This window comes from Ochlerotatus camptorhynchus, unplaced genomic scaffold (assembly GCF_037179485.1).
Source record: "Ochlerotatus camptorhynchus isolate MF236.1 unplaced genomic scaffold, CSIRO-AGI_Acam_v1.1 ptg000166l, whole genome shotgun sequence".
Classification (NCBI taxonomy): domain Eukaryota; kingdom Metazoa; phylum Arthropoda; class Insecta; order Diptera; family Culicidae; genus Ochlerotatus; species Ochlerotatus camptorhynchus.
In genome coordinates, this window is record NW_027040656.1 from 668,011 (window position 1) to 740,099 (window position 72,089).

Here is a 72,089-nt window from a genome sequence, read left to right on the forward strand (position 1 = left end):
TAACTCTGATACAACTTTGCTGAACATTGTATGTATTATTTTCAAAAGCAAGTAAGTTGGTTTTTGAACACCAACTAAATTAAAGACCACCCTGTTGTTTACCACAACCAAAAGAAGTGATTTTTTAAGCACAAAATCTTCAGCAAAGACAATAAACGTCTGAATATATAAGCAAAAATTGTATCATATTTTATATACATTTGTCATTACGGTGGCCATCTTTTGTCGGTAATTGTTTTGTTTTAAAAAATGTCATGAAAGCCATCATGAAGGGACTTTTGAAGCTTATTTTTTTATTTAGTTTATTCTAGTCACTTTAACATTCTTGGGTCATTCATGACTTTTTTACGGGATGAGATTTGAACTAGTGACTTTGGCGTGAGTAGTATGATGTTGACCATTAAGCCGAGGTCGTCTCCACCATATGAAGCTTAATAAGACAAAAGTTTAGCATACACAAATTTGTCTATACCTGTTAGAAGTTATTCCCAATTATATTTTATAAAATGAATAAATTTAAATTCACTTTATAATATAAAATATTAAATATGTTATCGTATGATATACTTCAAGTTTTGCTCTTTCCAATGCTGGCTTGAAAATTTGTGTGTAGTTGCCCCATGCTGAGTAATTAATGGTTCAAAAGGGCGTATTAAAAAAAATCGTCTTTTGCGCGTGATCTTTAAGCGACATCATTGTAATTTATTCGGCAAAAATGTGTATTTTAGCAAGTCCCAAAATATAACTTTCACTAGAAAATTTAAACAAAATATTTAGAGTTCTGAAAAAATTGCTCTTAAATTAGAACAATCTCTTAACGAAAAAAAATCTTCCAAAAGGTTGCATGAAATTAACTTAGCTGAGCCACTTATGTCATTATTTTCAAAAATTAAAAGTTATGAAGAGCTTTGAATGTGTTGATTTATTTCTTTTTAATTCCGTTATAATTGCTTATCTTTTGACAGATACGCGTATTTCGTCTGCTACTTGCAAACTTCATAAATGACAAGTACTCAACACTACAACCGGTACTTGGCACAACCGGTACTTAATAAATCTGCAAGTAGCAGACAAAATACGCGTATCTACCAAAAGATAAACAATTATAACGGGATTAAAAGGAAATAAACCAACACACTCAAAGCTCTTCATAAAGGCATTTCGTTAAGAGGTTCGACAAATTTAGAGAAGATAAAAAGTTAGTTTTTGAAAATTAATTAATTTGAGGGCCACTTTAATGTTAAGAATCACCAAAAGAAGGTACTTTTTCAGCACAAACACTACACCTAAGAAAAAAAAACGTCTAAATATCATAGAAAAAGCTGTAGAACAACTATTCTGGCTAAATTCTCATTCACTATGTACTTTGACAACGGTTTCGAGTCCTTTCAGATGCTATCAGAGATTTTTTTTGCCTCTGAAGATTAGAACTACTTGTGCTGATAGTAATCAAATATTTCCTAGAATGTTTCCCGTTGTGTCAATGACAAAACCCTATGATAGTGGGACAGAATTGGATATAATGTTGAACAAAAATCGAAGCGTTCAACCCAACTTGGCACTTCGGCTGACGTCAAACCTCCACAGCCTACTGTCTCTTTTCGTTTATTCAAAGTTGTTTCTGTGATATACACACATATATAAACAAACAAATCGTATAGAATGCAAAAATACGGCTTATACAAACACATTTTTATTTATTTCTAAACGATTTGATTTAACATCATATACGGCTTTATCTATAATAACAAATTCAATTTGAAAACTCTTACGATATAATCCGATCTAAATTGTGACACAATACGTTAGAAAAAGGATTCATCGCATATAAGTGGGAACATTTAATTCAATACAATTGAACTTACTCATAATGCGATCATTCTTACATGGTATGATGATTTAAATTGTAGTAATTTACTTTTCTCTCTGTACATTCTTATATGACTTCTGGATGTCTGGGGGTAATTTGATGATAATAAGGAAGATATTACTGATACATAATATGACCTGAAATTGTATTATCCTTGTGAAAAATACTTATTGCAAATGATTGGATACTTAAGAAATGTAAGGTTTAATTATTTTTAATTGCTTAACAAATATTGTAACCGGAATTTCCGTCGTTACAAGCCGAATAAGATATAGAATTTACCACTACAAGTGATTTCTAGAACAACGATAAAGTTGTTCGTACCGTTGATTGAACTATGTTATGCCTTATCCTATGTCCGTGGTTTCCAAAAAAAATCCTTTGGTACCTTTTCCCCTTTCAATGTCACTATCGTCTAATAATAGTTCAGCTCATCGCAGAAAACCGATTGAGTCAAGGAACCTCAACTCACCGTCATTGCCGTCGACCGAACATGATGGAAAGCTATTAGAGAGAAGGAGCGTTTTCGTGACAATATGACTAGCTGTCGGATAATCTTCACTTCACTATGACTGATTGCCATGTTCTTGGTCCTGTTCTGAGTGCTGTTTTCGAAAAATAACCAGCAGAAATATGTTAATTCACTGTTTATTCTCTGCTCCTAAACGTTGGCAGAATGGACCTTGTGTACTCACAAATCCTCCGGCAAGTATATAAATGTCATTGGCCAGGTTGACTCTAATGGCCGTCAGTCATGTGGAGAAACCCGAAAGGACTTGCGTTTCATATATCGACCAAATTATCACTTGTAGGGAGAAGTATGCCAGTCATTTGTTTGATGAGTTTCATAGGTAATAGATTTGTTGCTTGACCGAATACGCTATCCTGGTTTCCCGAAATTTAGAGAATTCTGTATCATCCAACTCAATAGAAGAGTAGGCTCATCAGTGATCCAATCAACTGCGATGATTGATTGTTGAAAGCTCTCACATACATTTTAGAATGTAAGCATTGTGAATGTCGGAAAAAAGGCATGGTGAATAATCAAAGCATTTGATTCGACGCGTTGGTCATGTTGTAGTTTTATTTTGTCAAATAGAAATGGGTTGCTGTGGATTCAAAAGATAGGAATTTAATTTTTATATTCAAAACGGAAGCAATTTCATAATGTAACTGGGAGATGAAATTCCTGGCATATCTTTCCCGAGTTTGCACTCTATGCGACCGTGGGGCTTTTTCTGCAGCAAATGGATTTTATGGTGCCACATTAAAATTCTAGTGGTGTAAATCTTTATGTGTTCTTGCTTCTTAATCCTGTTCATGGATTGAGTAACTGCTGTCACGTATGAAGTAAATCATAAACCAAATTATGAATTTTTGGGAGTTGTTAACATGAAATTGTATGCGGGACTACTTGACATTCACTCAATAAAAGTTGACAAAACATTCAATGTCATTATATTCTTTGGATATAATGTAATGTGCTCAATTTGTGCTACATTTATGGTTGGAGAGTTGTGACCTTCATGATAAAGATCCATAATATTTAAGAATTTCACACTTTTCCTCTTCTGCAGTGGCTTTTTGCGCATGTTCGCTGATCTAAATTTGCGAGCAGATCCGAACATGACATCGAAAATATTACGGTTGCACAATTGTTGACCTTCATTATGCCGTGAGGCATGTTTTGCCACCAATTTAACACTGTTTTCCACAAAACCGCACGAGGAAACGGAACAACGAAAAGACGGCCCTGATGAAGAATATGAATTTTAAATGCTAATATCTGTATTTGGTATCAAAGACCAAGACGACCCAGACAACCACACACTTAGAAATAACTAATTTTACACGTGACAGAATCCATCTTTGACATAAAGGATCAGACGTAAACAAATATTTCATGTAAAATTAAGTGCTTTGAGACTGAAAAGTTCATTACTCGACGAAAAGTACGGTTGATTTAGTTGAATTTCCCGTCTGTTATGACTCAATTTTATGTCAAAATTGACGCTCGTATATGTCAGTCTCAGAGCACCTAAATTTACATGATTTTTTTCTAAGTGTGCAGTATTGCAAATTGCTACAGTTTAAGTCAACACCGCATATAAGAATGACATACTAGAATGCTAATTTCCGGTAATTTAATTCGGATTACACCGTAAGACATTTCATGTTTTTAATTCAGCTTGTTTAAAATAAATTGAAATTTGCACGTATATGGTCTCCAGTTTTGTACGTATAAGCCATATTTTTGCGTTCAATACGATGTGTTTGTAGTATATATGTTTATTTTGCGGCTGCAGGGAAAATAGTTCGACGCAACTGACACCCACATCATGCTATTAAATCTAATTATCTGACGCCAAATGCTACTCTATTTGACAGCATTCTTACATCTTGAACCATAAATATAGTGGTAGTAGTGAAAATAATAAATCACCGTTAGTAATTCACCATAATATCCATACAAACTTCAATGCATTTACACGACCTAAACCTTCATCAATCTTTACCATTTTCACACAGGTTCATATGATGAGGTTATGAATCAAACTGGAGGGTGACCAGCATCAGTGTTGGAAATATCGCCAAAAGTTCATTTTCGCAAGCGATTTGTTTTCGCTAGGTTACGAATTTCGCAAAGCGTAGGGTAAAAGATGTGTTTTAAATGCATCCTAAATGTATGCATGGTGTGTTTAAAATGCATCCAAATGTATAATTCACGGGTTACTCCTACATTTATGCAATTAAAATATCATGATGCCTAAAGCATAACAACTACAGCTATCCCCCGAAGAACGCGCTACCCACTGAGTTGCACCCACCGCTTTTTCTTGGTGGGGTTTCAACCAGTCGGTCTGATTTTTTGCATGTGAGTAGGGTCAATGGAGAACTAGTCACTCGCAGAAAATCAGAACGCTTGGTTTAAAACCCACCGAGACAAAGCGGTGGGTGCAACTCAGTGGGTAACGCGTTCCTCGGGGGAAAGCTGTAATCTAGAAGCACTCTGCAGAAATTAAGCGAGATGATTGCATTTGGATTTTGGATTGGTTTGGATATGAAAAATGTGTATTGGGTGAAAAAGTCTACCTTTCTAATAATACTGAAGAAAGAATAACTTTCTCAATATAGGATCTAATTGAACGTTTTTATTCAGCAACTAAACGGAAAACGACGTACTGCCTATTTGTTTGGTATAAACCCATCAGAGCCCAAGATGAACAAAAAATAAAAGAGTCTTGCAAATCCGTGAATCGGGTTGTAGCATGACAAACGAACACCTTTTCATTTTTATTTAGCGAAAGAAGCTGTATTTGAATCATGGTTGGACCTATGTGAATTATGCAAGTACCTAAAACTGGATCATGGTTGGAACTATTATATAATGAAACATTTGTACGCTTGGGAATCCAGCAGGGCCGAGTGCCACACACCAAACGACTCAGTATGATGGCATCGGAAAATGTCGAGGCACTGGTAGGCATTGATCATAAACTTTATAAAGTGTTCGGATTTGTGAAACAATTTTCCGGATGCTTTACGGTACTTGACTTAAATAGTTAATCTTATATTGGTTGGAAATTTGCATTATTCACGATAAAGTTTAAACATCATACGGTGAGTTTTATTCTTACATATTTTTGATTATATGATTCAATCATCTATAATGGTATACCATTATATTTTCGTTAGAATCATATGCATTCTGTGTACTTACATTTGATGTTTTTTTTACGTGTAAGGAACAATTCAATTGTTCAAATCTTATTCTAATTTTTGATTCCTTTTTCACCATAGTAATGTTGAATACACCACAGTCTTCTGAATTTATTCACGAAAAGATATCATGATGCTACCTCTTTGAATGCTTACCTCGTTTTACGTCAACAGCGGACAATAAAGGCAAGTAAGCGTGGAAAATTAATCACAAAAGCAACATTAACCTCACGTTCACAGGGCGATGATTCGTCGATTGCACTGTTGGTCTTGTACGATTGAACTTGACCTCACGCTTGAGCCAGCTCCAGTTTCATGTTCAAAGCTGCCGCGGTCCACCGAGGGAAATCATCACTTACATGCCTCGTAGGGATATTGTAACCGAATAGCAGGATTATGAAAGACGTGGATTTTTTTTTTTTTGAAGTTTATTACATAAAACTGGATAATTGAAATACAACCGTGCACCGGTGTGTTCCTCAAATCAAACTTGAAGCATCCATCGTCCACAAACGGGCGTAGAATCGTGTTTTCAGTCAGGCTTACATTACATCATCAGACATTCTCCCACTAACTCCTACCCTCGCTGCGTCGGTGAGCCGCAAACGCTTGTTTGTATTTGTATGTATGTAGAATGCACTTAATACCCTCCGAAAGAGATTATGACAATAACATGACTTTATATTAAATGATGGATAAATACGACATCACACACAGTCATATAGAACGCTTGTTCTTGTCATGGTATCGAGTTACAATTGGTTTTACAAACTCATGCCGAGAGTGGTGAAACTGTATACGCGATACACGAAGGGAGGTAAACAAAAACTGGAAAACTACATGCCGATGTTGTAATGTATCCTAACAGCCGAAGGCAACCGCTATCGTAGAAATGTGTTTTTATGATACATATGCTTGCGCTCTGGAAATCTTGCAAATGATTCCAGAATGCTTTCCAATATCAATGTTTATTAGTCGTTATCGTTGATGAAAACAATATGCCAATTCAGCACATCTTTCGAGACAGCACTCCTTTCAAATCAAAACTGAAACCCATGCCATACTTCCGGTGTGGCCTCTGAATTTCTGCACCCATCGCAAAAATATTCGTACCACCATGAAGGGCACTGTTTACAATTAGTAAAATCGCATATAATAACTTCAATTTTATTCTCTGTCGCGCGTGTATCCCCAACCCAGGCTGTACGAGAAAGGGAGAACAGTGCACACATTCTCAATCTCCATTCGTCTGACAAAACAATGAGCTCCAATCGATTCCCAGTTCTCGGTTGAATTGGTGAATGAATGAATCCACGAAAAACGAATGAAAGAGTTGTACAAGGGAAGAACGAACCCTCTTTGAACTCGTGACTTTGCCGTGTATGCATGTTCATACACTTCCACTTCCACCCATCCCATCCTGTCTCCCATCTCCACCATGACTGTTCACAACCACCCGCACTTGGGGTGCAGGCGCAAGCAGGCAGTGCCACTTGGTGGATCACAACCGAACCCAAGTAATTTAGATGAGGTATACGATTAAATGCACTACACCAGCAAACCGCCGGCAACGAACGTGCAAACCAGGACCTCCTCTCAGCCAGTCAACGGCCAACCTCCTTCTTGACTCGGAGACTCATGGCGTTCCATTACTGACTCTATCCATGCCCATGGACCCCTCTCGAAGCTGTCGCCTACAGAAAATGGTGGTGGCGAAAGGAATTAAAATGTATTGCACTGAAACGGCAGATACCGAAACAAAACGAATAAAGGTATTAAAATATGTCCGTACAAAAACAATTGACATTGTATTCATGAATTTTGCGGATTTAAATTAAATTTGTGGCGCGGATACGCTCTGGAAATGAGCGGAAAAGCACACACAAGAAGTCGCTGGAGAACGGAGTGAAGCCTTCTTAAACGTTTGTCATGCAATGTTTCTTCCTTTTTGCACGTTTTGATCCTCGGTTTTACCGGAGAGTGTCGTCGTACCGTCATCAAGTTTTCCCTTCGTTTGGATCTGCCGTTTGTGATCGTCTTTCTGTTTTGTTTCCTAGTGTACTTACATATCTTATTTCTTTCGCGGTTTACTCATTGGTTCTCAGGTTCGAACGTGAATTACGACAGCAATTATTACAATTTTCAAGATTTATGTGAATATAATAACGGGTGGTCTGGCGCCATGTTATCGCATTTTGTTTTATCCGGCTCAACTTCTCGGCTGTGGGACCACGTGCTCCGTGATGTTGACCGCGGACGGAACACAATCATATGCAAATCGATGCCAGGCTTTAATCCTTAATTGCCATAAGTGCCATGTTCGTTTGATTTCACCGATAGTTAATCTTCTCGCGATCGGAGTATTTCACGTGAATAATTCCATTTTCATTTATAATTGACTTTTTTCCTTATGTCATCAAAGCTGGGAAAAGTGAGACGGATTCTGTTGTAGGTGAGATGCATTAGATAAACCAATATCAATTCGAGTGGTTGATTTCGCCTGGGTAATCTATTGGCAAATGAATTATCAGAGCCTATGATCCACTTGGTAATTGAAGCGACAAAGGGGCGACCAATTTAATATTTGAACGGAAACTCATAAAGCCATAATGGAACGATAAATAGATTAATTGCGGTAGCACTATGCACTGATTAGCATATTTGGAAGGTGGCGGTACGATTTATTGTTTCGGTAGTGACATTGGCTTAATTAAATTTCATAAAGCAAATCCTCGGCCACCAGAAAGGTCATATTGATTTATCAATACTGACTGCCATCATTAAACAAAAAAAAATGATTCCGCTTAATACCTTACAGGCCTTATTCTTAAGGTGATTTTTTTTAAGCAATCGTGTACTGTGGATTCAAAAAATCTAGTCCTTGATTCATAAAATTATTGCTGGCGGTGCAGGTTCCCCTGCGGGGTCTAAAATATATCACTTTCAGTCCACGATTATGGACTGCCACCATTAGTCTAAAATAAAATAAAAATGGTTTTTTTTTTCATCTATAAACATACCGCAATGTATCATATTCGATGAGTTAGTTTAATTAAAAACACATGAAGATAAGACTTTCTATGGCTTATTAGAAAATTGAATTTTTTCTACGAGCCTTACACAGGGTCCAATGCCACAATATTCGAAACATTATAAATGATCATTTGTAATCAGTTAGTTATAAGCCGAAGATGTATTGCAAAATTTACGTTTTTAAAAAGTATATCGAAATACATATTAGGAAGCGGTAGGGTTTGTGCTGTTGCTATAAAACTGTAGGGGAGAGTGGACACACTTGATCTCTTGTTTTGATTTTGGAAAAAATCGAAACCTGCGGTTTTCGCACAGGGAAATATCTTGTGTAAGTGTAAACTAGGTGTTTCGGTGTGGCAGTAAATGAAAGTGCTTTGATTCTCTTATATCATCGCTGACGTTTTGGTCATAGGTTCGTTGTTGATCCATATCATGTTCTGAAGAAGGTCCGAACCTAGGAAAGAAACGTCAGCGATGAAATAAGAGAACATCGCATTTTCTTTGACTGCCACGCCGAAACACCTAGTTTACAATTAAATTTAACAGTTATCTCTAAAGCATCTTTTGTAAGTTTATAAATACTCATAAGGCTACAAAATTATGTACTAGTTCCCAACACTACGTTTTTCTTAACTAATGGATATTTTTTGGTCGCTATTGAAAATTTAGTCGATTGTTGAATTTATGTATGGGCCCAAATTAGGAGCATTTAGGCCGACTTTACATCCATTTCCCGTATATCAGGTTTAAGTTTGTGTAATTCCCCATAGGTTTACACTCACTTAAACCTAATATATTAATGTGAAAAAAATAAACTCTGTTTGTGCAGTGTCCGCTAACTGAATTTTCAACATCTTATCAAACTGAACAAATAAAAAAACAGCACCGATTCAACGACTATAATCAATTCTACTTATTCACAGCTTTGAGCTGTTATATTTTTATACATTTTGGATGAAAATCCAAAAGGTTATTTGGAATTTTTATGCTGGCTTAAAAAAGTCTAAGGGAGTCATAAGAACTACTCTCAAAAATATTGTGGGATTTTACCTAAAAATACTGCTCAGAATTTCGAAAAACAAAGGTCTCCTCAGATGTCCCAGGGATCAAGTGTGTCCAGTTTCACCTAATGGTAAAAGGACGGCAATAATCGTACAAATATATGATGTTGATAATTATTTGTCAAATTGTAACCATCCTTCCAGATTATGCCGCCGGCGCCACGGCCCGGGGACAAAATCAAGCATTTCGTCATTGCTCACATCAATGTGATGAATAAAGGGGTTAGGATGACTGCAACAGACTCTTTCTAGCATTCAGCACTACGATGAAAGTGTGATAGAGTAAGATGTGTTGTTCTGTCGTACCTAAAAGTATGCTGTCGTATGCCCAAAAGTGTCCGATTATTCAAAAATGTCAAAATCAAGAGCCCCCCTGGCCGGCGCCGAAAGTCTCCGACTACACGATATGACAAGCCGTGTGAGCAGTATAGTTACAGTTCGAGGGTAGTTGCAGTTAGTCTACATCTTACTAGTTTTTTTTTTTTCAGAATCCAATATTTTGTTTTCTTCACAATAGTTACACAAAGCCTGATTCAAAGTAAGTTTGTTTATTATGCTGTGACTGTGGAACATGTCATCAAAATTGATCAAACCTTTCATGGATATAGACCATGGCACTTGAAATGAGAAAATTCATGCTACACAAACACCAGAAGAATCCCTTTTATTCTGGTTCCATGTTAAATAGCAAAAGCACTAAAATTACCATAATCATCAGATGTGTTATAAGGAAACTCGTGCTTTAACTTTCTCATGAATCGAGCACAGAATATTTTTCTCAAAATCGTAACTAGGGACAGAGGCAGGAAGGAGTTGATAACGGAGATACAGTCAAACCTAGGGTTTCCATCCGTTACAGTGAGAAATGTAATGTTAAGAGATAGCTACTAGTCTTCCTATACCAGTAAAAATTTTAATTGCTCTATGAATCAAGATTTACTAGCCAAATAGCGATTCAGACTAGTAAACGAACAAGTTTTACGGAATTTTAAGGATCATGAAAACTAGGGCGAATTGGTGATTAACGCCAGCGATCAGTTTTCAAGTGACATTAAGGAATAAGTTAAACAAAATTAGCATTTTTGTAAACATGCTACGAGACTCCTCCTTGGGTTTGTGTATAATAATATACAAACTGCTGTCAATAGTTTCTGGCACTAATGACTAGAGGCGCAGTGGTACATTGAAACCTAGTTTTTCTACAACAGCACTGCATGTGAGCCAACGCCTGCGGTTTGATTTCCCGTGGATTTCCCGCTGTTGAAGTGAGTGCTGTTTTTTCGTGAACCCTTGTCTACATGCCCACAAAGTGTCAAAATCCATACCCATAATCTGAATTATCTTGAATGCTTATACATTATTCGCGTAGTCCCTCAATACCCAGTACAATAACTACACTGCACTCGCTAGTTATTCGAACATCTTAAATAAATTCTAAACATACAGAAATTAATGTGCTACAAGTTCTTTGAATTACAAATAATACTAAAAATATAAATGTGCGAAGTCCAATGCTGCCAATATTCATGGCCGTCGTATGATAGTGAACAACATTCACTTTATTTGGCTATTTAAAGCTGAGCAACGGCTAACCCAGTGACGTAAACAAACATCTCATGTAAACAACGATGGCCGATATACAGACTTCTGTACACGAAAAAAGTGGTCACCCTTTTTTTAATTTTATCCTAAAAATATCAAATGAAGTATTTCGTGAAGCTATAATTAATGCAATAACTAGGGGAAACGATGGCTTCGGCATGACAGACTATTTTCGGCAACCCAAATTGAAACACTATTTTCACTGGATTTTCTTACGAAAACACTTCGCTGAATGCATGCAAACAATTCTTTATGCTTTCAGCTTTAATTTGACTATATTTTTACCACTGAGAAAAAGCAATCTAGCAGGGTTTTCTTGAAATGAAACACACGCACTACAAATTGTAGCTGATTTCGAGTTGCCGATAATAGAACAGCAGATTTACATGCAGTTCAAATGGAACGGTTGCCGAAGAAAAACTGGTTGCCGACAATACTCGCTCTCACTAGAGAAGATTGGAGCTTTGTAAAAGCGTTTCAAAACAGTTTTTGACAATTCTTTCGACTGAAATTGTTAGAGCAGCTGGCAGCAAAAGATTGTAAACAAACCAATACTGCACATGTGTGCGTTCCATAGAGAAAAAGACTATAGAAAGAAGGTCGCTGCTTAGGTTGCCGAAAATACGTAAATTCCCCTAATTAATATTTGTAACTATTTGTATATCTAATGAGATTAGAAAAAACGTTGTTATAATTAAAGTTACAAGGGTTCGAAAAGATAGTGTCCACCTTTATCGTGTACAAAAGTCTGTATATCTGGCATCGTTGCATGTAAAGTTAAGTCTAGACTAACATTTGAAAAGGGCGTAACTCCAAAATGTAAACAAACCATATTTTGCCACATATAGAGATACACAGTTCACAAACTACTCGATTAACACTAAAAATTAAAAGAAAATATCACTTCAAATCATCAAAAACGTTTCTTCTTACATGGCGTATTTCCAACTTTCAACTCTATGATGCATCTGGTTGTTACGCCTTGCACTCGAACTACGAATTATATTGTTTTAATATGTCAAACGTACTGATTCTGTAGTATCTAGTCACGCCCGATTCATTTGAATTGCATCCGATTGATATTTCACGTGTAAACAACGAAAAAAAAGAAGACCAAAAAAAATCTCCGGGCGTAATTCCACTCTCACAAAATTTGCGAACGAAGAACCAAGGCGTAACCTCGTGCGTAACAACAAACAAACAATCCCGAGGGTGTATTTCCACGGCGTATCACCAGTGTTGGCAGATCAAAGGATGGAAGATCCGGGGGGTATCAACATGTAAGAAATTATCAGGGCATATGATGTTTTATTCTCAATTTCACGACAAGAATGATGATACACTAAGAAAATTTCAAAGATTGTTTTTATGTGTTCCACACAAAATTTTTTGCAATTTGATTAACAAATGATATCTATGTGTTGGACACATACTTAATATGTATACACATAAAAGCCATGTGTGACCACACATACTATTCATTTAACAAATAAATTTCATTTGTACTTCTGAGAGGATTCTGTTTATGTGTGGTCACATGAAAATCATGTGGAATTTCACATGAAAATTCGTCAATAAAAATGTGTGGAATTTTTTGAGTGTAGATTACACTAATAACTACACAGATAAAAATTCTTAATCTGCCTCCAGCATGGTCTTGCTTTTAGCTGCGCCTTTACCGACTGAGCTAAGGGAGGCCCCTAGATGCACTTCCTTAGTTATTAATTGAGGTCTTTCGACGCCAATACTATTGATTGCTGTAATTTCGACATTCTAATCAAACAGAATCTAATATGTAATAGTCTACGTTGGTTGGCGAAATAAATAAATAAACAAACATAAATCGGCTGATTTATAATTTGTTCCATCCTGCAAATTTGAATTATTTAATATTTTTCAATACAAACATTAGGGGACGGCTTTGAAGAGGTACCAACCATTTTTTCCCATAGAATATTTTAAAACCAGTCGAATTGTGATTGTAAGGGTTAGGTTGATTCGAAATATCAATTTTGCTCCAACCCACTCAATAGTTCTGATCATTCTCCCAAAATTTGAGCTCATTTGGATGTGAACTCGTACTGCTCGTTTAAATGTATATGAATATTATTGTGGGAAAAGCAAACTTTTTGAAGTCATCATTCGCCATAATGAATTGTAGGCAAGTTTGCTATTGGTGCTTATGTGAAATTTTCCAAGCTACAACTTTGCTCAAGAACACATTTTGAAAAAAAGTCAAGAAAATTCTAAATTAATTGATTTCCAAGTCAATTACACCAAAGTACCCGAGCAAAGTAAAATAACTATCTGATATCATCTAGATAACAAAGTTTTGATATTCCAGATATCATTTTATTTTCAGTTGTTGTCGCATTACTAATTTAGTTTTTATTTTCCTTCATTTGTTTTCCGTCGTTTTATTCCGTGCTGATCTTGATTACCTCTCACCCCAGCAGGCCTGGGTTCAATCCCAGTCGGCGCCGCCGGGATGTTCTGAGGCATAACATCTCTGATCACGCCTTCCTTCGGATGGGAAGTAAAGTCGTCGGTCCCCGGTTCATGAGTTGATGGGTCGATATGTAGGGTCCAGGTGTGGGAGCTGCTTCCTTGGCGTCGGTAGCATTGGTGCTCAGCACGAAAAACAAGATCGAAGGAAAACAAACCAAAGAAAAAAAAAATCCTGACGTTCAATAAAAATATGGTCCAACAAAATTTTCCATACATTTTGAAGGGGGTGACGAAATTAAAATAATCATTTGATCCAGCATATGTTGTACCTACTGGCCTCACAACTGGAACTTGAGTGCCGAGCTCCGTTGTCGATGAAATCAGAAATTTAAGATCGTATGGTCACACATTACGAAATTTACAAGCGTGCACTGGATTGGAGCAGCATAGGCAGACCTGGGGGTGGGCGCACAGAGAAATCAAGTAAGCCCACAGACATTTAACCTGGGCTCAAGGCGAAAGTAAGCAGCTACCCAGGATGGAAACTTGGCCATATGTACCGAGAACCATTTTAACCACACGTTGGGCCCTGGATTTTTTGACATCGGGCCCCTGTTTGTGTCTTCCGCTCTTCCCTAGGAAACACTGTTGCGTTCACTAGGTGTTTCATGATTGCACTTAAAAAGCATTAACAAAAAGAAAAACGTTCCATCATTGAAACTATATGCTTAATTTTACTTTCCATTAAGCGAACAGCATTCGCTACCTGAAATGAATGTCACATGTCAAACTAGTGGGGCTATCGATATACCACGTGGACATTCCAGGGGCAGCAGGGGGTTGGCAAATGCCCACGGTTCTGACAGATGTTTTATTAAGTATATGGAAGAATGTCCACGCATGAGGGGTGACTCTTAAACCTCTCAAAAACTGTCTGAGGACAGCAACATATCATGGTGGTATAGTGGTAAGCGTGATTACCTCTCACCCCAGCAGGCCTGGGTTCAATCCCAGTCGGCGCCGCCGGGATGTTCTGAGGCACAACATCTCTGATCACGGCTTCCTTCGGATGGGAAGTAAAGCCGCTGGTCCCCGGTTCATGAGTTGATGGGTCGATAGGTAGGGTCCAGGTGTGGGAGCTGCCTTCCTGGCACGTAGGTAGCATTGGTGCTCAGCACGGAAAACAAGATCGACGGAAAAAACAAACCAAAGCAACATATCAAATTCATTTTAATTACAATGGTGTGCCTCTGATTTCTCATGAAATTTTTCTACAAAATTTCTTTATCGTTTTTATTTGCTACAAATTATAAATTATCGATCAGCGGTAAAAGCACAAATTAATTCAGCAATGCTATTCTCCAACAGTTTGTTTTTTAATGAATCGCTAATTCTTTAACAAAAAATCTAAATTTGCGTTTAGCAAATTTGCAAAATTGTGCCCACGACTATCCTTAAATTGGTCGCAATCACTCTAACGTTGAATAAATCTGAAAACTCTCTAGACTTTTCTTTATTCTTAAAACAAATTATGGAGCATCCCTGTCTAGCTGCACCACTGAACCCTGCTATGTGGATTGACATGATTTTTTTATTACTCTGACTTCAAGGTGTTCACCGTAATGTTTTGGAATTCAAGTATCAAATTTCAAGATTTGACACGACATGCTGAATTTTATAATAATGAACCGAGGTAACATAAACACTTGTAATGATGTTTTAATGACAGTTGTTCGAACGTGTTTGCAAGATGAGTAAAAACAAAACTGAAACGTTCGCAAACACGCTTCGGAGCTGCACATTAGCATCACAAAATAAATGCCATTGCATTTCTGTTTTTGCAGGACGGTAAAAATCTATAAATGAAAGATAATACCAGACCGACCTACAGAGGAGTGAGGTATCACATTAAACCTTAATTTCGATGAAATCCATTAAGTTAGCATTAAAACAGAAATACTACTTCTTCGGCTGCAGTCGGAATGAGTGATTCTGTTTTGCGTGAGTGCATTTTTTCCCTCATTTCGATTCAGAAGTGTTTCTGTTTCGATTGCTGCTAGAAGGTGGTAGTTCATTGCCCCAAGCAGGTGTTTCTCGATAGGATGCATGATAAGTGTTTTGAATGCATATTGTTTACAACTTTCTGCATGGAATGATGTTATATGAGATGTATCTGACACGTTATAATTCAATTTACGGATAATGTTCGCAATACTGTCCAAATAATCAGTTGCGAAGGAGAAACAACACAAATTGTATAGCATTTGTATTTCATTAACATAAGATAAATAAAGGTTAAACCCTTGCATAATCGACAGCCTCAGATAAAGTCTTGCAATCTTTGTTTTACTTGAGGATTGTTAAATTAAAGTTATATAAATTTTAAAATGCAGTTTAAAATGCTCATTCATTTGTTGAACGTTAGCAGAAATACAAAAAAAAATTTAAACAGCGCATTTGGAATATCCTAGATCGCTTCAAAATACCAATGTAATGACACAACAAACAAATGTCAAAAGAAAAAATTAAAATCGATGTGTGAAATGAATTAACGTTAGCCGTCAGTTTTAATGCCAGAACTGCTGACAGCATGGCGCCATCTTACTTTGGGCAAAAAGTTATTCATGAAAATTATGTATGGAGATTTGAATTGTTTTCCTAAAATATCGATTTTAGAAGCGAAAACAAAAAATAGCTATTTATACAACTAGTTGCAAAAAGAGGCTTGCCATGTTGGAGGATTACGACGACTGCAGAAAAATCGAATTTGCAACGAGTTGCATACAACATTTATTGTACCGTAAAACGGGGTATCTTTGATAATGCGGGTAACTTTGATAGTTGAATATAATGGTTGATTTTACTCTCTGCGCTTTTTCCGAATTGGAAACATTGGTTCCATATTGTAGCTTAGATTATTTCCGTTGATATCGTATAAAGTTGTAACCCTCACAATTTTAATGTTGTATTCTTGTTGCTAATAATGTTTTCTGGTATTTTTTTTGAGTTTCACGCATTTTTTTTTTTACTACATTCATCGAGAATTAGTAACCCCAAATCAAAATACTGATAATTATATGATATCAGTACTTTGAAGAAAAAAAAACATGCAGTGCTGTAAATACCAGTGGCGTCGCGTCCACATGTGCAACCTGTGCACGACACAGGTGTAAGTAATTTTAAAAAAAATGCGCTTAGATGTTTATAGATTTTATGGTCACATTATAGCTGTACTTCTTTACTCTAGACCACAAGTGACCATGAATACACTATTTTATAGTGTGGCTCAATTGAATCTTCGACCTTGGATTGCTTCAAAAAGGATAAAATTCAGTTCAGATGGTCTGCCTAACCCCTAATGCATTGATTTCTAAGCATGTCGATATCACTACCAAGACAAAACTCGTTAAAATGTGCTTTTTAGAGTGGCGGGTGGCAAGTTTGAGAATGGTCAAATGCCTGATGTAAGCCAAGCAGACCTTCTATCACCTCTTGAAACATACCACAAATTTTCCACAATACATGGCGGTTTGCACCACTAGTTGTAATTGAAACTTTCAGCAGTCACGCGTCAAACGGGAGCAACACGGAAACAGCAGTCTGGTACGCTTTGGACGTGTATCATACTTACAGACCGGTATGAATGTGTGAGTTTAAATTAGAAGAACATTTGTGATGTATGGGTGCCTAAAGCATGCATTTCTCGCTGTGCACTTGGATATCTGATTGCAGGCAAAGAGAGTAATGGAGAAAGAGAGCACAAAAGCTCGCTCTCACTCTCTTGTCAGTTGTAAATCTCTCAATCAAATCTCTCCAATGGTTGCGCCGGTGCGCCTGTCAAACTTATGAGCTTCCCTGGTCCATTCTGATAGTATTGTTTTGATGAATAAAGAATCGATTAATTCAAGTTTGCTACCCAGGGAAGATTTTAACACTGTTTTGTATCAAAAAATGTTTTCGGAAGCGACGGATATTCTTCATTACGCTTTAATCGAAAGATAACTCTTCGACTTCCTTGTGAGAGAATTAGCTAAGTTTTGCAGTTCCTCCTACTTCGGTTAACGCGCAAAGGACCACACAAGTTTTGTTTACACAAGATGATAGGCCCTTCAAATGTTACGTTAGGTAGTGATTAACATAGTAATAGAGACTATGTCCTTCGAATTCATCGAGCATTGAAAAAAAAAACGCAAAAACTAATAAGTGGTGTTAAACTATAACGACCAAAGTTTGGTGCACAGGTAAACAAATGAGGCACACGACGCCTCTGGTAAATACTATTAAGAAAATAGTTTAAAAAACTATCAATGTTACCCCATTTTACGGTACTAAAAGAATGCCAAAGAGTAGATCTTTTCGGCACTAGGCGCTAAAAAGTAGTACTTTGCGATACTTTTTATTTAGCTAGGAAAAGTAGGCTTTTATGTTATTAAAAAGCAAAAGGTTGTATCCAAGACACGGCCGTAGATTAGACGTTGGGTTACGTGCTCGGTATCAATATTCGGCGACTGTGTTACGAAAAGCGCTTTTTGCAGGCAATCGGTGATAATTTTGATCACCATTGCAACAGTTGGGCATTTGTGTAATTTTCAATAGTGACCTATTGAAAATTGATAGAGTGTTCATTTTAACCGATTTGCGGAAAAATTTCTAATCGATTGGCTTGTTTAGAATTAAATCCATCCGCTATTGACGCGTGCCATTTTGTCAAAAATCAATATTTTTACAATCGGCCAGGTTCTTCACTAGTTTAAACATTATCGTTATTAAACTTTTATCCATTTTGTTCTAGGACTTCCTCCGGCTGTAACGCTGGGGATGCCATCACTTAGATGATTGCAGCGCCACCTCGAGGTACATTTCAAAAACCAAAATTTGGGAAAATGTTATTTAATTTTTTTTTTCAATCAAATGTTGAAAATCGTGTTTCTGTTCGCCAAAAAAAAATCGCGAAATTGAGCCTTTTTATCGACTTCTACACTGGCCTAACCCCTTAACACGATAGTCAGTGGGTTATTTTTAATGTTGTAGGTGCAAAATAATAAACTCTTATGCAAAAACAGTGGTTGATATATGTTTACAGATCATAAATCACGCATCACGCTAGCATTTTAGAGAGAGGTGGGCCCTACGAAATTTTTGATTGGTCAAAAAGCAGGGGTTTATTTTTCATAACCATGTGGAAAATAATTATTGGAACTAATTAAATAACATGTCAAAAATTTAATTTTTCTGTTGAAATTTGAAGTTAGCGCAAGGGGTCTACATCCAAATTGTCTAACTATGAGTATTATGAAATAATACACATGGATTCATAGGAAAACACGTGTAGTGTACAGTAAACTTTCTAAAAAACATAAATGTACCGTAAAACGGGTGAAGCTGATCACTAGACCGTTTATTTTCGTTTCTGAGCTAACCGACAGCTTGGAATTATCTTCAAAATAACTAACAAATTCCGTGACCCTCTCTGCCTTCGATCTCTATACTGCGCTCTGGTACGGTCAATTCTGGAATCGAAGTAATCCAACAAAATTTCGTGAGGTACGCCCTTCGTCTTATTTCGTGGCAGATCCCTTCAGTTTACCACCATACGAAGGACGCTGTAGTCTGCTAGGTATATCTTCATGGCTAAGGTGCACTCCAAACGACAGAAGTTTCGTCAATATTTCTGTGGGGTCATCAATACAGCGACGCTCGCGCTCCTCACTGAAATTGTTGAAACCGATGGAATATTCCGAGTCAAATCACATCATTCCTGAAGTGAACCCCACACGTATCAAAATATTGACGCGAAGGAGAATTATTGACAATAATATTGATGATGTGAATACAGAATTATTGTCAATACCGATGCACAGTGGTCCAGAATACAGATTTAGGTGGAAGGATAAGTTTTGAGCCTGAAATTGAAATTTTAGACAAAAAGTGTTTTCTATAAAGTTGTTTTTTATAGTTAGGACCTTATTTTTATGACAATGAATTTTATGGGGTTCTTATTATCATTGAAATCAAAAATTTAACTTTTTTGTTAGAAGGAATTAATGTAAACATTTGTGTGCAAAGTTATAGCTGTGCTAATTTCACGCAACTTTGAATAAAATAATTGTTTTATATCTCATTATTGACTGATTTAGAGCAATTTTCCTTAATTGAGTTTGTGTGTCTCTAAAAAACAGTTTTTATGATCTAGTTTCCTTATTTCAAATTTCTCAGCAAAGGTGTTTGCAAATAACTTTTAGATCTTTTGAAGCATAGCATAGCATAGCATAGCATATGCGAGTGTACAAATCGTGGGTGGCTGTTTAATGGTCAACTAATACGTTTTGCAGAAAATATCGTGTGTTGACGCAGAAAATATCACTTGGTATTTGTGATTTTCCCCACACAAACATAAAATCTACAAAACAAGCATCGCATTAGACACCTGGCCACATCCTTACAATCGCAGGGGACGGGAGGGAAAGTTAATTCAACATCTACTTAAGAAGGTGCAGGGAACCCATACTACCTTCATAGGTGTCACAGGACGGAAAGAGTTGTGTTAGTGGGAGGGTGAATGATTTGGAAGCTCTATTTGTCAATATAGAGCATTTTATAAATCAGTGACACAAATGGAATCTAAATAGATAAAATGAAAAGATCTCACCCGATTGGCCTAGTGACTTTGCAGCGTCATGTTTTCGAAAATGCTTTATTTAATGTTCCTTGAACCACCGCAATCACTGATAACGCTCTTCTAGCTCGCATCCACAAAAGAACACACTCCATGAACTTTTAGATCTTTTGAAGGCGCAAATTTTTACTGCACAGAGCTTGTCGATATCTTTCGTCGATCAAGAGTTATTGGCATTTTTCTACTAAAAATATGCCCTTTTCAAATGTTAATATCTTTGGTTGGGGCAAACAAAAAAAAAGCTTTTTAGACTAAAATTGTGTACATCTTTTTTTTTTATTAGATGCGATACAGAAAACAACTGTTGCCATAAATCGTGCGTCTTAATGAGCTCTAAAAGTCGTTCGAATACGACTTTCATGAGAAACTTACAGCACAGACAAACTAAAACTAAAAGCACAGACAAACAGACATAGCACATTGCATATTTCTCACTGTAAAACATCGTCGCTAAAACATTACCGCCATCTGTTGAATACACTGTGGTGGGTAGTACGCTGAACAGACGGCGGTAGTGTGTAAACGTCAAACGCAATGGAATTGACTAAGCGTGCCACATGTGGCGGTACTACCAACTACGATACTTTTAAATTGACCGTTAAATGCTTGTTCGATGAACAACTTGCGAGTGTTATGTCTGTTTGTCTGTGCTAAAAGAGTTATCGGCAAAAGATGGTTTTTATGGGATCACTCTAATGTCAAATTTAAATAAAATGTGCAAGTACATTTGTTTCAATATTTGAAAATTTTGTGTTTTAAGTGCTTAAAAATTCCCTTATTTAATTGTTTTTTTTCAAACGTCAGAGTGAATTTAAAGAATTTTCAAATACTAACATGTGTTGTTGAAAAAAAGTTGTAGCTGAGATAATTTCCAGCAACTTTGCCGTCGAACATATTTTTTTTTCTATCTCTTAACGTTCTCATTTTACAGTAATTTTCCAGCGATGACGTAGGGTGTTCCTAGAAAATATAGTTTTTTTAGCACTCACTTTTTTAATTCAAATTTTTCATGAAAGTCACATTCGTAAGAATTTTAAAGCTCTTTAAGATGCACGTTTTAAAGCAAAAGTTGTTGCTGTTATCTCTTCTAATGAAAAAGATATACCCAATTATATAAAAAAAAAATCAAATTGATTTTAAACGAGTTTAAAAAAACAACGACACACTCTATTGTTATTCATATTACTGAGAATAATATACGCCCTTTCCAAATGGTATATTTTAGTAGAAAAACGGCAATAACTCTTGATCGGCGAAAGATATCGACAAGCTTTGCTTGCGCCTTTAAAATATCTAAAAGTTATTTGAAGACATCTTTGATGAGAAATTTGAAATAAGAAAACTAGAACAAAATAACTGTTTTTTTTAGAGACACCCTAACTCATTTCAAGAAAATAGCTCCAAACCTCTTTGGAGCAAAGTTACTTGAAATCAGCTCAGCTATAACTTTGCCAAAGAATGTATAGCTTAATTTTTTTTTAAACAAAAAAGTTAAATTTGTGATTTTAATGATAATAAGAACCACTCTAGAATTTATTTTAATAAAAATGAGTGCCTATATATAAGGAACAACTTTGTACAAAAGACTTTTAGTCTAAAGTTTCAATTTCAGACTCAAAACATATCCTTCCACCTAAATCTGCACAGTGGTCCAGTGCGATGTATTGATGTCAATATAGAATGTATTGACAATACGATTATTGTCAATAAAAGCAATCGTGTAGGGTCCACTTGACAAAAGTTGCGAAGAAACAGGTCCTATCTGCTGCTGTAGTCAAACAGAAGGGGAAAATGAGGAGAAATATTGAAACATGAAATCATACTTTTTTGATTTGATGTCAATATTTGCATCAATATTTGCATCAATACTATTGACAATACTTTTGTTCGTGTGGATGACGGGAAAGACACGGATTCATCGGAGATCCTAGCACAGCTGAATATTTACGCACTAGAAAGAAACCTTCACCAACGAGATTATTTGTTGCTTGAGTCACGCAATGCATTGTATCGTTCAGCATGATCTCATCTCTTTCATGTCAGCCAGCTTCAACCAGTTTATGTTGTTTGACTTCAATTGTTCTGCTGCTACATTTAGGCGTAAGCTTTCGGAAAGGCGTTACGAATGATGAACAAAGTATCCCACTACACGGTAACCGAAAAATACCCAATAATGACTCCAAAGTAAGCATTTTCGAGGGAAACTGGGACTACCCATTAAATTAGTAAACATTTACCCATTTATGAGTAATTACAACTACAAAAACAAGTAGTAAGTATTCATTTTTGAATAACAAATACTCATAAATGGGTAATATGTTTACTCATTTAATGGGTAGTCCCAGTCTCCCTCGAAAATGCTTACTTTGTATTCATTATTGGGTATTTTGCGGTTACCGTGTAGGATTCACTGTAGGGTAGGATCACAGACAAACAGACGTAACTCTTCATTGTGTATCTTCGTTCACGCATATAACGGTTGATTTGAATATTATCAGTTCCGCGAACTACTCGCCGCAGCGCTGGCATCGGATCACTTTGACGTTTCTATACATTCTATAGAACTTTTATGCAATATTGTTTGCGAGTTAGCGAGCAAGCTTGTTTTCCGCGAGAAGCCTGAAAGATGTCGCTACTGAGGTCCTATGTTTTGAGATACTATGTTTTCAAGAAAAACTTTTTCAAAGAGTTACGTCTGTTTGTCTGTTACCATGTTTTCTACAAAGATCGAGTGATTTAGAACTACATGATGATTTTTCATGACATTCAAGGTATTTTATAAATTGGTTCCAAAATGATAGCGGGGCAAAACGCCTGATTCATGGTGAAATATGCACCACAATATTGGGACAAGACGCACGACAACATTGAGGTAAAATGCACCCCATGGTAGACAAACCATAACCCCTGCAAGTACATAATGCAAATGGATGCGGTATTTCAAATGATTATTCCTATTAAGGTCTCAAAATTTCAATAGAATATTAAACTGTGATTTATCAAGTAAAATATCTAAAAAAATACGCGAAAAGTGAATTCGTTCAATTTTTTGTGATATATGCTGTTAAAAGCTTAATTTGCAGTCGATGATTGTAACAACTGTGTCATGTTTTGCACAAAATGCTATTTTTTAAAGGAGTCAGTAGGTCACAATATATGATTTTATTATCAAGAATTATTTGTGAAACTCCCAGTTGAAAACAAACACAAAGAAACGATTCTCGGAAAATGCATCTGAGGAAAAGTTATCGATGTTTTTCTATAAGTGGGCATTTTACCCCAGGGGTGCATTATGGGCTGTTCTCCCTGTAAGTGCTAGTGTCTTTGTTTCGAGTATTTTTTAGATTATCGTGGTTTTTTGTTTTGTTCCGTAAAAGTGTAAAAAAATAATGGCAGTAATGTTTGTGAGTGTTGTGCAGTTTTCTCCGTTGTCAAACTCCCTAGTAGGCAGAGGTAGAACAGCTTACTGTAGAACGCAACAATCCACCCCACCGAAAATTGCAAAAACCCGCCACCAGATGGACAAACAACTGCCTGTTGGGAGGCCATGGGGGGTGGCGATAGAGATGGCCATTTTGAATGGAGGATAACGGGCACGACAAACTGGCGATGAACGACGAATGGCCCGGGTCACTGGCCGACAGCCTGGAGCAGTGAGCCAATGACTCACTCAACTTTGAAATTAATAAGGACTGATCGTAAGATCACCAGCGAAAACGGTTCATCAAGAAAGCAAGCCAGCTAAATTTACGCAAGTAAGAGTGGAAACAGTGAAAAAGTGTGAGGAGAGAGTCAAGGACAGCAGGACCCCGCTGTATTTAGTACAGATCACCTGTACGCAGTGAAGTTCCGGTAGACGTACCGGAAAGTTACACCGTCATTGCCTGCCGGCCGAGTTCGTCACCAACTCATAGGCCCAGGAAGTGTAACCTGGTGCTCGTTATCGCCACCCCGTACAGCAAGCGCGCGAACGAGGTACACGACGAGAAAGTGGAGAGGAAGCGGACGTCGACCGAGGACAAGCGGTCGACAATCGAAGACACATAGTGGAGGTGTTGCGAGGGGCCCCGACGAAGAAAACAGGTCAGATAGATTGTAAGAAAGTGCGAGAATAAGGTAGTAAAGAGGGAGGATAAAAGTTCAGAAAAGTGAAATAAATCTTTAATCTTGAGTATAACACAAAGAACAAAAATTGTTGCTATAAAAATAATGCATGATTAAATTAAAAGTTTCCCAAATTTCGTAGTTTTAACTATGAACAATTTCAAAATAAAACATATTTTTTTGGTTTAAAAGTGTTTCTTTCACTTTCGGCTTGTAATTTTAAAAGTGTATTTTTTAGAATAAAAGTCGAAAAACTGTCAAAAACCTCTTCATTGCAAAGTTTTTGACAGTACTGGACCACCGTTTCCCGCCAAATTGGACATGTGAAAAAAAAAACCAGCAGCTAACATGAGCAGCAGCAGTTTCTTCAAGTTTCCCACATTTTCATCCGCCAGCGCGCTTGTTTCTCTTCTGACGCTATCGAGTGGAAGGATCAGAAGGATATTCCAGTTACGGGATTTGGAGCGAGATTTGGAGGTAGGTTGATGAAATTTTCGAATACTTTCGATCTTGTTTCCGATTTTACTAATTTATGTGTTTTGAGCAGTCTTGCTGGAAAGGAAGGCTACTCCCACCATCACCATCACCAACTATATCATTTGCATAAAATGCTTCCCATGAGTCCACAATGCAGTGCCCTTTCAGTCATCATCAAAAATATAAATAAGCGAAAATATATTTAATAAAATATTTCTACTGTTATTTTTTTTTTTCAAAGCATATAGCAGTCGAATTTAAAATAATTCATATTTGAGATGAAAACATACATCGTTGCGATAAAAATGCCCATCTTTTAAATTAAATCCTTTCGTGACTCTATTTAAAAAACATGGGTTTTTATATTGACAGTTCTACAATTCGATTTGAAAGTTTCTACTTTTAAAAGTAAAAAACGAGTTACTTTTGAATTGACAGTTGGCTGACTTTTGTTTTGAATGCTAAAGACTTTCTACCAAAAAGAACCAACGCAAACTTTTAATTCTACCAATGGTTTTTTCAATTTAATTAACGATATTTTTTGTGTGTAAATATTGTGTTAGTATATATTTTAAAGAGACAAAACAAGATGTTCAAGATCACTTCAAACTGTTTTTTTTTTTTTTCCTTTGGTTTGTTTTTTCCGTCGATCTTGTTTTCCGTGCTGAGCACCAATGCTACCGACGTGCCAGGAAGGCAGCTCCCACACCTGGACCCTACCTATCGACCCATCAACTCATGAACCGGGGACCAACGGCTTTACTTCCCATCCGAAGGAAGGCGTGATCACAGATGTTATGCCTCAGAACATCCCGGCGGCGCCGACTGGGATTGAACCCAGGCCTATTGGGGTGAGAGGTAATCACGCTTACCACTACACCACCGGCGCCGTTACTTCAAACTGTTGATAAGAAGGATTAAAATAAATCTTTCAAAAAATTATAAAATATAAATGATCGATAACCAGCTGATGACTGTCATCTGTTAAAGAATTGCAATTTTTTTTTTTTTTTGAAAAGTAGTCAACTTCAACAGAGAAAAACGGATTACGCGTAGAGGTGTAATGGGTTTACTGCACCCTTGGAAATCTTTTGAAATGTCGCCCCTTTCCAAATTGAAAAAAAAAATTAGTGCGATGTTTTGACGGCATCAGTGGTTTAGAGGTAAGCGTGACTGCTATCAACCTCAGTGGGTCTGGGTTGAGATACTCTGAGCCTCCAATGAACTCTAAGTTGAGAGCATCCAAGTTTTTGAGAGGATTTAGGCTGCCTCCCCCCGCATAGACAATCATTTTTTTTTATTGTTATGAACCGTTTACACTTGCCTACCCCCAGTGTGTACGTGGTTTATTAACAGCCCCAAACAAGTCTCAATACAAGTATACAAGTACAAGGTGGTAAGCGTGACTGCTTCAGTCGTCGCTATCGGGATTTTCTGAGGCATAAAGCCATTGGTACGTGAGTTGATGGGTAGGGTCCAGATGTGGGAGCTGCCTCCCCTAGCGTCGGTAGCATTGGTACTCAGTACGGAAAGCAAGATCGAGGGAAAAGAAATCAAGGAAAAATAATACCAAACCAGGCAGAAATCCGAACTATCTAAGCGAGTCATCTATCAGCTGACAGTTCTGGAATGTTAACAAACCAAAACTACAAACGGAACATTCCAAACACAAACACACATGCGAAAATGAAACCTACATCGAAGCATTAAACAAGCGAAGTAATTTTATTACAACGCCATGAATTAATAAAAGTTAGTCAAATGGGGTTGTAAAACTCAAGCATCCAGTGAATTAAATGTTCCGCAATTTCGTCGTCGCCAGCCGAGTTCAGCATGGATGCGAGTGTCCGGGACCAAAAATCCGAAACCCTGTCAGAGCTTGCCAAGCGTTTGCCTGTATACGTAGGTAGGTACCTACCTACTTCCCCAGAGTCTGAGTGAGTGTCAGGTCTTCCGGTTTGCAAGCGAGTGATTTGAATTATTTTCGTTTCATTTCGCTTAATTTTATATACGATTTGTGCCACGGTTGTAAGCTTTTCTCGCCTTGTTGTTTTTACGACCCCGGCAGGAAAGCATAAAAGTGTTCTGTTTTGTAGATTCTGTGGGCTGCCTTCTTGCGCGGCCATATGCTGCTGTTGGTGCTTCACATGGCTACATGGCCCGGAGACGCGAAGATGGGGTCTGCCAATCTACATCCACTATACATCCATGCATGCACGATTCGGCAATTTACATTTTCGTGAACGAATAAAACCGTGGCTTTATTATTTTGGAATTTCACTCTGCCAAGCTTTTTTATTGTCCTTCGTCAAATTAAATCGCTGTTATGACTGAGCAATTAATTCGGTTGTATGTTGAGCGCCATTTTCTCCTGCTCCAGAGTTTCATCAGCTGCGTGAATGACAAGTTCGATTGTATTTGTGATGTGACGAAAATAACAAATTTGCCAAATATTTCGAATGAGGTTATGTTTAAACTAATTTACTTGTCTTTCAGCTCCCCGTTGATGGAATGCAACTATCTAAAATATAAGAAGATGCGAAGAAATTATTCCAAAAATTTCCTAATGAACCTTCGAGCAAATGGATGCTAGATTTTGAGTAGTCATGGCGTGACCAACTTACCAAAAAAGAGGTAACCCTGGCGTGTCGTGAAATAGTCTGGCAAGAGTCATAAAACGGTTTGGGGTTTTATGGTTTCATGTGTCGAGGGGAGTGTATTTTTTGATATTTGTTTCGAAGACCACCTTCAGTGCTAGGGAAAGTTGGTGGTGGTAACTTTAATGGCTGACAAATATGATATCTGATTAGCATGAGTTGGTGCTGCGTGATTAAATATTGCGATTTCCTTGTTGGACGATTTTTCCAATATCAAACTTAGCATTTAAAAAGAATTGTATCCTTCCTTGACTGCCAATATAAACATGAAAATCTGTCGAAAGAGGTACTGTCAAATTCTAATAAACTCTCAGTCGAATCGCGGGTAAATATTTAAATTGTAAACAAAAAACGTCAACGGTTTGAAAGACACAAACATCACGTCGCTATGAGTTCTTCTGAAGTAAGTGGCAGAAATTTGCATACAATATTACCACCAGAACAAACGGAAAGCGCGAAAACCGGTAGAAGTGAATTACTTAAAAAGCAATTTTAATCTATTTCATTCATATAACAATCTCGTTATTATACCACTCGGTTCTGTTTCCCCCTCGTTCGTCCTGCTAGAGCCTGCCCTCTGTTTCCTCTCGATCCTTGGCATCACCTTGTTCAGTTTGTCGCCAAAGAACCATCGTCATCCGCAAGATACTACTATAGCCATCAGGAAGCCGGCAACGACCGGAATGATGACATCTCTCTCTGCTTACAGCGAACCCCGATTATCATCATAGCCGTCGTCATGAACATCATTTATTTGCGAATTTTAACTAAATTTCTTTATTTGAAATTTAAATTTGAACGAATGAGCACTGAAACCGTTTGGCTTTATTGCCTCAGTAGCAGAATAAGACTGTGTACATGGTTGACGGCGCTGAGTGACATAATATTTGACGTTTTCTGTCAGAAAAAAATGGCGGTATGCTGGAGGATTTGTAAAAATCCGTTTTACTCACGCATTTCCAACACAGAGTACATGTATCCGTTATGACTGACTATACGTTCCTATTACGGTGTGTTCCAATTATGGTGTATGGAATTCCCATAGGCCATAATTGGAACACGCCATAATAGCTAAAACTGGTTCATCTACCCTATATGCCTGGTCTTATCAGATTATCTGATGTAATGCACAGATAGTCAATTAGTGTTTGCTGAAACGTGATTTAAACAGTTTCAAAATTAAAAAAAAAATTAAACCTCATTTTTGAAAAATTGTTTTGATTTTATCTTTTTAATACATAATCATCCATTGTATTTAACATTCATTTCATTTAAAGTACAATTGCTTTATTCATAAACTGGCAGATATCACCCAAAAATGGCAACCTGGAATTTTACAGCAAAAAACTGGCATAACGAAAAATATTGCTCCTGGCACATGACTCTATGAAAATAAAAAAAGGAAGAAAGGTAAACAAGTCAGTTTCTCCGTAGTTATATTTTTTCTCGTGAAAATGAATTACATTAATATAAAATGTATCAGCAAAAAGAGATTTACCGTTGAATACATTGCTTTTTTCGGGTTAAAAAAAATGTGGTGAATACACAGTTTAACAATAGAAAAGTTGAATTCTTTCCGTTATCAATTCCAATGTATCTCGATCTACAGCTTATTGTCATTTCCTGTGGTCGTTTTGATTTTCCGAGACGAAAAATCTCTGGCCACGCCTACCTTCGGAAATGAAGTAAAGCCGTTGGTTCCGAAGATGGGCATGATATGTAGGGTCCAGGGGTGAACTTGGGTGTAGCGTCATTAAACGAACTTGGTTAAAAAATCCATACCAAAAACTAAGAAGCGTAATGAAATACATTCATATGCATTTAGACCAATCATTCATCAATTTTGTTAGAGATAATGATCCATTATTGTTGTCGCGTCACGCCTTATGTTTGCGTCCCTAATCATTATTTTCATTTAATTCCATTGGCGTAGCTTACGGGAGTGCCAAGAGGGCCAGGCATCCTCCAGAATTATGTAGGGTCCCCCAGGAACTTAGGGTGTTTTCTTTTTATAAAGCGGTATTTTTTCAAGCAGTATCGAGATTACCTTTTATTGATTTTTATGAATTTCTACTTTTCATAATGTTCAAGACTAGAAGAAATAATGTCGAGAATTTATATTATATCGACATTTAATCGTAAAATTTTAAGGGCTGTTCGGGGATCTTCATATGATTTCAGGATACTTTTTGATGCCTCATGAACTTGGAATAGGTCAGGGAATTACGTACAAGTTCAAGAAATTTCATACGGGGAACTTCGTGGAAAATCAACGAGAAACGTAGAAGTATGGCAAACTTTGTAGTAGTTTTGAGAGTTTCGTAGCATTTTGAGAAGCTGCATATAATTTAATATAAGTGCAGGGAATTTTGTAGCAAGATCTTAAAATATTCCAGCAAACAGGGATCTTCGCTTCAGTTAAGGGAACTTCGTTGCAGTTGGTCAGAGATCTTACTTCAAAAAAACTCATTAAACTTCTTGGAAGTTTTGAAAACTTCTTGAAAATGTTGAGCTCTTCGTTAAATTTTATGGAGTTTTCCAGAGTTTTTTTTTTTCTTTTTTGTTATAGTCACTTTAACAATCTTGGGTCATTCGTAATTTGTCCGGGGTGAGATTTGAACTCGTGACTTTGGCGTGAGAAGTATGGATGTTAACCACTACGCTGGGGTCGCCCCTAATTTTCCAGATGTTTGTAGATTATAAGGGTCTTTCCAGAAATAATCGTAGAATTAAGAGAGATGGAAAAAATAAGGAATTTGGAGAACTTTGTAAAAGTTGAGGAAATTTTCTAAAACTTAAGGGAGGTTTGCAGATATTGAGGGAACGTTGCAAAGGTTACAGGATATTCTTTCAGACATCATTCCTAAACAACAGGTAATATTCAAAAGACCTCCAGATAGGCGTAGATATTAGTAAAGTTCTTTGGATATTTTTTCAAGACTTCTGGTTGATCCAGTTCTGAAGATCTCCAACTATTAGAAAAAATAAATGAAAAATAAAAAAATAAAATAAATGAAGTCTCTCATATATTCTTTCAAGACTGCAGGTTGACTACAAAGTATTCAAAAGCTTTCCAGCTAATAGAAACTGATTGAATCTTGAATGATGAATCCAGATTTTATGAACATGTTTGTACATTTTCTATAGATAAGACTGGTGATTTACCAATTTTGTAAAAAATTAACACTCCAGGATAGTGTGGATGGGTTAGAACATTAAAAAGAAAAATTTCCGTTCTTTTATGTATGTGTTTTTTTTTTGATAAAATAAAATAAAACACTGGAAAGTTCGTATCCGTATAAAGTACGAGTTAATAATTAATTTTTACCGAATGACTTCAAACAAAACTAAATCGATTTCCGTGGTTTGTTTCCTGGACCCTACCTATCGACCCATCGACTCATAAACCGGGGACCAACGGCTTTACTTCCCTTCCGAAGGAAGGCGTGATCATAGATGTTATGCCTCATGGCGGTGCCGACTGGGATTGGACCCAGGCCTACTGGAGTGAGAGGTAATCACGCTTACCACTACACTACCGGCGCCGCTAAATAAAAAAAGAATTCAAATAATCCAAAATTATTTAGTAGAAAGAAATAAAATAGTCATAGTTTCAAACAGGGGCACAATGATACAAGTTTGGACTTCATTCCTTTCGAATAGAATTAAAGTTAATTTGGGAATTAATCTTGAATTTATATCCAACTCCGTGATCTTGGCAGTTAGTTAGTCGGAAGTATAAAAAAATCTAGATAAATGCTTTATAATATTCATTTTTCATCAAACATTCGAAGCTGGACATTTGAAATCCGGTAGGTATCTTAAGGTAATTTAAAAATTTATATTTCTTCCTTTTCGTAATTAAAAGTATTGAAAATGTATTTAATGTAATTTAATTACGAAATTTCAACTGTAATTAATGGAGTTAAAAAGTAGTTAATTTTCTACATTGTGTAAATAATCTAATTAAAGCAGTAGTTAATGGAATTAATTTAATTACAGCCGTTGCCTGCGTTGGAGTTAAAGGTTATTGCGTGCCCCTAGAATTACTATGATGTTGACATCAATGTAGCCAGACATTCTTAATCGGGATTCAATCCGAGGATAGTACCGGTTGCAGCTTACCACCATTATAGGACCTATGTGGTTTGTCTCATGGAATATATAAGGTTGATGTTTTGGCAGAAGTGTATAAGTGGAACACATGAATAAAATAATTAATAGTACTGTACAGGAACCCAAAAGTATGTAAAGCGGGTCAAAGTAGTTTTCATTTACTTGTGTGCAATTCGTATGGAATTTTCCACTAGTTTACAACGCAAAAGTAAGTTAGTTGTACCCAAAAATAGGTAAATATGATTATACTCAACGTTGGGTTCCTTCCAGGCCAGTGACAACCCTAATAAAAATAACCATAAAAGAGAGCTTAACGACGTGTTCGGGGTATCATCCAAACCATTTGTGGGATAGTTTATCCATCCGGGATATAGTTCGTTTATGGTATTTGTTTATTAGGGAAGGCGTATACCAACAGCAGCGTTTAACAGTAGGTAGCATGTCCCGGGCTCATATAATTTATTTTGCTGTGCTGGGCCTACTGTCACTGTACAACATGTTGCCTAAGCGCCTGCCACTGGGTTAGTTCCCACACTTTATTGCCCCTGTTGGGTGGTTTTGCTCCTCCGTTCTTGACAACATTAGAAGGAGAAAAGGTAGAGTGAACTGGTCATTGGGGACTTTTTTCTAAACGTGTTGAAGTATATTCTAAGTGTGCAGTCAGCTCCGGCTACACTTGGTAAGGTTTGAGAACGCACCAGTTCTTTTCAAACTTTGACAGTTACTGACGGATCGATCTTATATTTGGCTCTACACGGTAACCAGCGTAAACACATAAATGAGTAAAAAAATACACATTTTTCATATTTATATGCAGCTGTCAAAAAATGTGTATATTTGGAGATCCTAAAATGTGTAAAAAATACACATTTTAAGTATGCAGTACCAGTCAAAAAATGTGTATTTTTATACTCATTAATGGGTAAAAAAAAACTTCAAACTTTGCTGCATCCTGCTTTGTTTACGCATTCCATTTGCTAAATAGTGAAGAACAGCAGGAAAGTGGAGGAACTACGGTCCAAACTGGACAGTGCGCAACGATGAAAATGTTAGAGGGTAAGTGATTTATACTTTTTTCATAGTTTTTACTTTTAGTTTAGTTTATATACTTCATATACTGATTTTTGTTTTTCTTCCCTTGATTTGTTTTCCGTGCTGAGCACCAATGCTACCGACGCTAGGGAGGAAGCTCCCACACCTGGACCCTACCTATCGACCCGTCAACTCATGAACCGGGGACCAATGGCTTCACTTCCCTTCCGAAGGAAGGCGTGATCCTCGGCGTGATCAGAGATGTTATGCCTCAGAACATCCCGGCAGCGTCGACTGGGATTGAACCCCTTTCCTGCTGGGGTGAGAGGTAATCACGTGCCGCTACTTATTTTTGTTGATGGCATTTCTTTTTTTAATAAAATATTATTGTATTCGGTATTATTTTACCATTGACACAAACAAGAAAATTCTGATGTTAATAAAAAACCTAGTAAAAACCCATAATCTAGAAATGATTACTTTTTACACATTTTGCTGTAAAAACCGTCCTTGAAAAATGTGTAAAAAATACACATCTTTTGACGTTTGCTGGGTTTACACATAAATGTGTAAACGCAGTTTACACATTTTATGAGTAGGCCCCTTTTTTCACGAAATGTGTGAAATTTTACACATTAATGTGTTTACGCTGGTTACCGTGTACACGGTAACCAGCGTAAACACATAAATGAGTATAAAAATACACATTTTTTATATTTATATGCAGCTGTCAAAAAATGTGTAAATTTGGGGATCTTAAAATGTGTAAAAAAAATACACATTTTAAGAATGTAGTTCCAGTCAAAAAATGTGTATTTTTATACTCATTAATGGTTAAAGAATACTTCAAACTTTGCTGTATCCTGTATTGCTGTTTACGCACGTAATTTGTATGTATCTCAGTGAAGTACAACAGGAAAATGAAAGAACTACGGTCCAAGCTGGACAGTGCAAAGATGGACATACTAGAGGGTTGGTGGTTTATACTATTTTCATAGTTAAGTTTTAGAAAAAAAAAATCATAATCAATGTCCGGTGTCTCGCTTGCTTGCTTCATACTGATTTTTGTTTTTTCCTTGATTTGTTTTCCGTGCTGAGCACCAATTCTACTGACGCCAGGAAGGCTACTCCCATACCTGGATCCTACCTATCGATCCATCAACTTATGAACCGGGGACCAATGGTTTTACTTCCCTTCCGAAGGAAGGCGTGATTCTCGGCGTGATCAGAGATGTTATGCCTCAGAACATCCCAGCGGTGCCGACTGGGATTGAAATCAGGCCTGCTGGGGTAAGAGGTAATCACGCTTATCACTATACCACCGGCGCCGCTACTGATTTTTTTGATGGCATTCTTTTTTTTTTAATAAAATATTATTGTATTCAAGCAATCTTTATTTAATCTTTGACACAAATAAGAAAATTCCGAAGTTAATAAAAAACTATATTTATTATATGTATGTATTAGTGTATTTACTATATTATATTTAAGTTCTAGAAATGATTACTGTCGTGTCCGGGCCGTCCAGGCTGACCAGGCCTGGAGCTGGACCTCGGGCCAATTTTACCCTTGAGAACGCTCCTCTTCGACATCTCAACCGCTCGTGTATAGATTCGTCGGAAAACTGGCTGGAGCTGGAAACTGCAGTGTACTTCATATACCCTCCTTTTTCTTATTGTTCTTCAGTTGATCAATTCATACACTGGACAAAACCGAGATTTGTTTTATATTTATTTATCAACAGCTTACTTGCTCTTACTTGCTACAATTACTTTTTACACATTTTGCTGTAAAAACCGTTCTTGAAAAATGTGTAAAAAATACACTTCTATTGACGTTTGCTGGGGTTACACATAAATGTGTAAACGCAGTTTACACATTTTATGAGTAGGCCCATTTTTTCTCAAAATGTGTGAAATTTTACACATTAATGTGTTTACGCTGGTTACCGTGCTAATAGAATCGATCCACTGATTGAATCGGTACCAAAGAATCGATCTTTTGATTCGCTTGTTTACGTTCATACCCCAAGAAATTCTTTCCTATATTGAATATTATATAAACATTTCGAAAGGTCCTATCTGCATAAATTGATTCTCTTCATCGATTTTCTCTTTCGTTGATAACTCAGAAGCAAAACATTTCCCTGCTGTATTTGACGTTTTGGACGCACGAAATCTGTTTGCATAGCAGTAGTTATCAAAAGAGAAATTCGATGAAGAGAGTCGATCAAAGCAGATAGGACCATTTGAAATGTTCATCGAGAAATGTTGTCGTGGCAGTCAGGAGCAGTGACGTGAGCACAGGAGGGAGGTAGCCCTTGAAGGTTTTGGCTTTATTTGTAAATATCGGAAACACAAATTGTGACGTCACAGACAAACAGACATAACACATTGAATATTTCTCACTGAAAACATCGTCACTAAAACATTACCGCCATCTGTTGAGTACACTGTGGTGGGCACTACGCTGAACAGATGGCGGTAGTATGTAAACGTCAAACGCAAGAGAATTGACTATGCGCGCCACACGTGGCGGTACTACCAACTACGATACTTTTAAATTGTCCGTTAAATGCTTGTTCGATCAACAACTTTCAAGTGTTATGTCTGTTTGTCTGTGGTGACGTCATTGTAGGGAGCGATGCTGATGTTGACGTTATTTTCGTTAAATTTACAACGCAGTCTGAGGTGAGAGTAAATCGTTTTTTTCGAAATAAGTGCGGGCCATGCGTATGACAGATAGAGTTGTCAAAGTTACAGTTATGCTTATCCGAAGTGAAAACAAAAACATTGGCTATTGATCGTCTGTTCGAGTCACAAAACACGACTTTTACACTCTCATTGCATTCTACTCGAAACACGTGTAAAAATAATTTTGCAAAATATTTGCAATTATGCAAACAATTTTAAATTACTTATTTGTGAACAATTATATGGTTTTCCAAGTATGAATTAGATTGAAAATGATTTTGAGACGTGTTTAAATCCAAATGGTATACCTTTTTTGTTTACAAATGTGTTAAACTCAATAGCGTTCTAGGCGTGAAATAACCAACAAGTTCGTTGTTTTTCGTCAGCGTACCATCAAAGTGCGACTCAAAATATTCCCAAAAATCCACACTGAACGAATTTGACATATTCCTGTTATGTGGAAGTCTAATAAATTTGCGCTATAAGATAATCCATTGAAAATGATATGATTGAAAATGTGTCAGGTAAATTCTATATGAATATCTGATACATTTACAATGCTGATAATTTGGTAACTTTTATATGATCGTCATATGATAAATGAAAATCGATCAAATTATAATAATTAACTGAAATGGATTTGAAACCCATAAGCATAAGCTATACTTTTCACCACAATATAATATATGTGTCATAAATCAATCGAAGTAAAGTTTATGTGAAAATAACATGAAATTTACTTCTTCTTTTGACACATATATTTAATCGATTTCTAAAAATAAATTCGAAATATAAACATCAGGCAGTGGGAGCTTTCACAGTTGTGCCTTTTTTTATTGTAGCTGATTTGGGATTCGATCAAGATCTGTTGAGGTGTGATGCTTTCGGTGTCTGTGCTCGATTCCACTGGGCCACGGCTGACTTCAAGATTGAGCTCGTTCAAATAGCATGAAGTAAGAACAGCTCTCCCGACATGGAATGTAGTGCAACTTTATGCTCGTTTTGCTAGAGTGAAGACAAATAGCACTGACAAATTTATGTTCCGTTTCAGTGGTGTGGTTTGTTCAAATCTTTCTTAATGCACCTGTGTGCAATAAATCAACGACTAAATTATATGAATTGATAGAACTGGCTCATGAAGTTCGAATACTACTTAGGGCTGGAATCTGAATTAGCCGTGTAGAAGGCTTACAATTAGAATCATAGCAAAGTAAATATTACAGTAGAATCATTTTTTTTTCAATCTCAATACATTCTTTTCTGGAACCAATTATCATATGAAACAATAACAAACAAAGATTATTCAATACAGTATCATTGTTGTTAGTAGTATTTAGTTCAACTAATCATTTTAATGAGTGTACGTTAACATCGTTGAAAATTGTTTCAATAATTTATAAAGAACAATCATGTAAGATGTATTTTATTGGGAGCGATATTCATCCCAGAAAAGCATACAATCTTTAAACGTCAAAAATCAATGCAAGCTATTACAATGAGATATGCATGTTTTCCTATACTGCAAAGTTAAATGACAGTCCAATAGTTTCTACATGTCTATTTACACGTGACATATCAACAAACGTCAAAAATCAGTAAAAGCAATTCCAATAAAATATACATGATTATCTTATAAGATATATATTTTAGTGAGCAATATTCATCATGAAAACAGGTATATTTTACTGAATTTTCTCATAGTGCAAACTTATATGATTTTCCATTAGTTTCTAGATGTCTGTCCCACCCATGACATATCAACAGTTTTTCACCATGAAATATATCAGACAATATTCATATACTTCTTACCTTCGCTAACCACGTTCGAAGCAAAGTATTATCAAGTACTAAGTATGTGAAATTACGATAGAAATCATTCCATATCGCAGTCATAGTTTTTAAGTGATAATCCAATCGAATCTATCAATCATCACATAGAATGAATAAATCTGCTGACATTGCTATGTTATAAGATGGATCCAATAAACGGTACATGTCGATTTGTTTCAGTGCAGTCACCACTGCAACAAACAATAAATCAAGAGCAAATTTTCATTACGTCGAAAGTAACAAAGGTAAACAAAGTCGAGCTATCAGTGTCAATCGATGCTCCTGCTATTACACTATATTCTGTCCGAATATAGGATCACATACCATTTTTAAATTTATTTACCAGTCAAATTGCTTTTTGACGTAATCACCTTCCGATCAAAATAGTTTTCGATGTTACTTAAGTCACCCGATTTCTATGGAGATGCCGTTTGACTTAAGTAACAGCGCTGAGAAACCCGTGAAAAGTGTACGTTCGTCGTTTCGCTTTCTCATTATAAAAGTGAATAAATCGAACTGTTTGTTGCTAAAATGATTTCGGTGGTCCTAAAATGATGAATGGGCTGCACGTAAGGAGACGTAATTGATAATTCTCCCGAATATCCTGGTTAATACATTTTGACTTAAGTAACAATAGGGGCCACCAAACGACGTATAATAGCTTTTGACTTAAAAACCAGTATTTTTTAACATGAAAGCTAGCGAATTGCATTTGTATGATTAGAACCCTGCTATATATGTTAAACATTGCTATCACTATGAAATTATACGAGTTTAATTGAAAATAGGAATAACTTTTCCGTCAACAAAACAAAACTTTATTTTTCTCGGATTGGTGCGAATGTTACTTACGACATAATGAAAATTAGCTCTTGACAATACACTTAAAACATTAAATTTAACATCTATTTTGCTTTTTGAAGATCGAAAAGATCGAAACGTGGACCAAGGTAACTACAAATAGGTGTTCTAATGTGTCAAATTCATGATTCAGCCATGTTGGATTTTTGTATGGGACAGCGACCGAGTTTGTTTACAATTTGCTCTAAAACCGCACTTTTCCCCCCCACGACCTCCTCGCCTATATAGTGACAAAGCTGTATCACCATTTATATACCCACCATGACGTGGACAAAGAATCGATCCGAAAAATCGTATACACGCTATTTCAAAACTCCCAAATTTGGGTAGAATCCACCCAGATCCGTCAAAACTGAACCTACCCAAAAATGGGTAAACTGTGTTGGGAGTGACAAGTTGAAAAATGAACAACATTGACATCAATCCGATCGACGTTGTTTATTTGTCAACTTGTCACTCCCAACACAGTTTACCAATTTTTGGGTAGGTTCAGTTTTGACGTATCTGGGTGGATGCTAACCAAATTTGGGTAGTTTTGAAATAGCGTGTATCATCGGGATATGAAAAAAATCGATCTTTCAAAGATCGCCCAATCCTAACAGTTACTACTGAACTCACGAACGTACTCCATCGTACATTTTTGTTTCATTCTGATGTGTGCCTCGCCTCGTGCAGTTATATTTGCAGCAAGTGATTTCGAAAATTTATAAGAAAACAGGTGAAATTTGCTAAAATATATCCACAGAAACAGCTGCTACCGAAGTCGCAGGTAAGTGTCATTGTTTCAGTCTATAGTTATATAATGAATAGTGCGGATCTGTTCGGAGTTTCAGTGCCAGAGGATCATCACGCCTGTTTTTCGGAGTGGCCATAAACTACGTAGTTTTTTTTTTTTGATTTTTGACCCTCCGTCGTAAATAGTTGTTAGTTTGAAAACTAAATTAGATAGGGGAAATGGATGTAATGTCGGCCTAAATGCCCCTAATTTGGGCCCATACATAAATTCAGCAATGGACTAAATTTGCAATAGCGACCAAAAATATCCATTAGTACTGTCCCTATGACTCGTTCATCTAGATTAAATTGATAAATAGCAGATTTTTTGCGATGGGCTTAATCTTAGGCCAACATTAGAGCCATTTTCCCTATTTTTTTGTTGTTTGTTAACACCGACACACCTTACCTCTCAAACTATTTACATGGTTTATGGACAGTCCCTTAGAAATAGATGATGCAACCACGACATCGAAGAGTTCCAATCACTTGGTGGAATGTTTGATGACAGAAGTATTTCTTTAGCATTTGATCTTAATAACAGGGTGGCCACTCAATCGGGAATCGAAACAAACCGGGAATGCTGCACTCTCGAAGTTCGAATTTTGTTAATTTGTTAAGTATATTTACTTTTCTTCCTCTGTTGCTCAACTTGATTAAATTTGTACTTTTCAGAGGTGAACTCCTTATCAACTAATAGCGAATTCGTTTATTGTCGGGGTTGGAACCAGTGCGAAACCGAACTTTTTGTCAGTGCGAACCTCAACCTGAGCTGGGTTTTAAAAACAAACGATCAAACTGACGTTTGTCAGAAAACAAGCAGACCCAATCTTGATACCCGATCCAGGTTGGAACTGAATAATAAACGAATTCGCTATAAGTTTTCCTTACAAAAAACTTACTTCTAGATAGAGCTGGAATTAGGGCGTAACAGCTTTTGTAAACAATGACTTCTCTTGATGATTTTTCGAAAGTCATGACTCTCCCTGGCAAATCGACATCACTATCGAGTAGGGGAAGACTTCCCCTACCCGATGGATATGTTGGTTTGTGTTGGCGTACCTTGAGTTCATAGAAATCAACGAGAGAAGTCATTGTTTACAAAAGCTGTTACGCCCTAATTCCAGCTCTATCTAGACTTGTGGTTTTCGTCGGGAAATGTTCAAAAATTCAGGTGCAGTGATTCGTGGAAAATTTACGCATTTACGTGTTTTCCATTGCTGTTTAATCAGTGTTTGGGTCGAATTTGGTTCAAAAGCGTAGATAAATACCCAGTGCAAACGGGGAAAGTGTTATTTTCAGGGAGAAAGTGAAATTAGCTCGAAAATCTTCGATTCTGTTATACCTTTTTGGCCCGTCTAACCTAAATTCGTCGGTGAAAAGAGTCAGACATCTTGTTTTCGGTTTGGTCGTTAAATTCGCGCGCGTGCACCAAAACCGCGTTGGAAGCCCTCGGTAGAGCCGGATAGTGTAAACGGGTCCATCAAAAGTGATTCCCAAACATGGATCCGAAAACAAGAATTCAGCGAATAGTTGAAAGCAGGAAACAATACCAAGGTAGGATAACCAGAGGAAGGAAGGAACTACTTCGAGAGGAATCATGCATCAACGAAAACACGAATGTGGAACCAGAGAATACACCAGACCAATGCCCAGAAACCAGTACCCCACTCAGTGAAAAAGCTACAGTATTCCTCGAATTACGGAACATTCGTGAGGCAAACCCGAGCCACCCGATTCAGGTCGGCAAAATCCTCAAAGATCATGGTTTCAAATTATTCAGCGAAGTAATAAAGGTGGGGAAGTTTCGGTTCAAAATCACGGTCGACTCAGCAGAAGCCAAAATCAAACTAGGGCTGTTAAATCTGGCAAACCAAAATATCAGGCAATACGATCCGAAGATAAGGAGAAAAACCATATGCTTCATCAGAGGTGTACCAAGAGAGTTCGAAGAACAGGACATATTGGACAACATCGAAACGGAGCACGAGATACTGAAGATCGAGAGAATCCGAAGGAAAACCGGAGAAGGAGAACTAACTAACACCAACAACATCAAGATGACTGTGAAGGGACAAAACATGCCACAGAGAGTGAGAATCTTCGGATGCTATTTCTCAGTCGAACTTTACGTTTTCCCGATCCGACAATGCAGGAACTGCTGGAAGTACGGGCACGGAGCGAATTTCTGCACTGGTAGGGCTCGGTGCAACACCTGCGGCAAAAATCACGAAGGGAGCTGTTCATCTCACCCCAAATGTCTAAATTGCAAACAAGGACACGGAGCGGACGACGGATCATGCCCGGAGAGAAAAAGAAGACAAGCCATCCTAACTGACATGAAGAAGCAAGGATCATCATACGCTCAAGCAGAGCAGCACTATCCGAAGCTCTCGAACAGGTTCAATGGTCTAGAGGAAGAGGAATTTCCAGAGCTGGCAGGAACATGCAACCAACAGGGAGGAAAGGCAGGAGGATCGGGAGTACGAAGCCCAAGAAGAAGAAGAACGAGGAGTAGGGAATCATCAACATCAACATTGAATCAAGAAAGGAGAGATTCAAACCCCTTGGGAAATTGCTGGAGAACTTACAACAAGGAGGAATGCAGAAGATGCGTAGAAAACACACTACGAACGACCGACATCGAACGCCTCATCTCTAAACTTCGGCAGGTGCTACTACTCGAAATAAGGACGAAAAGATGGCTGGGATCGCTCAAAAATCTGCAAATGAAGATCTTCATCCGCTCACAAGAGGCCCAGTCGGAAATCGAAAGAGACCAACTGCTAGTCGAAATTGGGCTGGACATTCAGAAGATAATCGAAGAAAATGACCAAGGATGTGTACACGAAATCAGAACCGCCGAAAACAATCACAGTGGAGTGTAAAACCCTCAGAATCCTGCAACACAACATCCAAAGCATTAGACCCATGGAAACAAGAGCCGAACTCGCCCACTTTCTGGACGAAAACAACATCGATGTTTGTTTGTTGCAGGAAATATGGTTGAAGGAAGGGGAGTACTTCAGATTAAGGGGATTCTGCATGGAATCAGCTAGAAGGCCAAGCGGATACGGAGGAGTAGGGATCCTACTCCACTCCAGCTATGGATACCAGGTCCTAAATCTAGGTAGTTTCTTGCCGATAGAAGTAGTAGCAGTAAAGATCGTGCAAGGATTCCACCCTATCACACTAATTTCGGTATACGTACCCCCGGATCACTCGCTAATCGGAGAGATCTTGCCAAAAATAAGGAGTCTATTTGAAGCACTTGCAGACATCGAAGGAGAAGTCTTGGTTGGAGGAGACTGGAACGGGCATCATCCCTCATGGGACTTGGAAGCAGATGCATGCAGGAAAGGAAGCCTGATAAACACGCTGATTGAAAACTCCCCGTTTGTTCTGCTAAATGACGGATCGACAACTTGCCTAACCACCACCGCAAGACGTAGCTCCACCGTAGATTTGACACTAGCAACTCCGGGAACAGCTGGCAAGTCAACGTGGAAGACAACAGAACACGAGTTCGAAAGCAATCACCTAAGCATCACAGTCGAAATCGAAAGCACAATTCCAATAGCGCAAGGGAAAAGGAAGTGCATCAACAAGGAAAAAGCCATCAAATTAATAAATGAAATCCGGCCGCAGTACATCTACGATCCCAATGAGATGCAAGAAATCTTCGACGAATGCTTGGAAAAAGCCAGTTTTACAGTCAAAAACAAGAAAGCAAACTATCTAAAAAGATGGTGGACTTCTGAAATCAACGAGGCTTACATCCTCAAACGAGAAAAACTCAGAAATTATAATCGGCAGAAAACGGAAACTAACCTAATAAAGCTTCAAAAGGCAAGAGCAATACTCAATAGACTTATTAGAAAAGCCAAAAGGAAGTACAGCCAGGAATTAGCAGAAATGGTGGATGAGGCGACACCAAGTCGTCAAATGTGGAACATCATCAAAGGAATTGACAACGCGTTAACAAAGTCGACGACCAGTAACCCTCAAATGAACACGGAAGAAGGCATGAAATTCATGGAGCACTACTTTGAAGGCAAGCTAAAGGAGGTCTATATGCCAAAGGCCACCTCGAAACAGGAGCTATTACGATACGAATCAGCTTTAAAGCACGAGGAGTTCATGGTAACCTTAAGGAAAAAGAAGGAATACTCGGCGCCAGGAATAGACGGCGTATCATATGGTATCCTGAAGAAACTGAAACCGGAAATCCTAGAGAAGATCAGCGAGATGCTAAACCAGGTATTTGTCACGGAAATCATTCCGGAGAAGTGGAAAACAACGGTGGTAAAACCAATACCAAAACCAAATCGGAACCCAGCTTCCCCGGATTCGAAACGTCCCATAGCATTAATGAATGTCTGCCTGAAACTCATAAATGCAGCAATAAAAGACAGGTTGAATCAGGTAGCGGACCTAGAGGGACTTTTGCCGGAACTGTCATTTGGATTCAGGAAGAATAGCTCGGCAATATCTTGTGTAAACTTCCTAGTCAACACAGTAAAAGAAGCGCAGATGGAAGGAAAACAGGCAGTGGGCATCTTCTTGGACCTATCACAGGCATTCGACTCCGTGGACACAACGCTACTCCTAAAAGGACTAGCATCTCTAAACATACCTGCCAAAATTATTTCCTGGATCCACACCTACACAACCCAAAGAACGATGGTATTAAAAACATCTGAAGGAGAAGTCATAGCTGATGTCACCGAAGGCCTACCCCAAGGATGTCCTCTATCTCCGACGCTCTTCAACCTCTACACCACTACGCTGCACGACATCAAGGAAGACGGAGTGGTGCTTGTCCAATTCGCAGATGATTTCACGATAGTAGTCATCGGGAAAGATGTGGAGGAAATCACAGTCAAGGCAAACAGCTTCCTACCTAAACTGGAAAAAGCACTTGAAGAGCTCAACCTAAAACTCAACCCAACGAAAACTGCAGCGGTACTCTTCTCCAGGAACAACTCAGGATAAAGATAGGAAACCACAAGATTCAAATCACCAACACCCACAAATATTTAGGATACACCTTGGATCGAACCCTCACACACCGGAAACACATAGAAGCGGTAAGGGAAGCAGGAGCTAAGAAGCTGAACATAATCAAGATGCTAGGGAAACGTTCTAGTAATGCAAACCCTCAGACGCTGATAAAAGTAGGAAATGCCCTGATACGAAGCAGATATGAATACGGAGCCCAAATCTACGGAGAAGCTGCACAGTCCAACATGAAAAAAATCCAAACCCTCCAAAATGCGTTCATCAGAAATTCCATGCGGTACCTCAAATCGACCCCAATCCATGTGATGTTGGGGGAATCCGGGCAAATGCCAGTGCAAGCACGGACGGAACTTTTGGCATTAAAGGACATCATCAAAAGTAAATATCACTCAAATCAGTTGGCAAGGTTCATCCACAAAGCAGCCAACAACGAAGATCCCCCAACTGGCACTTACCTTACAAAGATAGCATACAAACACAACGATATTGTGGCCCAGGTACACCCAAAGGACAGCTCGATAGTCTCTCTGAGGCGCAAAAGACTGGTCGACGCAAGCCCGGACCTAAAAGTATACCCAAAACTAGACACCAACCAACCATCCAAACAAAACTGCAACCCAGCAGTCTGGAAGCAAACGTTTTTGAATGTGAAGAACCAATCATACAGAAACTATCATCATTTGTATACGGACGCTTCGAAGTCACAATACGGAACAGGAACGGCAATCTACAACGACTCAACACAAGAAGTACGGAAGGACAAGATCAACGACAATTACTCAATAACAAACGCAGAGCTATTAGCTATACGCAAGGCTACAGATTGGATAGTGGACCAAAACCTCAACAAAGCGGTCATATTCACGGACTCGAGTTCAGCATGCCAAACACTGTTGAACGATCGGAAGATCACCAGCAACATCATATCATGGCAAATCGTCAAAAAAATCAAAGAGAATCCGAAGAACAAAATAGTTATTCAGTGGATACCCAGCCACATGGGAATAGATGGCAACGAAAGGGCTGACCACGAAGCCCAGTCAGTCACAAAAGGAAAAATATCAGACAACATCAATCTGGTCATGGCAGATGCACTGCTGCTAGCCGAAAAGGAAATATGGGATCAATGGAAAACAGAATACAAACAAACATCAGCAGATAACGGCGCCGGTGGTGTAGTGGTAAGCGTGATTACCTCTCACCCCAGCAGGCCTGGGTTCAATACCAGTCGGCGCCGCCGGGATGTTCTGAGGCATAACATCTCTGATCACGCCTTCCTTCGGATGGGAAGTAAAGCCGTTGGTCCCCGGTTCATGAGTTGATGGGTCGATAGGTAGGGTCCAGGTGTGGGAGCTGCCTTCCTGGCACGTCGGTAGCATTGGTGCTCAGCACGGAAAACAAGATCGACGGAAAAAACAAACCAAAGGAAAAAAAAAAAAAAAAACATCAGCAGAAAAAGGTAAATGGCATTTCAACTGGATGAAAGAGCCAGGCAGAAAAATCTGGTGCAAAGGGCTCACATTGAACAAACAGGAAATAACCACATTAAATCGCCTTAGATCGGGCCACACCCTAACAAAGGAAAGAAGATTCAACTGGGGTTGGGAAACAGACGATCTATGTGAAATCTGTGAAGTAAAAGAAGATATTCAGCATCTACTGTATGACTGTGTGAAATTAAACAACGAAAGATCTGAATTTTCAATACTAGAATACTATAAACCACTACAGAAGATACTCGGTGAAAATTTGGAAATCGAACTAAAACAACTAGTTCAATTTATTAAGATTTGCAAAATCCAGCTCTAAAAGGCAACATAACATAAACCAAACACTAACAACTACAAGATGCACGACCACAGAGGCGAGATGGACCGAACCCGGTCTTAGCCAAGTCTTTGACACAAGCAAAGGAAAAAAAAAAAGTTTTCCTTAATCCGGGATTGAAAGTCATTAATAAAAATCCTAAGTCACTTCAGAGTCTCAAACATTTCAAAGTTCTGAGGAGGATTTACCGATCAGACTTATAATGGGGGTTCGACTCGTGTGGTGTGAAGTCCGGCGTACTATTCTTTATCTGTCAAAAAATCCGGAAACTTATACATTGTGCGCCAGCCTTGAGAGAGACTTTCCTAGACCAGGATCTTTAATCTTTTGTTGTAAATATGAAATCTTTAAAACTGTTAAAAGTCTCAGAACTTTAAAAGTTTTACCAAATCCAGAGTCTTGAATTTCGGTGTCCAGGATCTTTCTTTTCAATGTCCGAATTGACTGGATAATTTCTAGATTTCTATCAGATGGTTTCTTCATATAGGGTAGAGAACTACTTCGGTCTAATCGCCCATTTTGGGCCTATCGAGCAGAAAACTTCAAATAAATCCATGATTACAGAGTTAACAAGTCAATTATGCGTTTGGTACGATACTTTAGTTAATAAGCTACCGAACGAAGTCAATTAGAACGCGTGATATGAAGGTTTGCACCCATTATTCCCAAAAACAAAAGAAGCGCTCCGACCGAATCCATTTTTATCTCCATTCGATAGGCCGAAGTGAATTCACTGGCGTTTCAATGCGTTAGGACGAGTTAAGAATTCGTAGGCCAAGTTTGGCGTCAAGAAGCAGTGTTAGACTTTTGACAATATCTCAACGAATGGTTTCTCTTTATCAAATCTTACGGTACGTACGGAAAGGTAAATACATTTGGAAGTCATCAGCAATAATAACATTCCGTTTGGTGCTTAGCTGCGCTAGATTAAGGAAGACTTAGTGCGGGTTGTACTTAATAGGCCGGAAATGGGGTAGTTAACCCTATAGGGAATTTTCTCGAGAGTTTCATTAAATTTAATGATTCTCTCAACAGCCTTCGTAATTCTCGGCAAACCACTTTAGGAATCCCTCTCAGAAAAGTCCTAATATTTACACTGGAGTCGCTTTTTACGCGGGTGATGCGTCCCGCGTAAAAAAAACCGCGTAAATTCCGGAATCCGCGTAAAAAAAACCGCGTAAACTCCGAAATCCGCGTATAAAAAACCGCGTAAAAAAAGACCGTGTAAAAAAAAAACGCGTAAAAAGCGACTCTAGTGTATAACGATTAACCGCGTTAATTCTGAAATCCGCGTAAAAAAACCAAAATCCGCGTAAAAAAAACCGCATAAATTCCGAAATCCGCGTAAAAAAAAAAACGTAAATTCCGAAATCCGCGTAAAAAAAAACCGCGTAAAAAAACCGTGTAAAAAAAAAACCGCGTAAAAAGCGACTCCAGTTGTACCCTACAATTTTCTTAGTTTTCTCAATAATTCTCGCGAGTAAACGGCGCCGGTGGTGTAGTGGTAAGCATGATTACCTCTCACCCCAGCAGGTCTGGGTTCAATCCCAGTCGGCGCCGCTGGGATGTTCTGAGGCATAACATCTCTGATCACGCCTTCCTTCGAATGGGAAGTAAAGCCGTTGGTCCCCGGTTCATGAGTTGATGGGTCGATAGGTAGGGTCCAGGTGTGGGAGCTGCCTTCCTGGCACGTCGGTAGCATTGGTGCTCAGCACGGAAAACAAGATCGACGGAAAAAACAAACCAAAGGAAGAAAAAAAAATCTCGCGAGTATGCACTTAAACTTGTCTCCATAATTCAATTGGAAATTAATGCATTTAATATTCCTAAGAATTCTAAAATCTCGAAAGTCTAATCAGAATTATCATGGAATTCTCGTTTGCATTTTCTTCATCTGGAAAGTCCTTTGAAATTCAACATAGCATTCCCTAAGTTCATTTCTCCTCCGAATTCGTTCGGTTTTATTCTAAAAATTCCGTTAATTCTTCTCAAGATTTGTCTATTATACTCCTAGCAATTTCATAGTAATTCTCTTATTAATTACAAAAAAAAAAAAAAAATGTCCAGGAATATAAACTAACTAACCTACAAAACGGAACAAAATATTTGAAGAAATGGATCCTGATTGTGGATCTTTTTTTGAGAAATTCAAAGAAATGGTACATTCAGGGAAAAGTCGTACATTCACAATCGTTTCAAAGGTTTTTCTATTTCGTTTGACTCGGACCTGGGTTCATATTTTATTCCGAAGTGTGTTTTTATTGTTTTCAGAACCATGGCTGACCGTCAACCGCAAGGACGCGCCCGTGCACGTGGCTACGCGGCAGTGAATTTGTCCCATGAAGCTCGAGAAGGACGCGGTCAAGCGCCCGTCAGAGGCAGCGGCATTGCTGTTGGGGTAGGAGAAGCTACTTTAGATTGAAAATTTAACTCCATTTTTAAAATTCTGCTCTTATTGTAGCCCCGAGCAGTTGTCCTTCAGCCGGGTGCAGAAGGTCGAGCATTGGTGCATCGTGATTCGGCTGTCGGTCGTGGAGCGGCAAGTTGTGTCAGTGGTGAGGGCGGAAACGGCAATGGCAATGGAGATGGTTCAGCCGGAACTAGCCGAGGAGCGCTGCGGGGTCGTCGTACGATCGGAGATACGCTCCGTACTCGCCCTCTGGATGCCCCCTCGAAACAAGGCAGCATGGGACAGCCCCTGAAGCTACAGGCCAACTACTTCAAAGTATTGAAGCACCCTGAATGGATCCTGCACCAGTATCGGGTGGACTTTTCTCCGCCATGTGCCAGCATGCGTCTGATGCAAGGATTGATGAGTCAGCACAAGAAGACCTTTGGCGGATATCTGTTCGACGGAACACAGCTTTTTATGGTCAACAAGCTGCGAAGCGATCAGTTGTCATTGGAATGTCGCCATGATCGAACCGGAGATGTCTATCAGATTCGTATTGTCCACACGGGAACCGTCGATATGACCAACGATGTCGGCATCCAAGTACTGAACTTGATCCTTCGCCGTGCCATGGGTGGACTGAATCTTCAGCTGGTGGGACGTAACTTGTTCGACGCGGCGGCCAAGATCACCATTCCCGATTATCGGATCGAGTTGTGGCCAGGGTACATGACCAGCATCCGTCAGCACGAGCAGGACATTCTGGTGTGCTGCGAAATTGCTCACAAGACCATGCGCATGCAAACTTGCTACGACATTTTGCGTGACTGCCAGAAACACGACCGAAACTTCAAGGATGCCTTCACTCGTTCCGTGCTCGGTGTGGTTGTACTGACCGGATACAACAACAAAACCTATCCCATCCATGATGTCTCTTTCGACACAACTCCGAAGAGCACATTCGAGACGAAGAACGGCGAATTGTCGTTCATGGACTATTACAAACAGAAGTACAACATTCAGATTCGTGATCCCAATCAGCCAATGTTGCTGTCCCGAGCAAAGAAGCGAGATCTTCGGGCGGGAGCCAACGAGTTGATGGCTCTCGTGCCGGAACTTTGTCAGATGACAGGTTTGACTGAGCAAATGAGATCGGATTTCAAGTAGGTTCCACCTAATCTAAAACTTGTCTACTGCTGTCTACATTTCCAAATTATTTTCAGGATGATGCGAGCGATGTCCGATCATACCCGTCTGAATCCGGATCGACGTATTGAACGGCTGGAAACGTTCAACCGTCGACTTCAGTCAACACCGCAAAGTGCGGAAGTGTTCAAGATCTGGCAAATGGAGCTTGATCGACGTTTGGTCGAGATTCCCGCTCGGTTATTGCCGCAGGAAACCATCTTTTTCTCCACCACATCAGCGTAAGTTTAATTAGCAGCATTTCGGGAGGGAGTAGCGCAATCCAATTGATTCCCTTACCCTTACATTTTTCAGTGGAGCGCCAGCTGGTGAACAGGCAGATTGGACTTCTCACTTCCGTAGCAATCCTATGTTAGCCACGATTCGTCTGACCCACTGGTACCTTATCGTGCCAACTCGAGCGCAACGGGAGGCAAAAGATTTTCTCGGATGCATGATTCAAGCTGCCCGTGGTATGCGCTTCGAGATCCAACAATGTGAAATCATCACAATTCCGGATGATAACCCAGGAACGTACATCCGGGCGCTGGACAACGTAGTGAACAAAGATCCCCAGTTGATTATGTGCGTGGTCTCCAACAACAAGGCAGATCGATACACTGCCATCAAGAAAAAGTGCTGCGTTGATCGTGCCGTTCCTACGCAGGTCATGGTCCAGAGGACCATCACGCCCAAGGGTGGCAACGTGCGAACGCTTTTGTCTGTCGCAACAAAGGTCGTCATCCAGATGAACTGCAAACTGGGTGGTGTTCCGTGGAAGGTCAAAATCCCCCTCAATGGCCTAATGACCGTCGGTTTCGATGTTTGCCACGACGCAAAGGACAAGTCGAAATCGTACGGAGCCATGGTGGCCACGATGGATCATGACAACAAAGGCACACCCAAATTCTACTCCACCGTATCGCAGCACTCGCACGGAGAAGAAATCAGCAACTATCTGCCGCTTAACACCATAAAGGCCCTTAACGAATACCGCAGGGAGTTCAACGAACTACCCAAGCGCATCATTTTCTACCGGGACGGAGTCGGCGAGGGTCAACTGCACTACGTGTTCGAACACGAAGTCAAATCGGTCGTGGAGAAACTGAACGAAGTGTACCGATCGGCAGGATCCGACCACGATGCTCTGTTCACCTTCTTCGTGGTCAACAAGCGCATCAATACCCGCTTCTTCGATCGACGGCAGAACCCTAGGCCCGGAACTGTGGTCGACAACGTCGTCACTCTCCCGGAACGGTAATTTAGATCCCTTCGTTGCTCATGTCAACTTACTAATCGTAATGTTTCCTCCCACCCACAACAGCACCGATTTCCATATCGTCTCGCAATCGGTCCGCCAGGGAACGGTTTCGCCCACTGCGTACAACATCATCTACGACACATCTGGTCTGAAGATCGACCACCTGCAGATGCTGACCTACAAGCAGTGCCACCTGTACTACAACTGGTCCGGAACGACCCGGGTCCCGGCGGTGTGCCAGTACGCCCACAAGCTGGCCTTCCTCGTCGGGCAGTTCCTCCATCAGCCGCCGAGCAATCTGCTCGAAAGGAAGCTGTACTTTTTATGAGGCGCCGATTACATACCACTAGATACTTTCCGGTTCTAGAGTAGCTAGAACATTATTAACTGGACTAAAAGCAATCAGTTACAATTTGACGGTAGAAAAAAAAACAATAATTTTAAACTTAGCTTATAGAAAGCTAATTAATAGCTCATTGTTCGATTTGCACTTAATAACCTTTCTAAAGGTTCCCTGATATTTGAATTGGTAAGGAATGAAAAGTATTTTTTTTTAAATCTTTCTATTAGAATGATTTTAAGCCAAAAGCTAGTTCTTCGCTGTTTTTGGGCGTCATAAGAATTTAAAATGCACCAACTTAATTTTCATTTGTGCATGTTGAAATAGATCAGAGAGGCATAACTTAGTTGCTATGGAATTCAATAAATGAATTCGAAATTTGATTACCCTCGAATATAATTGTTTTTTTTTGTTTAATTTTTATTTAATCGAACCTACGACGGGATTCCAACAGATTGTTTTTTTGTGTTGTTCTTTGATGATTCTGAAAGACTAATATGAAGCTGAAAATGATCGATAACGAGTCTGAAAAGTTATGGCAATAACTTCATCGGAAGAACCAAGTGGGTACCTACAACATGAAAATCAAGTATTTAAAATAACGATTTTTTATCCTTTGAAAAACTTCAATCATAAATCACCGTCGTCAATCAGAGGTTGCGTAGACTAAATATTTAATACTAGACAACGAACCAACACACCACACCCATTAGACCAGTAGGGAAATTTACAGGTTGCCAAAATTTGCACCTGAATGGAACCCTCACTTCGTGGCACTCAAAATACGCCTAAATGATGGGTGACGCCGCACGACCCCAAAACCAACTAATTCTACTCAGAAGAGCTCAGAAGTAGCTTGAAATTCTCATTTGATTTCACAAAGAATTCGCCTCACACTTAACTGTGAACTATTCTCATAATTACCTTAAAATTCCAATAATGTCCAAGTCAAGCTTTTTTATTTTTTTATTGGAGGATAAATCAATTGCAGTGATATTTTTAAAGCAACATGTTTACCACTACACCACCGGCGCCGGCAATCTGGAATATATTTTAAAAAAATCTGGAAATATAAAATCCAGATAAATCTGGAATACTGGCAACGCTGATTGTGTCGTACACATAGTTCTTATGTATACACATTAAATTCAAGTGTACATAGTATTCATTTGACATATAAATTTCGTGTGTACTTCTGAGTGGATTCTGGTTGGACACATGAAACTAATCAAGGAAAAAAAAAAATTAAGTAATTTCCAAAGTGGATTAAACTGAAGATTTTTTTTTATATCATACACTTGCGGCTGATCAAGAAATTCCAATGTGACCATCTAGGCAGAAATGGTTGAAGACAACTGTTCTATCTGTATCATTCAACATTAATAAACGAAAATTTACGGTAGAATTGTTATGAGCAATCGATTGCTTCGTGGCTTCATAACGATCAGTTTGAAGTAAAAAAAATATATAAGAATACAAGTTGACGCCACAGTTATAGTGTAATATGAGCTGACTTTCACATGTTGATCATAATGTTGCTCTGGTTGTCACTACAATCAAATATTTTCGGTTTTCTTTCCGCCCACTAAACAGATGCACAGATTTAGATTAACTTATGTTTCTGGTGGCCGTAAATACGGAAAGTAACGAAGAAAAACGCCGACCACTTACGAGTGTTCCTTTTTGTAGAATCATGGTGTGCAATTTATGTTCAAAGCAGTACTGAATGCCTCTCATACAAGTGTCATCTGGAAACATTTTGGGTATCACTTTCACGCTGCGTGCCATTGCATGCAGATGGGTGAACGATCTCAAGGAGAGTATCATTTTCACGAAAATATGTTGGTCGCATTAAGATTTAATTTGTTTTTAATCACCACTTAGTTGAGAAGATTCTTTGCTATTTGGTTAATTTGGTTGATCATATTAAACGAGAATAAATTCTAGCATCTATTTCCGATTAATGTCTTACAGTATTTCGGATTCAAATTGAACTCCATATGTCTGATCAATATTAAAAACGCAGACTCTTACCAATTGAATCAATCGATGTGTCATTTTATATTGTCTCCCAAGCCAAAGATAAATATAATTGTCTACTTAAAAATCCATTAATTTACACCTCCCAGCAGTACATCCGAAACAAGTTTCCATAATAAAAAATAACATGTTTTAATCATCACACATTTAGACTTCTGTTTGTTCTCCTCTTTCTTTTGTCCTGCAGCATCCAGTCCAAAGGCGATTCATTCATGTATTTTTTTGAGTTGTTTGTGCACTTTTTGTTGCCATCCTCATTCCTTACCCAAAATACCACGGCCTCACATCCTGTGTCCGTGCTCGTAGCGATCGTGGTGGTGCATTATTATCTCGTTCACCCTGAGCGAACCTCGGTCCTTGTACAACTCATTCCTTGTTTACTTTTCGCTTTATAATAACAACTATCGACCTGAACGTGGGTGCTAGAAGGTAATCTCCGCTGGGTCTTTGTGAGGATCTTACTCCATTTCTCCTGTGTGGTTGTACGTAGAATGAAAGATTCTTTGGTACCTACATTCACGTCCGCCACGTTTCCGTCTGGCCCTTCCTTGATGTTTGGAGAGATGAAAAAGAAAACATTAATAATCATATGGATGATTTATTACGGTGATTTCACTCTTAATTCAAAACCAACTTGTTATTTATGTTAGGATCCGATGGTTTAAATATCACTGAGCGTTGAGCTCTCCTTCGCTGACGCGGTGGTTTGTGCGCTACTTTTGAGGAATATAACGATGAAATTTTACCTTTGATCGTAACCAGAGGGTTTTATTTGCTTTTGCTGCTTCGCGAGAGGCAGAGCAATAAGAAGGAATCTTGTGAACTCATTCATATTTATGACTCTTCTGGACCAAGAGTCATACATCTCATTCAATTACGGCAGATAAGTCTTAATTACCAGCATGTCAGTTCCTGAGCCGCTCGAAGTGTGAACTGTCGCATGCGGAGTAACATCAAATGTAATAACGTGTTTAAATGTGTCGAAAGTAGTAGCAGGCTAAACTTTGAAGCGTGAAATTAACATGAATGGAAATCGGATGATACTGACTGCATAATGATCAAATTTATAATGTATGGAATTTGGAATTGCTCATATACAAACTTTACTTGTGGGTAAATTTCCAGAATTAAGAAATTTATCGAGGTCTCACATATTGACCATATTTGGCTATGAAATTTGTGGCATATGACTTTTGATAAAAATTTCCTTATTTTTTAAGGAACATGAGCATTCTTTTCCAGATCCGAAGATGGCTTAAATATTGAGATCCCCATAACTTATTGATGTGAAACCTAATACTGTCATTGAAAAAAATAAAATAACAATATTCAAAAAATTTCCATCTGAAGATATTTCTAGAATGGCATTTTCCATAGCAGATTTTTCCTTCTTTGAACCATATTTTAGCAATGTTAGCATGTTAGCATTCTTGTTTTACTTAAATTTATTTTCTTAAATCGGATCAATACAGCTGCCATATGATGGAAAGTGAACAACTATTGAAATTTCCACCTAATGACATATTGGGCTTCACTTAGCTTACCAGTCAGGCCATAGTGAGAGCATAGAAAAGCGAAGAGGCGAGTGAAGCCTTGAAACGAATGTAAGGGATAATATCAATAATGGGAATTTCGATTATTGATGTTATTGCTTACATTCCGCAGGTCGTCTTCCCCCTGCTGGATCCACCTTATACGCTGTGCGCCTCTTTATATGATCTATAGGGCCAATTTGACTTTACTTACTATCGTAACGGTCAATTTAAAAGTGGTCGACAGCAAAGTTGCAAAGCTGAGAAAATATGGTTTTGGTCCGTTAATGTAATTATGCATGCTTTCTTTCGAAACACCCTCAAAACAATATGAAAGAATTTTAAGTAATTATTTTGATCTAGAACAATTAATCTTTTCTAGAGCAGTTTTTGTAAAAACCATTATTTTTTTTATTGTTTCATGAAAGATTTTACGATTTCAACCAAACTTGGCCAGCTAAAACTAGAATTTAAGAGCAAAATCTAGCAAAGATTTCAGAATTGCACTGTTCAACTCTCATTCGTCAGATACGTAATGTGCTATCTTCTTTGGAGTGACCCACTGAATTTACCACCGTATGCTGACCGCTGTCGTTTGCAGGGTTTGGATACTCTTGCTGAGCGACGAAACGTATCGCAGGCCGTCTTCGTTGCTAAAGTCTTGCTCACAGAATATGATGTTCCTGAGTTACTTGCCAAAATTAACCTGCATGCTCCTGCCCGAACACTCCGCCTGAGAGCCTTACTACATGAAGAAGTACATGCCACAAACTATGCTGCAAACAGTTCCTTTGTCGCCGTGATTCATCAATTCAACGAAGTATGTATATGACCTATTTGACTTTGAAATCAATGCCTTCAGCTTTCGTCATCGTTTGCTGTCGGCCAATTTTTAATAAGTTACTACATTTAGATTTAAGTGTTTCATTGAGACTAGCAAAGCGGCGCCGGTGGTTTAGTGGTAAGCATGATTACCTCTCACGACAGCAGGCCAGGGTTCAATCCCAGTCGGCGCCGCCGGGATGTTCTGAGGCATAACATCTCTGATCACGCCCTCCTTCGGAAGGGAAGTATAGCCGTTGGTCCCCGGTTCATGAGTTGATGGGTCGATAGGTAGGGCCCAGGTAGCATTGGTAGGGCGTCTGTAGCATTGGTGCTCAGCACGAAAAAAAAGATCGACAGAAAACAAATCAAGGAAAAAAAAAGAATAATAATCTTTTCAGTTTAAATTACATTAGAATGTAATTATCTTATTCAATTTAAACTTTATTCAAATTTTTCTGAAAATCATTTCACGTTATTTGACAACTTAACATTTTAGAAGCATTTGCAACATTTTATTCCAAATAATCATGAAAACGATACATAAGTAGTGCATATTTCCAATAATTGTCGCAGTATTTGTTGAAAAATTGAATTATTTTTGACGCGCCAGAATTTAGCCTGCCAAAAGGACTAGGCTAGTAGAAGTGTCAACTACAAAGGGCCAGTACAGTATGAGGCTGCAAACATCTTTTTCTACCTGTCTTTGACTCTCTAAAAGCTAACGCTCGTAGCTTAGAGTCTCTGAAACACTTCCACAGTTATTATGGCTTTTCTATGTCAACTAATGCATGATTTTTTTTATATTGTGATACTATTCGCCCAGAGAATTCAAGAAAATTTCAAGCATATATTTCATCGACCCACCGCCTACAGCTTGGTTATACCATAGAGGTAACTCTAAGACTAGAAGGTCCCGAAATAACGTGCTCAACTTTTTGGCTCAGCTCTGGTACTCTCTTCGGTCCCAAGCTAATCGATTCACCCCTCGAAACATAGGAAAATCCACGAACCCCTCATTTTATCTGTTAAACTTTCATAGCTAATCAAAACAAACATTGTGTCGAGGGGGATGACTCTATCTACGATGCAAAAGAGATTGTGTTTTGCTGTGGCTAGCTGAGCGCACGCTGAGTAGATAGACAGAAGATTGATGACGATTCTGAAGATTTCCTACAAAAAGATGATTAGCGATGCAAGTAGATGCGACAAATGAAAGAAGATTTTTCGAAGATTGATTCGCTAGTGTGAGATTTGTTGAGCATCTAAACTTGAAATCGCCCCCTTGCATTGTGTAGTAGTAGAATTTTGACTAGAATGGGGTACGTTAATCGTTTGCTTGGGACCATTAGTTTCGTATTGATTGTTGGTAATACGGTGCCTTTACTGACTAGGCTATCTGAGGCCCATACAACCATATGAACTCATATTTTGATAGAACGATCAGTACCTGATTTAGAAGCGATTGAGCAGGATGGAACAAACTCGATATTTTAAGCTACCATATAAAGGGTGGAACGTGCAAAAAGTAGTCAACTTGCTTTTTGAAGGTGTGTGTCTACGAAACCTCTTGCCTTTTTTGGTTTTGGAACAACTAAATCTCAATTCTAGATGCTCGACAAATCTCATACTAGCGAATCAATCTTCGAAAAATCTTCTTTCATTTCTCGCATCTACTTGCATCGCATATCATCTTTTTTCAGGAAATCTTCAGAATCGCCATCAATCTTCTTTCTATCTACTCAGCTTGCTCGCAGCTAACCACAGCAAAACACGATTTTTCATGCATCGTAGATAGAGTCACCCCCCTCGTACCAAACAAAAGAACCAACATTTTAAAATTCTGCATGCGCATTCGTCAAATTATTTTTTTTTCTTTGTGTAGGCTGATTTTAAACAGCTTCCTGGTCAAGATTTTTACCCTGCAACTGGAAGATAATAGTTCAGAACGACTTCAGAGCAATTGTCTTTGTGACAGTCGACATCATCATCCAGAATATTTACGTGAGCAAGTGTTTGAACAAATGTGTAATGCCTTTTATTAGAAATCACTGATTCCCTAAGCTGAACTGGCCTGATCTCACGCCGTGTTATTGCGATAAAGTTACGTGAACATGTTATGAAACCGACAACGTTGCAGTTGTAGCCAAATTCATTATAATCCGGCCATTTTAAAATATTGAACAATCATCAAGAGAATTCTCAACAAGAGTACAGAAAAAGTTGACAACACGAAAAAAAAATCATACCAAAACAATGCTATAAGGTTGTGCATAACTTAATGCAAGAGTGTGACTACTTTTTGGGCGTTCCACCCTTTATACACATAATCATTTGACCACATATACGGCCTAATCTGTAATAAAATATTCAGTTCGACAAGTCTTTCGAGTGCTACGAGGTCAAAAGTTTTCTTTACCTACGGTTACACTTGAACATCATGCGATATTCATTCTTATATGCGATTGGGACTAAATCTGTAGTATTTTTCGAATCTACATGTGCATTCCCAAGTAACAAATTTGGATTTATGAGGGTTCTGTAGACCATGATTTCGACTTGTAGAATGCTTGAAAACCTCGATAAATCTTGGAATGTTACTTGGATTGTTATATGTCTTCTGGTTGTTTGGGTCTATCTCCAATTTTTCTAAAAAAAATAAATAAAATACAAACAAAAAACAAAATATTTTCACTGCTACTTAATTAACCAACAAGTTCCGTCAAAAGATGGGCCTTTGCATGCATATAAACTTATCTTGAAAACACTACATACCTAATGAATGAAAGGTTTTAGCGTAGTCCCACACGATCCCGTTTTCTCCGTTTGGACCACTGTGTACCCTAGTTCATATATAATATATCTCCCATTAACTGGCAGTGCTTTGAAGGAAAAAGTTTGACAAATACATATCAGAATAAGAGAAAAGATAAAATTATATGTTAAAATTGTGTCGTTTGTAAGTTTTTTTTCTGCAATGATTAAACTTTATATCAAATCGCCCAGATCATGTACCCACAGTATTCGTGAGTGTTGTGGGTGATATGTATGTGTACCATGATGAATATGATTTAAATCAACAATCTCAACATCTTAAATTTGTAAACAACGTGAAATATCGTCAAAACATGGCCAGAATAGGAGCATGGCAAAAATAGGTGCGTTTTCCCTACACAAACCAAATGCGTAGCGCAACTTTAAAGTCACTTTGCATTGCAGCTTTATGACCATTTACTGCTGCTTACTCAATCGAGACCAAATCTGTTTGCGGTCAGACCACCCTTGACTGTAGATTATCTTTTGTTTGTCATACAAATACCATCTACCGGCTCCTTCAAATGCTATCCAATGCGATTCACACTTGAGAAAACTGTGGCTACGATTTGATTGCTTTATCAAACATCATTAGACAAATATTTAAAAACCCACAAACCACAGATTTCATTTAAACTACGTGGTAAGCACTCTGCGATTAGATATATTTATGAAAAAGATCAAAGCAAAACATCCCCCATTCGCGATTGGTCAGCGTCCTCGTCATCCTCATCGTCACCGTCGGTCACGTCGTCGTCGGTTGCCATAGCGAAACGATTTATTGAAACTGTTTTTTTCCATGCGGTAGGTTGAACATCGATGGACATTGTATTTGTACACAGAGCGTAACAAAAGCAAACACAGGATACTCGGAGTCAAATCGCACAAGGAATGAATTCGGTCTCAAGTTTAATGCAAACACACAATACAACCAGCAAATAAAAATCGTTTTCGATTATTTAACTCTTGTTTTCCCCTTCATGAGATTCCGCGCTCTCGTATAGATTCTGATTGTTGATATATTTTTGCAGTGGTAGCAAAGAGAAGCCCACCATCATACTGAATGCTGCTGTAGTGTAGTACAGCTACATCTCCGGTGTCATTTCAGATATAGTATGTGTATACACAAACCATTGAGAACGTGAAGTCAGCTGGATCTAGTGCAGGGATCCAGCCAACATACTTTGGCCACCAGATACAAGGCAGAAGTAAACCTTCCATGCCATCTCGTTTCGTCTCTCCCAGTACAGGGCTCATACTGCCGGCTGGATTATCTTCCTTCCGATCGTAAAAATTGAACGAGGCTGATCAGAAGATAAAGATCACTTTTCGCCCATTTCAATGGCTGTAACGTCGGCAGTCGTGGCTTGCGAAGTGGATTCATTCCATTTTCGTTTACGCGATAATTGGCAAATCAGTGGCGCCATGTTTCACGACTCCGGCAAGCCTTGAGATCGCTATAGAGATCAAATATGATGATACTTTGCGGTTTCAGAATGACGTTGTGATGCAGTTCGATACGGGAGAGTAAATGGAGGGAAAAATTGAACATGCTACCGCTGCAATGTCATAAAATCTCCAATCCCATTAGGCGAATGAGCCATCCATCAGGTTGTTTTCAGAGCTAAAAGGAATGACGATCGGTCGGTCTAATCAAAACTAACAATGGGATTGTTTATCTTTTAAGGTAGCTATAAAGTCGAAATAGTTTAAATTACATGGTTCAGTTTTATGATCCTAACCAAATTATGAAAAGAAGGTCAGAATGTTGAGCGCTTCTTTTGTTTTCTTTTCTAAGCGTTTCCATAGCTTAAGAAAGCCAATTCACACTTTCATTAAAGGCTTTCGAAGTTCAAACATTTCGACTACTAACAGCACGTGGGAAGAAATGCATAAAAGAAGAAACCAGGCACTCTTTCGAGTGATGTTTGACCAAAAGTAACAGCAATAAAATAGGTTGAAAAATGATAAAGGAAAAAGGTGCAATCTAGAACAACAGAAGCTACCAGTTCGAGCGACATGATGGCTCCTTTCCTATCTATGTTCGATGGCAATTGGCTCTGGTCTCCGATTACTGCTGGCAGATAATGATCCTAGCCCAAATGGATGGCGCCAGGCAGAGATACTCTGTTTTATTGATTTATGGATACCTTCCTGTAGTGCGTTTCTGTATTAGATGAGAGCGTAGAACATTGCTGATCAGTGAGCTTGATCAGGAATGTTTTCTTAAGGTATACGTTTGAGTACCTATCTTAACTATTATTTTGCTCTTACTTATTATCAAAAACAATACAAACAAACACAACTTGCCTCTTTTTTTAACATGCAAAGTTTTGCTCTCATATTGCTCTCATATAAGGCTGTATTCGTGGAAAATGGCACACGCATAAACAGCTGTAACGTTTTAACTATTACAGCAAATGGCTTGAAATTTTCAGTGAAGAATACTTAGTTCATAACGTACATATGCTATTTTTAAGAGGGTCTGAGAGGAGGTTTAACTCGAGTAATGGTCATGCACACAACATGCTGTCTTATAAATTTAAAAAAAAAAATCAAATCAGCGTCTATGCAAAAAATTCTTCTGTTCAATCTTGGAACCATACAATATTTTTTTCAAAATATTATAATTCAAAATATCGTGCAGTTAGGCAGAAATTTCTCTTCAAAAATTTGGTCATTTTGAAAAAATCAAAACCTGTCAAAAAGATCAATTCTTTTACACCAAACAAAACCAGTTTTTCCTGTTACACTTTAAAGATTCATAATAAATTGAACAAGAAGTGAAAACAATAAGTGAATGCAAACAAAATACAGTTTTCTGTCACTGTACAAAACTTTTAAGACAACATTTTCTAAACTCAAGTCAAAGCTTATATTTGAATCATGACATATTTTTTTTTTGAAAATTTCAATTCATTGCATATGTAAAGGGGTTGCTGACTTGTATTAACTTTTCAGAGGCTATTTAATATACCTACTGCGTAGATGGCTTTTGAAAGGTTTTAGAAAGAAATAAAATCAACCTCCCTTCTCTCCTTCCTCTGCACATCCGATCGTCTTAAACAGTTGATGAATTATGAATTCATGCTGCTAACAAAAAAAGATAACGCCTTCTATCTGATTGAATTGAAATGAGAAGAAAATTAAGAAGGAAACGAGGATTAGGTAAAGATGTTAGAAACTAAAGTAGTCCGTCTACATCGTAAGCATGAAATATCTTAAATAGAGTGGACTACCCTATTGCCTGCCTTTTCTTTGGCTTTATTACGTCCCAACTGGAACTTTACGCCGGTTCTTAACATAGCACTTTTAGAACTTCCACAGTTTCAATTGAGAGCTTTCTAAGCCAGTACCATTTTAGGATTAGTATTATTGTATGACAAGTACAATAAGACTCTATGCTCAGGCAAGTCGAGAAATGTTTCGATCCGAAAAAATCCTAGACTGGAACGGGAATTTACCGATTGAGCTGAGGGAGGTCTAATTGACTTTAATACTAGACCCATACCTATGTAGTTACATTACAAAATATAGCATTTTTTAACTCCTATCCAGCTGACGTATTGTTCTTAGAAAAAATGTATGATCTTAATATATTTAACGATGTGCCCATAGACCAACATTGGAGCCATTTTCCCTATTTCTGTGTTTTTTATATCTTGAAAATTGCGTAAATCTTCAATCATTTCAAACCTCAAAAAAAAATTGTGTTTTTTTTTTCTGACGAGAAATACGGAAGCAAGATAAAGCAATGTCAAGTGTATGAACATGACAGGAGCATGTCAAGTGTATGAACACCATTGATGTTGTTTTCGAAGCGAAGCAGAAGCGTGCGATTTCTTCGCGACGCTTTTTGCATCCCTCTTCCAATCAGAGTCATCGTCCGACGCCGAGGCCAAACTGGCTGCGTCAAACATAGCGCTGGACGCAGTCGATCTGGATAAGTTCGAAATATTGCATGCAATGATTATCGGTACTTCAAAAAAGTTGAAATGTTCATTTGCTCTTGGCCCGGATGGAATTCCTGCTGTTGTTCTCCGTCGCTGTGCAAGCGCAGTAGCTGAGCCGTTAGCGTTCATTTACAACCACTCGTTCGAGCGAGAAGCTCGGAAACTATCTTACATGTTCCTGTGCACAAAAGCGGTGGACCGGCGAGGTGTCCGAAACTACCGTGGGATAACCAGCATTTCTGTCGCTTCGAAGCTATTCGAGATCATCGTCAGCGATCATATTCTACGTGCTACAAAGACCCACATCTCGACCGATCAACACGGATTCATTCCCGGCAGGACCATAGCTACTAATTTGTTCGATCTAACTGCCACCTGTTTAAAGGCTATAGTAGAACAAGCGCAGGTAGACGTAATCTACACTGACCTGAAGGCGGCTTTCGACAAAATTGATCACAAACTGTTACTCAACAAATTATCACGATTGGGAGCCTCGCATAGACTGGTGTCATGTTTTTCATCGTACCTGGCTGCATGTTGAGCACTGATCTTGTGTTTCATCGCCATTTGCTAGCACGTCCGGCGTCCCACAAGGAAGCAATTTGGGGCCGTTACTATTTCTCATATGTTTCAATGACTTTGCACCTCAACTTGGCTATAGATGATATAACAATATATGTGGTGGTACGCTGCATCGAGGATTGTCTTCACCTGCATATGTTGCTCAACATGTTTTTACACTGGAGTGGCGCAAATAAACTTGTCATCAGCATCGCAAAATGTCGCGTGATGACCTTCCATCGTTCCAAAGACCCGATAATGTATAAATACCACATCGATGATACTGTGCTTGATAGGGTGGACCATGTGACCGATCTTGGTGTTGTGTTGGATTCGAAACTCTCCTTCCATTCCAATTATGCATCGATTATTTCCAAGGCAAACCGTCAACTTGGATTTATCACCAAAATTGCCAACGACTTCACGGATCCCCACTGCCTAAAAGCGCTATATTGTTCCATCGTGCGACCGATTCTAGAAAACACTTCAGTCATATGGGCTCCAAACGACGTTACATGGAACCTAAGAATTGAGCGAGTCCGAAAAAAGGTTCATACGGCTTGCTCTCAGGAATCTACCGTGGCGTGATCCTTTCAATCTTTCAGCGTATCCTGATCGATGCCGTATGCTTCGTCTTGAAACTCGTGATCGAAGACGAAAATTACAACAAGCTACGTTTGTCGTTAAATTGCTCAAAGGTGACGTCGATTGCTCCTATCTTTTATCGCTCCTTGACTTCCGTGCTTCAAGTAGGATTTTACGTCAGCAGCCGGGATTTCAATTTCCAGCCCAAAACGCTAAAATAAATGTCATTTTTGTCTCGACCCCTTCCGTTTTGAATGAATCATTGCTCACATGTTCGCTGCTGCCAATGGTTGCAATTTTCATTTTAATAAGATTTTTTTTTCTTCGCCGTAACTTTTAAAATGGTTGCAAAAAAAAAAATTATTATATTTTTTCAAAAAATCATTAAATGAAAACTATTGATTTTATGAAAATGAGAAGACATCTGAGAAGAAGTTGTAGTAAGTTACATTATCTTTGAGGAAAAATACTATAAGAAAAATTTAGTAAATGAATATCAAAAATACATGCAACGTTGATTATCTGAAAACACCCCCATTTCAATCTTTCTTTATATTTTTTTTATCAAAAAAAAAAAAAACTGAAGAAGTGTTAAAAAATTTGGCAAAAAGTGTAAACTGGTAACTTGCTTAAAAAAATTATTATTTTTGTTAAATTTTAAAGTTGATGAAATTGCAAACTGTTTAGTAAAATATTAATTTATTTGGATTTAACGCATAATCCTAAATAAATTTTCTCAAAAACCTTTTTTCCTAAGTCCAGCCGTTCTCAAGTTAATGCGAATTAATTGTAATAGTAATAATAATTTTAGTTAGTCGTGATGTCCAGCAACAAGATGTGTTTTTTCATGATTGTATATTAAAAAACAATCAATTCATTCTCAGATATGATAGCTGTCAGACTTACCCGTTTCTATTCAGACGCAGCGGAAGAGAAACAAGTAATTATATGAGTAAATACTCTTCAATGTAACTAAATAATCAACAAACGCCCATATATGCCTTTTTTCAGTCATCTATTTGTTGTATACCTGCATAGAATATTTATGCCATCAACACTGCCGTACTCTAACGGAACTATCAACTCTAAGCTTTCATCTTCTCATCTATCGCATAAAAATGACCACTTAGTCTGTTATTTGACTACTTTGACAACTATGTAAATCGTTAACTTCACGCAGAAGTAATACAAACAAATAGTTAAAGTACATAACTCTAGATGGGAGCTTACCATCAATTACTGTCATTGATCGAAAGGTACTGTAGCAGCACCTACCCTACCCGTGTCTCCTAGAGATCGTCAAGTCGACGATGACAGGAGCACATACCGGGGTAGAGGTAACAATAGCTGCAATTTCGAAACCTACGACTAGATGCCTCCCTTCAGATAACGAAATGAGTGCGGTACAATCGATAGAACTGTTTCAACACATCGTAAGTACATGAGCAAAGCGGTGATCATTTCTTTTTGCCAGTGGTGGATACCACTCACCATCCCTCTCCAACTGGAGAGTTTGGTAAAGAGAGATGATCAAACCGATTCGTACCTCTTCCTCAAAGCTGTCTTGCTGCGTCCTTCACACTGCCGCACTCTAACGGAGCTATCAACTCTATACTTTAATCTCCTCATCCATCGTATAATCAACCGGTGGAAACTAACGATTGGCTCACTACTTGACTAGCCTATTGGTCGCATTAACGTACCTCATTCTAGTCGAAATTCTAGTACTACACTATGTTTGTTTTGATTCGCTAGGAAATTTTGACAGATAAAATGAGGGGTTCGTGGATTTTCCTATGTTTCGAGGGGTGCATCGATTAGCTTGGGACCGAAGAGAGTACCAGAGCTGAGCCAAAAAGTTGAGCACATTTATTCGGGACCTTCTGGTCTTCGAGTTACCTCTATGGTATAATCATATTGACCACTTTTATTTGAAATTAGCATCTTGAACTATATAACAAAATAGTTAAGATAAATGTATGACCAACGCATGACACATTGATCTTTCAAGAAATTCAATGCATATGACTAGTTAATTTCAATGGATTTAACTCAAAACTTCTGCTAAATAACCTCTCCACGACGCAGTCAAAAATATTAAATTCTCCTTTAGATTCCTTTGGTATCGAATCAACTTCAGATACAGGTTCTTTTCGAATTTTTATCACAGTTCTTTTGAAATTATTTTCAGAATTCTTAAGAATTGTCTTGTAAGCATTGCTTTGGAAATCTTTTTTAATTTATTTGGAGTTGTGGAGTTTGAATATTTTTTGGAATTATCATTTGATTTTTTTTTGTCCTGAACATTTTCTCATAATCCCATTGGAATTATCTTCAGAATTGCCAAGTAATTCTATTTACAACTACCTTTAAATTGTATAAGTAATTTCTTGAAGCATTCCCCACAAAGCCTTTAATTTGGTTTTCAGAATTACTTTCTAGTCTTCTCGGAATTCTTTAAGAATACTCTTTGAAATAACCTTTGGATTATGCCAATTCCCATCGAAATTCAATTTTAATCAAGGATTTTAAAAGAATTTCTTACTACAATTTTTCACTTTCCATGTCAACTACGTCAACCATGGCGTTCAGTATAGCAGCATTCGGATAATTTTCATGATTCTGTAGCTCAGGAACCTTCTTAAGTCTTAATGAGATCTTAAAATCTTTCGAGATATCCAATTTCAAAATATTAACTTAATTTTAGAGCTAATAAAATCTGTTACCGTTTTATAGAAACAATATTTTTAATGATACATGATCTAAATTTTTTTCAAGATTTAAAAAAGATTGTTATTGATACATTGAATTATCAGAAAAGTCGCAATTTAAAAAAAATCGTTGATTTACCCCTTTACCTTGTCCTTATCCTCTAGCTCTCTCTCTCTCTCTTGTTGGTTTCGCCATTCCTTTACTACGGTGCTGAGTGTGGCCCGCACTTTAAGTAGAAACGTGCAATATGGCCCACGATATGCCTTCAGCTGAGCACCACTGATTGACCTATTATATTACTAAATCGCTATTTTACATTGAAAATATTGTTTAGACATATATAAATAAAATGCGACCAATTGTGTCAATATGTGGTTTGTACTGCTTGAAAAGGTTTTTCAAGATCTTTCCCTCGTTATAACTGCCATTGATGTTGTATTCGAATGCGCATGAGATTTGAGCAAATGGCAAATATATCATATTAACAGTATGATCAATTCATGCCTTCTCCATACATTGCAATGGCGACCGAACAATATTGCTTCACGCACCATCTAGCGTTGAAAAAGGTTAGCAACAATCTTTCAGTTACAATTGAGGGGCGCAAATATAGCAACCATTACAAAAATAAAATATTTGTTAACGACATGTCACTGTTGTCATCAAATAAAATAATATGCTGAATTACATGCATATAAAATATTAATCATTTTTTTGTTTGGTTTAGCCCTCGTTAAGATAAACAAATACATTAGTATAACGGTCGAGGGGTGAGTGAGTAGCAATTATTACACATGAAACATTAAATATAATTACATTAATTACAATACGACAAAAAAGTTGTGCACATTGCTTGAGCCTGTAGATACTTACCTTACTTACCAATCAGACTAAGGCCTTGTTGTCCTCTGCTGTCCGAAGAAGTCGTCTCCACTCTACTCGATCCATGGCCACACTTCGCCAGCCTCGTAGTCTGCGACGGGTCCGCAAGTCGCCTTCTACTTGGTCGATGCACCTTGCCCGCTGCACGCCTCTTCTTCTTGTTCCTGTTGGGTCGCTTTCTAGAACCATTTTCACTGGGTCGTCGTGCGGCATTCTTACGACATGCCCAGCCCACCGTAGTCGCCCATTTTTTGCAATGTGGACGATGGATGGTTCTCCCAGCAGCTGGTGCAATTCGTGGTTCATTCGCCTCCTCCACGTTCCGTCATCCATCTGCACTCCACCGTAGATGGTACGCAACACCTTCCGTTCGAAAACACCAAGGGCGTGTTGGTCCTCCACGAGCATAGTCCAGGTCTCATGGCCGTAGAGCACCACCGGTCTAATCAGCGTCTTGTAGACAGTCAACTTCGTGCGGCGGCGAATTTTATTCGACCGGAGCGTCCTCCGGAGTCCAAAGTAGGCACGATTCCCTGCCATTATGCGTCTTTGAATTTCTCTGCTGGTATCATTTTCGGCGGTCACCAGTGAGCCCAAATACACGAACTCATCGACCACCTCGATTTCGTCACTGTCAATCTGAACTCGGGGTGGGAGGCTAACATTGTCTTCCCTAGAACCTCTTCCTTTCATGTATTTTGTCTTTGATGCGTTGATGGCATGTCCAATCCACCTAGCTTCAGCCTTCAGTCTGATGTACGTTTCCGTCATCGTCTCAAAGTTCCGTGCCATGATGTCAATGTCATCGGCGAAACCAAGAAGCTGGATGGACTTCCTGAAGATCGTGCCACTCGTGTCTTTCCCAGCTCTTCTGATCACACCTTCTAACGCGATGTTGAATAGCAGACACGAAAGTCCATCACCTTGCCGTAACCTCCTTCGAGATTCAAAGAGACTCGAGAGTGTCCCCGATACTCGAACAACGCACATCACTCGATCCATCGTCGCCTTGACCAATCGCGTCAGTTTATCCGGAAATCCGTACTCGTGCATAATCTGCGATAGCTGATCTCGATCGATTGTGTCGTATGCGGATTTGAAATCGATGAACAAATGATGTGTGGGCACGTTGTATTCGCGGCATTTCTGCAGAACCTGCCGAATCGCGAAAATTTGGTCCGTGGTAGCGCGGGCACCCATAAATCCCGCCTGGTATTGCCCCACGAACTCTCTTGCAAATGGTGACAGGCGGCGGCATAGAATTTGGGAGAGTACCTTGTAGGCCTTGAGCCTGTAGATACCTATGAGAACAAGAAAATAATTATTTAAATAAGTTTTGTTTTAAATCTCAGTTGAAGCTTAGAAGTATCCCTCGTAATATTTATAGAATAAATAATCTGCCTTTTCTGATGCATGATGGTGCGCTTATTGGCCGAGAACCGTGTCTCCGAAAAACGAAAATAGAGAACTTTATTTTTAATACAGTATATTTGGTATAATAGTTGAACCACGATGGAGACTCTACAAGAAAATCGGACTGAACTAACATGTAGGGTAATTTGGGTTAAGATGCACCCTCGGGGCAAGATAATTTTTTGAAAATTTTGAATCCCAATATATTTTTATGGATTTAGCGTGTTGAACTACTAATGTTCCGTAACACATCCTTGAAAAAGAGGTAAAAAAAGGTAATTTAAACTCCAAAACGTAATTTTTCCTTGGGGTGCATCTTAATCCATCTTATATTAATTTTTTTTTATATTTTAGATACTCCAACCGCTGTGAAATACGCCAATAATTTCTAAAAAAAAAAACAGTTCAACGGGCTTTTACTACTAAATTTTAACACTCCGTAATCTTTTAGATCATAAATAACAACTAGCTCAATGCTTCCTGTTCCCGAATCCATAATTTCATTCAAGTCTTCACTGATCTTCTCGGACTGGCGCCATCTGACAGGAAGTTGAGAATAAATTAAATATACTATACATATCGTCCACTTTACTTGCTATAAAAAATGACATCATCAGTGAACAACCATCAAGAATTTATTCTGCAATTCCAGTTATTATTGTTATTGATATTAAATGAATAAATTACCAATCACTAAAATCTCAATTTTTCAACCAATCGGAAAACTAAGATAACCAAGCAATCAACGAACATTCAACATAACATATGTCATGTTTTCGATTCATGAAGTTGATACTGATTGCTATTCGAAAACCGAGGAAAAAAATACTTAAAATTTATGTTTTCTCATCATTTCGGTATATCTTATGTCATCTTTTTTTATGTTTTCAGTGAGACTTCTGGTTGATTTTTCAATCAATTTCATATCCATCCTGTTCTGACTTCTACAAACATGAAGCAGCTTTCAGAAGCTGGCCGGTCGATTGTTGGGTAGTGAAATCTCGCAGAAAACTGCCATCGTCGTCGTCGTCATCGTCGTTGGGACAGAAACGGAGGAATCAATATTTTAATGGAATTCAATATTCCGCCGTGCAGTGATCATTTATTCATAATTTCATCATAACAACGTTATTAATATCTTGTCGTTCCTCGTGTACGACAATGTGCCGTAGTCTGTCGACGGTTGGGTCGCCTCTAATAAAATCACAATTTACATTATTTTACAACGTATTATTAGTGGAGACTGAGCCAAAGCAAAGCCGACATCGGCTCTGCTGTCATGTGGTGGATAATTTTATTGGTAAATCAGAAAAAAAAAGTCCGATTGTTTTTACTACTCCTGGGGTTGATGATGACATCCGAGTTCGATGCGAATGAGTGGATCAACAAGTGTTGCAAATTATACAGCAAACTTTGTTGCAGACTGAAGAGATCTGGATCATTTTCAGTGCTATAATGGTTCTATACGTGGATTGGTATTCTGTACTTATCATTGAATAGCATTTGATGACAATCATAAAAGGGGTATTCACGTAGTGCATTGTAAGTGTGTAAACCCTCGTAAATGCATAATCTCCATTACACTTCAATGGAGCCTAGTATTTTTACGATAGTGTAAATATTTATGAGGTTCTACGTGAATACCACTAATATTTTTCAATTACTTATTATTACCAATGGCCTTTGATGAGTCGTTGATAGCCAGGGTGTTGAAGATTCAGTTTGTTCTTGCTCTTAAAATAATAAGAGGGATTAAAAAGGGATCTCTTTATAGGGATTATATATTTCAAATAAAACTAGTGTTGGAGAAATTTACTGTACATTTGATTATGTAAAAAGTAAAACTAAAAATAATGCTTGAAATATAACAACGCTAGATATTTTTGACGTAAAATATACGAAGAATTTAGTGTGTACCGTTTCCACTTCTTCGGTGACAATAAATTTAAAAATTATTGCTCCAAAATTGGCTGCAAAAAATTAATACAACATCTTTGACATACTTCCTGACCGCCAGGACAACTCTCTTTCGCTTTCGTCGGTTGATCAATGGAAACAGACCCGTGGGGGACCATGTCAGGCAAAGAAATGAGCAAACGAGAAACAAGAAACAAGTTGTCATCATAAATCATCTAGAGATCATAACTTCGTCCAAAACGGTGATTCTCCAGCTCATCAATTGGGTATTGATCATCTCGGATCCGCTCTTTTGGAAATGTCGATGTTTTTCGGTAGCAATGCAAAATAAACACTCATTAATTTTAGTTGATTTGTCGTGTATGGTTGGTATTGGTATTGTTTAAATATGGAATAATTATATATTCATGAAAGCTTATCATAAATTCCAAAATCACAAATAAACTGTTAACTCAAAAGAGCTATCTAAAGTTTACTTACAATAATTATTGCACATTCTGCGCTTCATTAGGCCGTTCGCAAAGCTGAGTTTCAAAAAATTTTCAAACTACTTGACAGTTCTACAATTTGTAACTGTCAAAAATGAAATTGCAGCACGATTTAAAAGATATATGTGTGTGCAAAATTTGTTTGCTTCGGTGATTTTAGCACGATCGGAGAAGGTGATTCTGATTCAAGAACATGATTCCTGGAACAAGATGATTACATCAACGCAATCCAGTGTCAGGTAACGAGTTCGAACTACGAGACGAGGTTCCGGACAATTCTGCTGATGAAACATGTAAAGAAAGTACTATCTGAAGTGCGATTCACTGATGGAGGAGACTCCGGTGGTCATGATATTCAAAGCTTTGGGCACTAGAGTGGTTCAAAATAACGATAATTCTCCAGTCTTGATTTTAAATCAGGTGTTGATCATTCTCCCAAAATTAGAGTTTATTTGGATTCGAACTCATACCGCACTGGCCCTTAGAAGTTTATATGGGAAAAGCAAACTGTATGTTCTTTACGTCCTAGTACTGCACTATTTACGAAAATGCTTTCTTACTCCTCTTATGTGAAATTTTATCAGCTACAACTTTGTTGCACAATATTTTATTATTAATTGAATAGTTATTAAAACCTTTTGATCTGATTTATCGACTGCTTTCAGGGCAACACTGCATCTTGCACTTACGACAGCGTAGCCTGTTGCCTGCTGAGCAGTTTACAGAGCATGTCAGAAGAATATCATCTTCGTAATTAATTAATTACTGACTATACAAACGTTCAAATCAAGCGGCGTCGGTGGTGTAGTGGTAAGCGTGATTACCTCTTACCCCAGCAGGCCTGGGTTCAATCCCAGTCGGCGGCGCCGGGATGTTCTGAGGCATAACATCTCTGATCACGCCTTCCTTCGGAAGGGAAGTAAAAGCCGTTGGTCCCCGGTTCATGAGTTGATGGGTCGATAGGTAGGGTCCAGATGTGGGAGCCCCCTCCCTGGCGTCGGTAGCATTGATGCTCATCACGGAAAACAAGATCGACGGAAAACAAATCAATGGAAAAAAAGTCGTTCAAATCAAATGCGGTCTACCGCAAAGTTGCAGTAGAGAAAATTTCACTTTAGTACAGATAGAAAACTTTTCCGCAGATCATTACAGCGAATGGCCAGATAAAAATTTTGAACTTTAATTGTGATGTAAACATTCATTCACGTAGACTTGTATTTCATTTCACGCATCCGAGTAACTTGTATACAATATTTGCTACATTGCATGAAATGTGTCAGAAATTTACATGATATATAATGTAAACGTATATGATATGTGACGCTCCATTTATGTGCATCATATTGAACAGAAATTTACACTACTTTTTCGAACTGTGCATATAAACTT

At 38.2% G+C, this 72,089-nt stretch overlaps 1 protein-coding gene across 1 annotated transcript; it reads left to right on the plus strand.

Annotated features, from left to right (window-relative positions):
• The first annotated feature begins 38,808 nt into the window (after positions 1-38,808).
• On the plus strand, positions 38,809-51,088 carry LOC135701523 (protein aubergine-like). Its single transcript, XM_065222339.1, has 6 exons — positions 38,809-38,949; positions 48,075-48,201; positions 48,265-49,358; positions 49,419-49,622; positions 49,696-50,637; positions 50,705-51,088. The coding sequence occupies exons 2-6, from the start codon at positions 48,079-48,081 to the stop codon at positions 50,967-50,969; spliced, it is 2,628 nt and encodes an 875-aa protein (XP_065078411.1). The 5' UTR covers positions 38,809-38,949; positions 48,075-48,078; the 3' UTR covers positions 50,970-51,088.
• The last annotated feature ends 21,001 nt before the right edge of the window (positions 51,089-72,089 follow it).

Coding starts and splice junctions, on each gene's coding strand:
- LOC135701523 (XM_065222339.1), top strand. CDS start 48,079: ATGGCTGACCGTCAACCGCAAGGACGCGCCCGTGCACGTGGCTACGCG. Junction 49,359..49,418: donor CAAATGAGATCGGATTTCAA/GTAGGTTCCACC, acceptor AATTATTTTCAG/GATGATGCGAGCGATGTCCG. Junction 50,638..50,704: donor GTCGTCACTCTCCCGGAACG/GTAATTTAGATC, acceptor CACCCACAACAG/CACCGATTTCCATATCGTCT.